General features: G+C 34.6%; 1 long non-coding RNA gene across 2 annotated transcripts; it reads left to right on the top strand.

Annotated features, from left to right (window-relative positions):
* Positions 1 to 32,408: 32,408 nt before the first annotated feature.
* Positions 32,409 to 66,419, top strand: LOC308640191. Of its 2 annotated transcripts, none has more exons than XR_014020194.1 (4): positions 32,409 to 32,487; positions 39,847 to 40,018; positions 60,519 to 60,645; positions 66,372 to 66,419. It is a non-coding gene; the product is annotated as an uncharacterized lncRNA (long non-coding RNA). The 2 variants fall into 2 exon arrangements; XR_014020195.1 differs by lacking the exon at positions 66,372 to 66,419 and adding an exon at positions 61,662 to 61,747.
* The last annotated feature ends 5,670 nt before the right edge of the window (positions 66,420 to 72,089 follow it).

Genomic DNA, 72,089 nt, shown 5'->3' with positions numbered 1-72,089 from the left:
CATGATAAAGAATCTGTTTTCATTACATGTATTACTGGTGAGACAATGAGATTTGTTTTTTTAAGGTGTGCTCTATACAATGTTATTTGGGCATCCCGTCTTTGTAGTTGTTCTATATTATGTTCAATCTGGTTTTGAAATTGCTTAATACATTCCAATTGTATGTCTCATTTATCCTCATCTTCATCAAATACCATATTAGTTTGTAATGTGTGTTTCATCTGTGTCTGTTGATTTGAGAAAGCTGTTATATATTTACCTGATTTAGTGTGTAATGTCAACTTCCATGTGCTTCATGGGTTTTTTTTTTTTTTACATTTACCAAAACATATATTGGTGTCAGGATATTCAGAGTAATAATAATAATAATTCTCACTATGGGAGCTGTTGTCACATATGTCTTGTGTGGTTGTCATTGTTTGTGTTTAGGGCATATGTGTTTACATGGATAAGTTATGCTAAAGGTATTAGGTGAACAGACAGCAAAAAGATTATTTCCCAATCGTATTACTTCTTCCTGTGGGTCAATTATAGTGACCCTAGATGTATGTAACTCATGATGGTTTATATGTCCTATGTATAGGTGAGTTAATGTGTCAATTGGTATCACTGACACTTCTGGTAAAATTGATCCATTGAGGATAATTTCTGATCTTAATGTTTTTATATGTTTATTTAGTTCATTCTCTTATCTATGTTTTGTATAAAAGCATCATAATATTCTTTTTGGGCTGTTAGTGTCTGAACTATAGTTTGCCTCTGTAGTTCAGCTTGGTGTATGATATCTGTGATTGTATATAAAGATTTAGAAATTATTTTTAGTCCATGAATTTCTTTGTATCTAATGTTTTTCAGGGCTGTAATTCTAACATCCAAGTCCTCTATGTTTTGCACTAACAATTTCTCCTAATGCTAGTCCAGCTATAGCTATCCATTCTAAAATCTCCTTTGTTTCCCTAATGTGTTGTCTTTGTATTGTTGGAATGTGCAATGCTGTTTTCTGATGGCATCTCCTATATAGCTCCTTAGCATATAGTGATGTGTCAGTAATTAATGTTATCCTCTGAGTAATGGGTCTTACAATTATTTGTAGAGGAATTTGTATATTTGTTATTACATAAGGTGATTGTGGTTAGTCTTGGACTTTCTCTATATAATTTCAGTCCTGATGGGTAATGTGCTGTAAATAGTTTATGTGTAGCATTAATACCTCCTCTATCAATTATACATGGTTGGTGTTGGTCCCTGATGTAACTTTCAAAGGTCATGGGTAATACAAATAAATACATGTTCCTGTTTCTGCCATGATCTTTTGGCAATTAATGGTCTTTTAAACAGAGGGTATGAGCCACAAAATCATATTGACTTAATTCCCGTGGCTTGTTCCATTACCATAGTAGCATGTAGAAATAGTACAGCATATTATGATCTACTCTATATTGTGATACTCTACCAAAATTCATTCCTGCTCTGTTCCACCATGATTAAAGCCTTTTATTTGCTGCTTTTTTCTTATACCTGGGGTAGAAGTAGGTGTATTGAATTTTATGTTCACCCCATTGTAGCAATCCCATCAGTATGTCTGGTTTCACGTAATCATCTATCTACACAGCTCGACTTATGTTAAGTTTATGGTCTTATCATTTGTCTGGGTATGGTATTATGTATGTTTCATTGTCTGTTTTTATATCTAAGGAAATTTCAAAGTCTAATGTGTTGTCCATGTGTATTGCACCTATTTGGTCACCCATAAAGAATACAGATAATATGGATGTCAATTTGTTGTTATCTATACTATGAGATGTATTCATAAATCTTGTTACTTTCATTATTTCTTATAGAGACATGACCAACATTTTGTTATATGTCTAGGTTTCTATTTGGGGATCATATTGTGGGCTATATGATGTTATGAATGATGCATTAGGAAGTGCTGTATAGTCAAATAATGCCACTAGACTCTTTTCTAGAAGGAAGAAATGTGGCTTAGTTGAGTTCCAATGTGTACCATTGTGTGTCCATGTGTGTGTGTCCAATTCCATTAAACATTATAAGTGTTCTCCTGTTGTATGGTTTATTAAATTGAGTTTATTCATGCTGATTCTAGTGTATAGTTTCCCATCTTATCCTTGCAAGATATGATTTATTAGCATAATGTGTGAAATTATTGAAATGTGTGAAGGTAGTATTTTCTGCTATTTTTTTCTTGAGAATTCATATTTGGTGTCAATAGCTTCAAGCACATCTCCAACGTTGTTTGTTTCTATGTTCCTATACATAGTTAAATTTTTATGAGGGTAATTAAAGCAAGAGTATCCTAAGAATTCTTGTGAGGTTCCTCTTGTATAAGGTTGTACACTTGGGGTGCCTGGACATAGAAACTGTGCAGTGTACTTGTCAATGAACATTGTTTTGGTATTTTCAATGTAGGAATCCCTATTTTGGAGATGGCCAAATTTGTTTCACCATTTTATAATGATGCGGTATGGAATCTGCAATAATTGTAGAAAATTTATATGTTCGTGTACTTAATGGTAATATGTCTGACCATGTCTCAGCTGTTGGAAATGAGTCATTATCTATCTTAAAATCTGATGTCCCATGTACTAAGTAAAATTTGCCATAGTATGGGAGGTTAGGAAAATCTATGGCACACCATAACGTGGTGTTTTCATTATAATTCCCTGGAATGAATTTTCATACGTCCTCAGGACATGTGAACATAAATGCTGAATATTGTAATGATGGAATTTTTCCTCAGAATAATATGGTTTGATTATGTAATTGGTTTGTGTAGGAGATTTTTGTGGATTGTCCCCATTGAGGTATGTGTATGTTAAAATGCATTGCTTATAAGTGATGTATATGCATGAGGATTGTAGGAATTGGGTGAAAAGAATAGTGATAGAAATTTTAATTCTGTAAAACTTTTGTATTTTAATTTTGTAGGCATTTTCCCCCAGGTTCCAGGATGCCTTGCCTAAGCTCCCCTAGGAGAAAAGCTAGTTCTGTCTCATGGACTGCTTGGTTCATGCCTTGGCCTGGTGTGGGGGCAGATGTCTGCCTCCTCGCTGCCCTTCTCCATATGTCTTCACACAAAAGGAGCCATATGATTGCCAACAGGAATTTTTGGTTGGCTATACTGTGTTATGTGTGGCAGAAATTGGTGGTGGCACAACCCTAGTGGCTCTTGTCTCATGGCAATGGAGGGTAAATCACCTCCATACTTCAGCAGGAGATGGGGAATGGCAGGTTTCACATGGATGGTTGTGCTCTGGGCTCAGCTGGGAGCCAATGTGTGTTTTAGCTTCCTTGGAGTTAACCAAACCTCTGTGTAATGCTGAAAGTGGTAGAAGGTGAGCACCAGGAGGTGAAAACCAGGCCTGAATAGACCCAGGGATCCTGGGAGCTCAGAACAGGGTCTTAAACAGCATGGTTCTTGCCATGGTATGCCAGTAGAGGGTCTGTCGTTTACCTGAGAAGGCCATCGTCATATCCACTTACTAGGCCACAGGGTGGAGTGGGGTGTGGGGCAGAAAAGTATATGTTATGGTGCCCAAAAGAATTAGGTGTGGTAGGAAGGCTTAACATAATCTTCAATTATGTAAATGCACATCAAAATTTTATTAGGATTTTATCTCACCCCAAAAAGAAACGGTGTTATGCAAATTGGTGAAAATTTGGAAAAAATGAAATGCTTCAACAATGTTGGTGGATATATAAATTATTTTAGTCAGTATGGAGAAAAAAATATATATATACACACACATATATTTGTATTAGAATATATACTCCTTGGCATCAATGTGTATTAATATACATATGCAGGAGAATATATACTCCTGGGTATTGATCTTTGGGAAATAAAGTCAGCATACAAAATAATCATGTTTATTTGGTACTATCCACAATTAGATATAGAATCAACATAGATGCCTTTCAAAAGATGAATGTAGAAAAAAATTGTGGCATATACACAGGATGGACCTATATTTTTGTCATAAAGAAGAATGAAACATCTCATTTTCAGGACAATAGATGGAATTTATATTAACATGTCACATAAAATTAGTCATGGAAATATTTGTACCATACATATATTCAGTTTTTTGATTAAAATAAATTTCAACTATGTCTTTTTTTAATTTTATATACTAAAAAAGTTAAATCTACACCTGTGCCTAACATATTATTTGTAGTTGGAGATTAGGGGAGTGCTTTCCAGTTGAGAGCTCTAACTGTCTTTTTAGAAATTAGATCAAGAGACTTTAATAAAAAAAATTGCCCATTATATAGTTTTTCAGTAATTAGCAATATGTATGCATTTAATTTATATATTGATAGTATCTTATATAAAAGGCTTAATGTAAATATGCTATTGCCAGGCTAGACTCCAACACTTTTGGATAAACTTGCCTTTTAAAAAAGCTGCTATCTGTACTCAATTATAATCACCTTTTAAAAATGAAGTAAATGCGCACAAAAACATGCCTATCTTGACTCATTCTGGCCTCATTCATTCCTGGAGTTGATGCCATCTACTGTTATTAGATAGTAGGCTCAGTGGATTCAGTCATTTAGTTGCATTTAGTCATAAAGACTCCTTAGTCTCTTCAAGTCTGTGGCAATGCCTCAGTCTCTCCTAGTCTTTTATGACCATTATCCTTTTAAAAGATGCTGGTCAGATGTTTTGCACAAGGTCTCTCCTCTTGGGTTTGGTGTTTACTTATGACTTGGCCAGCTTATGGGTTTTGTAGGGAGATGCCACAGAGGTGAAAGGTCCTTATGGGATTATTTGGTGGGAAGGGGGATACATCAACATGACTGGTTAGGAGTTATATTAATTTCAATCATGTGATGCTTCTTGGATTTCTTATTATAAACTTACTATTTCTCCCTTTCTGATTAATAAATATCTTGGGAAAGATACCTTGAAAATATCTTATTTCTCCCTCAATTTTTACTTACTTAGGGGATGTGGCTCAGTGGTAGAACACTGGCCTGTCACGCATGAGACCCTAGATTAGATTCCCAGTACTAGAGGAAAAAATTGTTTTTGCTCACTTATATTTTTGGCATCCATTCATAGATCTTACTCATAACAATTATTATTATGGTTTCCTAAATGTTATTTTACTTTTATTTCACTCATCCTTTATTTATAAACTGTAATTGTCTTTAAGGAAACAACTCTCTCTACATTGTGGAGATTGGTCTCAAACTTTCGATCCTGCTACCTCAGCTTCCTGAGTAGTTGGAATCACAGACCTGCACTACTGAACCCAGTTAATTTTCTCTTTCCTTACTTGTAACTGTGAAATTCATTCTTTTTTTCTTTTTTAAATGAAAGGCTGTTGCTTACATATTGTTAAATTATGAAAAATGTTCATCGATCATACCTCCCCATTTTTTCACTCCCCTAGAAATGGCTGACACAAGAATACAAGATAGGTTGCTATATGTTGCTGTCAGAAGCTACATAAATGAGAATCCAGCTGATATCATGGTCCTTCTTCATGCAAAAAGCACTAATCACACCCTTTATGCTTTATCAGTAGTGGGGTGCAGGAAGTTCAGCCAAGGCTATGGAATGTAAGCTCATTTTTCCAGCCAAATGAGTCAGATGAGATGGGAATGAACATTTATTTAAGCAGTTGTGCATCAACATGGTTCTATAAAAAAGGCTATTTCTCACTCCATCCCTCTGGGGAAAATTCCCATTCTGAGGCCCTCTCACTTTGATCATTGGCCTCCCTGGAAGCAACTTGCCTCTTGGCCTACCTCTTTATCTCTGCATTGATTTCTGGTCTCTTCTCATTCCAACAATGCCAACATACCTGCTGTTTACTTTTCTTCCTACAAACAGGGATCTATTTTATTTTCCACAGACCCCCTGGGTATTCATCTCAGTGTGGGGTCTCAGCAAACACCCCTCAAAGCTTGGGTCTTCAGAATATTTTCAATCAGAAAAGTCAAGATTCCATTTTTCTTTATTTTGTAGCTTGAGCTTTTGTTTTCCTCAAAGGTTGCCTGTTCTGATGACATTTGGGGTGTGGGAAAATGATCTGTTCTCCTGTCCTTTTATAATAGCTCAGACTCATTCAATATGCAATCTCAACTGGAAATGCTCACCAAAACCTCAATTTTGCCTACTGTGCTTCAGATATGTGAAAGATAAGGAAGGAAGGGGGACAATGTTAGATCACTCTGAGGGCATTATTATTCCCAACTAAAATCCCCATTATTTGAATTCCTTCTAGTAAGAAAGAAAATAAGCTCTGTGCAGGTATTATTCCTTTTAGAGTTATCAATGATTCCAGAAGCCCACAGGCAGGTTTGACTGCCATCCTGATCCTACCATAGGGAGAGATGGGGGCCACCTCCACAGTGGACTGGTCTAACCATAAATGAATTGGAAACACCCATAGTGAGAAGAATGTCAGTGACAGTGGGAGGCTAAAGAGGACCTATGTTTTCTTAGCTATATCCAAAAAGCCTGAATGGAACTGTCTGGCAGCCACAGACTTCCTTAGGATGCACTGGACAGATTCCTGGAGGTACCAGGGAGATAATTTATGATTGGGACAACAAATCATTATAAGACTGTGAAGAACTCATTTTGAGGATTCTGAGAATACTATGCATTCTAGGAAGGAATGGTTAGCACAGTCACTTAGACTTGGTGGGAAGTATGAGTGATAATATCAATGATGACATTTATGGGAGTATGCTGAATAGGGATAATAGCAGTGTTGTAAAAAGAAGATACTCATAACAACCAAGGTGGTTGGGATTTAGTTCATGTCTCCCTTATAAACCAGGCAAGGCACGTAAGTTTACATCTTAATAAATTCTCACAACCATGAGGCAAGTACTCCCATTAGTTCATTTTACTTCTGACAACTGAGATTCACAAAGGTGGAGAATTATACAGTGGTCACAAAATTACCAGAAAACAAAGGCCTTTCATAAATATTTCACTGTGTGGTCCTGTTGGAAGGATCTGACTTGTGGGTTGTAGGAATGTGATTTAGCTGAGTTAAGCATTCATGGGGTCATGGCTGGTGCTTTAGCACAGTGTCCCCAATGCTAGTTACATGACTCAGAGAAAGGAAACTGAGACCCAATGTAATCTAATGATGGAGGTGCTCAGTCAGCCAGTAAAGGAATGTGCTGCTGGGGGCATTCATAGTATCAGGGATGGGGCCACCCAACCAAGTATTCAATGACCTGGCTGGGGTTCAGAAACGAGGTGGTGAGGATTGAGGGAAGGCACGGCAGACAGACACAACAGCAGAAGCCAAAGCACTGCAACATGGTATGGGCCTGCAGTGACAGGCAGTTTAATGCAGTCAGAATACATGGTTCAAGGTAAAGGGAGAAACAAGAGAGAAATCTGGAAGAGAAGCGGGGGCCTTAAATGAATCAGCCAAGGCCTTGGACCCTAGATAGATAAAAACCTGGATCTGGAATCCAATTCAGCCATATGCTAACTATTTTGACCCTGGGCCACATCTTTAGAGGTTTTCTAAGCTTTGTTTTACATAACTGAAAAGCATAGTGACAGATAATAGTCTCCATGTTTTTTTTTTTTTTAAAGAGAGAGTGAGAGAGGAGAGAGAGAGAGAGAGAGAGAGAGAGAGAGAGAGAGAGAGAATTTTTAATATTTTTGTTTTTTTAGTTCTCGGCGGACACAACATCTTTGTTGGTATGTGGTGCTGAGGATCGAACCCGGGCCACACGCATGCCAGGCGAGCGTGCTACCGCTTGAGCCACATCCCCAGCCCTAGTCTCCATGTTAAACTGACAGCTTGGGTACCTGGTCTGTGGTCACAGAGTTGATGAATGGATTTGCCAGGGCTGGAGAAAAGAACATGAGGCTAAGCTTCAAAGGAAAATGCCCCAAACCACATGTAGGCTTGGCTACATGAACTATCGCCACTTCTCCCTTTCTTCCCTGGAGAGCCAGGTGTCAGGAGCCTATCCTTGGTTCAACTCCTGCTACTGTCAGCCCAGTGCTGCTTATCCTAACTGAAACAGAATTATCAGACTAAATTAGTTAGTGAGTGGACAGCACTTGGAGCTGTGCTAGGCACCTTGTAGCCATCCTTTTCATGTGATTTTGCCTCCTTACCCACTCCTTCAGCTGGTGGATTGGGTTGGGTTGATATGAAGAAGGGGACTCATATTCTCTGGCTCATATAGCAGAATTATTTCCTGGAGAGTGGACAATCTTGGAGGGTGAGTGGACCTGCATTTTCCAACAGACATAACTATCATGTAACCTACAGTAGCCCAGGAAAACTCCAACAACGGGGTAAACTGAACCTTAAAGGCTCATGATTTTTCAGAACCTGACCCAGAAGTAGAAAATGCTGTCTTGTGAAACAGGATCAAACTCAGACTCAAGTTCAAATTCTGACTAACTATGAACACTTATGCTAGTTTCTTCATCTCCAGGACTGGAAGAATATATGCCTTCAGCAAATGTTAGCTCCTCTTCTTTAGAAACAATTATAACGATATCCCCTGGGAAAAAGTGTCATGTGTCTTTTCCCTAACATCATGTATATTCTATGTCCTGTATGTCATTCCATTGTACATTGTTTCAGCAAAATGTCAACCAAGGAGACTACAGAATTCAATACATTCTGGGTCCTGCCCAAGAAACATCACAGGGAGGCCTTAGGAAATTCATGCAATGAAGCTGAAACATTTTATTGATATCAATTTTATGGAGACCAGGGGTATTGTAGCAGATGACCTCCTAGGTGTGTCTCTTTTTACCTTGGTGAACATTGGGGCCAGGGATTGGGTGGGGAGTGAAGATTGGGGCTAAAAGGCAGTGCCTTTGGTGCAAGCAGGGACAGGGCCTGGAGGTTGTCATGGAGGGGACTGGTCTGGGAACCAGAGGAGCCTGGATTCCAATGTGGGCTCTTGTCACTTCCTAGCTGTGTGACTTGGAGCCCATTGCTTAATCTTGCCACACCAATTTTTCCTCTGTGAAATAGGGAGGATGGTAGTACCCTCTTAGGGCAGTTGTGAGGATCCAAGGGGTGTCATTAAAGTTCTCAGGGGCTATGATTACTATTTTTACCATCGGGGCTGAGGCTGGGAGGTCCAGGGCCTGGGCAGGCGCATGCGCAAAAACACCAGGCGGGCCAAATGAATCCAATTAATCCGTTGGGGTCAGGGGGTGGGCGGAGTGGATTCAGGGGCGGGGATATGAAGAGAAGTTCGCAAGAATGGCTAGTACTGACCTTCAGGCACGGTGGGCGGTGTAAAGAGGTGGGGCCAAGCTAGTTCCAGGCTGGGTTTGCGCAGTGGTGAGGGTGGAGTAGTGAGGGGAGGATCAAAGTCTCGGAGATCTCACTGCGTGGCCATATCGGCCATGGAGGAGGCAGCGGGAAAGGTGAGCGGTGAGCTGCGGGCGGCGGTGGCGGCCATTGGGGCCTGAAGGGGGTGAAAGCAGCAGACAGCAGAGACCTAGCCCCTGGCGCGGGGAGCAGGGCGGGTGGATGGCCAGTTTTTCAGAAGAAGTCCAGCAGGGCTTGCGGCAGAAGCGGCGCCGCCTGGTCCGCGCCATCCCGACCCGTGCCTGTGGGGTGGGGCGGCTGCGCCTTGGGCCAGTTCCCCCTGGCCAGTCATACCTCGCACTCGCTGGGACCCAAGACCCGCCTCAGTCTCCCAGGATGGCTGGGTTGGCACTGCTGGTCATGGCTGGTTCACTTTGCTGTATGCCAGGCACTTAACTTGTGCGCTTACAAGCTAGGGCTGCACAGAGAGGTGCAGCGCCCTTCCCAAAGTTGCACTGCTGGGATGTGGTGGGATGGGGCTTCCAATACCTGCACAGGCCTGTGCCCCTTCCTTGCCTCCAGTCCTTCTCCCAGCAGTGCTTGCAGCTGGTTTCCTGTGGTCCTGGTGGGGCTTCAGAGAGTGTGTCAGACCCACTCTGAAATTGGATGCAGCATGGTATGTGAGTACATTGGGAAAGGCTTTTTTTCAAGCCTTTTGTCCAATTCCTGGAAGGTCTTCCACTCATAAATTTTCATTTGGTCCTGTGTGAGAGAGAAGAGGTGGGCATAGAGTGACCTTTATACACTAGGGGTGGGGTCACTAGCCCAAGGCTTGCCTCAGGCAAAAGAAAGTTTGATTCCCATTGAAGCCCGTGATTCTAGCCTGGAACAGTTGGTTGTCAACCACAGAAACAAGGCCCCTGTGTTTGTTGTTGAGCATTTGTAGAGCCCACTTCACAACTGAGCAGTGAGGTTCCTAAATAAGAGAACCTACCTACACACATAAGTGAAAGTGGGTATGATACTTTCACATACATGTAAAAGGGAAATAAAGGGATAACAATGTATGATGTGCAGTGCTGTCTCACTTATAACCAGAACTTTCAGCTGTGGTGGAAGATAGCATGCTTTCGAGTGCTTGCACCTGCTGCTAATGAAGAAGTTTGAGTTAGTTTTAAAAAAAAAAGTATTAGGCTCTAGTTCAAACAAGAAAATCAAAGAGGGAGATGAAGATGGAAACTAGGGAGAAAACACTTAGTGTTGGGATAACCTTATTTAAGCTAATAAAAAGGAAAGGCTAGATTGAAGTAGGGATGACATGTCAAGATCAATTACAGGCTGTCATACTATGGCCCTTCCTTGGATCTCTTTTCCCACTATATCACAGCACATCCTTTGTGTCTTGTGCTTTGAGGTACTGCTACTTGAAGGAACAGTAATGAGTTCCTTCACTTGCTAGTAATAACAGTAAAATATTAACAAGACTGAAACTTTTGGATTCATTAAGGTGAGATTTATCTGCTATCTCATACTGTTAGCATATATACTAGTCTATGTATACTCATTACAATTTTAAATTTATGTTGAGTTAATGTGTAGTGTGAAGAAATGAGCACTAATTTTCAGACAGTTTCCTTATTCTGCTGAAGCATCCCTTACTACTTTGTCTTACATAATTAGAGGCAAGCTGTGGGGTTTCCTATAACAGCTTTAAATATTATGTCTTAAAGAAATGCTCATTTAAAGTGGGCTTGATTAAACCATTTTAAGATAAAAATTATTGTGACCAGGATGAATCTTGATGATACAGATCCATCCCACCCAAGCATTGTGTGAAGCCTAGATCCTGGCCCCCAAACACTAAATGTCCCAGGGTGTCCCCCAAGCTCTTTGATAACTAAATTTTTAAGGATATTTCTGCCTCTTTGAGAATACTATTAAGAGCATATCCATTATCTACTTAATTTTAACAAGAAAGGGGTGACAAACAACTTTTTTTTCTGGGAAAATTGTTTTTTTTTTTTTCTGAAGTGTCTGACATATAACAAAGACATGGTCTTGGTTAGTGACACTTTTGTCAATTATTCTAGAATCTTGGGAGAGAAGGTTATTTCCTGTCATAAAATTTTGTCTGTTGATGGGAATTCACATTGGAAATGTTGACAACTAAACACTAGAATCATTTTAGCAGTTTGATATGAGAAAAGAGTTGGAAAGTGACAACAGTGTGTACTATAGCAGGTCTGAGTTGAGTGGAATATACATTCATGTCATCACTTAGGGGCTGGGTTACTTACAGGGATTGGATTGAACCCATAGGTGCTCTACCACTGAGTTATAGCCATTTTTCCCTTCTTGAAATGGGATTTTCTGAAGCTGTTGAAGCAGTCTCAAACTTGGGATCCTCCTGTTTCAGCGCCCCAAATTGTTGGGAATACACGCAAGATGCTTCATGCCCAATTGTAATCACTTTTAAAATAACCCTTTCTACTCACTGGTGTTCATATTAGCAAATTTGAAAATGTAGATAGATGTACATATACCAGTCTTCGTGGTATGACTCATTACAAATTATCTTTTCATTTGAAACACTAGCTATGACACAGAAAAATTAAAATAAAGTTCAGCTTAAACTAGCTACAGTGTAACAAAAATTTCATCAACTTGTTTAACTCTAAAAAGGATATATATTTTGATTTTTAAAAATTCTTGTAAGGTATATGTTGCTTATTACTATTGAAAGGTGTTGTGAAAACAAACATGTAAGTAAAGACTTCTTGGAAGAGGATATATTTTCAATTGTCTAGAGATATATTGAATCTCTTTGACCTGAGAAGTCAGCCAAGTTGAAAATAATTAATTTTTAATTTTTTGAGCAAGTAAAATGTTCCATAGTAAAAGAGGTCTGTACTGTTAAAAAATACTGTTAAAAATCATTACTTTTTTTCATATTCACATGTTCCTAAGTAAACTAAATAAATAATGAATTACAAAGATATTGAAAATGTTCCAGTTTCTAAGCATAGAGGATATGTTTTCAATGGACAAAACATGCATGCCTTTATGTTGTTTTTCATTTGAGAGACATAAGAGTTAGCTAGAAGGAAAACAAATACTTTACCATACAATTTTGTGGTTTATAATTAAGACATTTCATTAATTTTTAAGATGCACATCTGAGATAGATGGAATTTTAAAATTGGCATGTCGTAACCACATGGCATTTTTTCTAGTTTGTGGTACATATAATAAGAATGTTCTAAGTGTCTTAAAGGTGATGGCATCTCAGAGGCAATGAAATAGAAAATAAATAAAAATGTCAGGACATTGGTTAATATTTAGCACCAAAAACTATTCAAGGGTGACTTGCAAAAAGAAGATACACAGTTCTTTATCCTTCTTTTTTTTTGGGGGGGGAGGGCGTGAGTACCAGGGATTGAACTCAGGGGAACAGAGCCACATCCTCAGCCGCATTTTATATTTTATTTAGAGACAGGGTCTCACTGAGTTGCTTAGTGCCTCACTATTGCTGAGGCTGTCTTTGAATTTGAGATCCTCTTGTCTCAGCCTCCAGAGCTGCTGGGATTATAGTCGTGTGCCACTACATTTAACTTCTAAATCCTTCTGTCTAAACTAGAATTCTTTATTCAGAAGATTCTTATAGAGATCTTTCTCCTCATGTAAAACAAATGTAAGGCCAGTGTTCATATACATGAGTACATTTTTTTTTTTTTGAAAAGGATTTGAGGGAAACAAACTTCTTGGTTCTTTTTCATGGAGAGCACATGGTGGGCAGTTAATGCATTTGAGGTTAATTTGTTCAGAAAACATGAACAGAATTTATGAAATATGGATTATTTTTGTTTCTTCTATTTTTCAAAGCTTGTAGGTCCACTCATACTTTTTTTCAAGACATCCTTAAGTTGAATTTTGATGATTCATAGTTGTTATTGTTTTATAAGAATGTATTTGATAGCATTTATTCTCTGTGTACACAGCTTATGTGGGAAAGTAGCTCCATGATATATCTTGGCTAGGAAGCCTGTAAAAGGACTTTTTCCATTTGATACTGAGGACAGGTTTCATAGGAAACTCAACCATATGAAGGTTACATACCTTTTTCCCCCAGGAGGACTTCAGCTTTGCTTATCCAAGTGTGGTCCTAGGTCCTGGAGCTTGTTTGAAATGCAGACTGGTGCTGTTGTGAATCTGTGGGAAGCAGGAGACAACATAGGTGACTCTCAGACTTGAGGGTATTACCAGGATTGCTGGACTAGTACAAAGTTTCTGATTCAGTAGTCTGGGTCAGAGCCTGAGAATTTTAATTTTAACAAGTTATCACATGATGCTCATGCTGCTGGTACAGGGGCCATATATGGAGAACCATTATACTAGAGTGTCCTCATTGTTCATTTCTCTCTTCTTTCCTAATTTCTTACTCCTTCAAATAGCTTTTTAAAAACAGATTATCATATTCTTTAAATTGATTGAAGGGGGAAAAAGCATATGTTTTTGCGATGACCACACGAAGATTGATTTTCAGCATCTAATTTCGGAGCAAAAATCTATTTAAAGCTTGTTTTTAAGTCTTATCTATAGGTGTCTCTTTCTCTTCTTTTTATAAGTATTCTTTTTAGTGTTTAAAAAACTTTTTAATCTAGATAACATGTTCTTATGGTTCAAAAGTTAAAATGACACAGGCATGCTTGGGAAAATCTGATTTCCAATGGCTTTGGCGCCCCCTTCACCCCTCTTTCTTAGATAACCTCCTTCCTCCTTTAATTTATTTCCCATAGATGTCAATTGTTTCCTTTTATAGTTGGAGAAATGCCAGTGTACTATATTCTTTTTATATAAACTGTAGCATAATATGTAACTAATTTTGTCCCATGGCTTTTTCTTTATATGCTCTTGAGATCTTTTTCTATTAGTATTTATTTACAAAGAATATAATCTTTGTTTATAGAAAACACTTTTTTAAAAAAACAGCTGTGTTTAAACAGCATCTATTAAGTGCTTTGTTTACTTAACCAGCGCCCCTTGTGGGTATTTGGTTCTTCTCTAGGTTTATTACAGACCATACTGGGGTGAAACAGCTTGTATACATATCATTTTACATGTGCAGGTACATCAGTGGGATACATTCCTAGAAGTGGGATCACTGTGCCAGTGGGCAGGGCATTTATGATTTTGTTAAATACTTCCTTTCTTAAGAGTTGCACCATTTTAAATTCCCAAAAGTACAGTTGCTCCTCCTTATCCATGGAGGATTGGTTTGAGCACCCCTTTGTGGATACTGAAATTCAAGGATGCTTGAGTCTATTATATAAAAAGCATAATATTTTTTATAACCTATGCACATCTGCCGCATACTTTTAAATCATTTTAAGATTGCTTACAAGACCTAATACAATATTAATGCCATGTAAATAGTTGTTACACTGTATTGTTTAAGGATTAATTACAAGGAAAAAAGTTGGTATGTGTTCTGTATGACAATTTTTTAAAAAATATTTTCACCTGTGATTGTCGAATCCAGTCTGAATACCACAGATACAAGAGGGCAGATTGCAGTGTATGAGAGAGTTCCTGTTTTTCTGAGGCCTTTCCAATGTACTGTGTCTTTGAATTTGTTAACAGTTTGAAGTATGAGAATTATCAATACAGAGTCGTTTTAATGTACATTACTATTATTATTAATGAGACTGAGCTTTGAATTTGTTAACAGTTTGAAGTATGAGAATTATCAATACAGAGTCGTTTTAATGTACATTACTGATATTATTAATGAGGCTGAGCTTTTATGCTTAAAAACTAGTTGTATTTATTTTCCTGTAAACTCTGTTCATGTGTTTTTTTCACATTTTTGTTTTGAATTGCGTTTTCCCCATTATCAATTTCTAGAAAAGTATAAATTGTAGATATTAGCCCTGTGTGATATAAATTGTAGTTTTTCCCCAAATTTTCACTTATTTTTTATTTACCTTCACATATTTTGATATATAGAAGTCTTACATTTTTTTTTGAATTGTATAGATTATATTACTCATTATGGTATCTTGATTTTTTAAAAAAAATGTTCTTTATTTCTATGTGGTGCTGAGGATTGAACCCAGTGCCTCACAAGTACTAGGCAAGCGCTTTACCACTGGGCTACAGCCCCAGCATAGGTATATGGATTTTAAGTCACTCTAAGGCCTCCAAGAGTTTTAGAATTTGCCCATGGTTTCTTTTAGTACTTTTATGGTATCACTTTTACATTTAAATGTTCAAACTAGGATTTATTCTGGTGTTCGAAATGATGCATAGGTTCAACTTTATCTTTTTCTGTGTGCCTGTTATTTTCACCTGTTGATTTCAGAACCCTTCTTTGAATATTATTTGGTATTGTTAACTTTTGGATGTATTAGGTTTTCTCTGGGGTTTGTATTCTATTAGTCTTTTTCTTCATATACCAGCATCACATTATTGGTTTTGTAAAAGTTTTAACATCTTTTAAAACTAGTTTCCCCTTGTTGCTTTTCATATTCCTGGGAATTCTTGCTTGCTTATTTTTCCATGAGTACTTTTGATGTATTTTGTCTAGTGCCAGAAAAACAAAAATCTAAATGAAATAAACATCAGATTAAATGTATACATTTAAAATCTATTTAACTTCTCCAAACTTTTTTTTTCTTTTTTTCAGGTTCTTAATAATGGTGCTAAGAAAGAATGTAAGACAGGAAAATAATTAAATATTTTCACTGTGATGTTTTATGATTTTACATTTTAAAAATTCTTTAATTGTTATTATTTTTTATTCTGCTTCCTTAAGTTGTAAAAGGGATATTTTTTTTTAGGAGTGTTTGAGTTCATAGAACCTGTGGGTGGTAAGGTGGATGCCAATAATATGGGCTGTCTGAATGATGATGTTTGTTTTTCCCTATCTCATTGACTCTAATATTTTAATTTCTATTATCTTGCCATTTTAAAGTGTGGTCCTGAGAAGGAGATCCTGTATGACATCTACTTGCAACATTCAATGAATTCTTTCCTCTTAAATAGGAAGTTGAAAAGACTTGAAGTAATTTTGGTGATTTAGAGGCACTTGTTTATCTTAAAAGTTTGTTGTGATTTTTTATTATAATAATTAGAAAAATCTCTACCCATAAAAACAACATAATGACAAAAGTAAGCCCTCAATTTTTGCACAAAGAAATGGCCACCATTAACTCACTTTTGGAAACTTATTGATGGATATGAAAGTATATAGAAGACTTCAAATAAACAGCAGTTTCTCTCTATATGAAGCTATGTGGTCATTTTTAATGAGTTTTATATATCTCTATTTGTGAGTTGAAACTGATGTGCATAATCATGGGTGATCATTTTACTGGCTGCCTAGTTTTATTTTTTTAATTATTATTATTTTTTTTTATTCATCAGTAGATCTTTATTTATATATTCGGTGCTGAGAATCAAACCCTATTCTTCACAGGTGCCAGGCAAGTGCTTTACCACTGAGGTACAACCCCAGCCCTCGCTTCCTAGTTTTCTATCATTTAGAGGCATCATACTTTATCTGCCTACTCCTTTGATAACCATTTAGATTGTTACTTGTTTTTCTTTCTTGTGAATAATGGTATGTTGATGATAGTATACTTATTTATCTTCTTAGAGGCATAACTGTCAGGTCAAACATTATATATATATATATATATTAAATATGATAAATATGACTAAGCTGTTATCTATAAAATGTCCATGAGAATCTTCAATGTCCATGAGAATCTTATTTTCAAAACCCTTCCTCACACCAAGTTTTGTTAATCTTTTTAATCTTTGCTAATCCAATAGGTAAGAAAAAGTACATTTTTGAGATAACATGTTTTTAATTGGTACTGGGGATTTAACCCAGGGGCACTTCACCAGTAAATTAGATCCCCAGGACTTTTTATTTTATTTTATTTTATTTTGAGACAGGGCCTTGCTAAGTTTCTGAGGCTGTTCTTCAACTTGTGATCCTCCTGCCTCAGTCTCTTGAGTTTCTTGGATGACAGGTATGGTCCACTGTACTCAACTATTGAAGGAAACCTTGTGTAATTTAAAGATTTCTTTCATTCTGTATTTTTATTAACAGAGAATTCTCTCCCTAAGACCATACTTGTGATTCTTATGTGTCAGATATTCTTAGGCTTAAATGTGATTCAAATATTTAAATATATTGAGTTGTTTGTAGGTCGTTTGCCTTGATTTTAACACATTATTAATATTTGAAAACTTCAGAGTTGGGGATGTGGCTCAAGTGGAAGTGTGCTAGCCTGGCATGTATGAGGCACTGGATTCAATCCTCAGCACCACATAAAAATAAAATAAAGATATTGTGTCCACCTAAAAAGTAAATATTAAAAAAATTGAAAACTTGATCAGCCAGCTATAATTGTTTTGAATACAAAATGTTTTCCTCTGCAAAGAGCAGTACTTTTGTGTTTCATTCACCTGAAGGGAAGTCTAAAGTAACTTTCAAAATAAATTTCTTAACAATTTTCAAACATGGATACCAATGGTTGAATAGCATACAGAATATTATTTCCATAATTGGTTGATAATATAGTGTTTTAGAGTCATGTAAACTATGTGATTGTGTGTTCATGTGTAAACCTATGTGTATTTCTTCTGTCCAAAAAATTTTATCACTTCCTGATGTAAATATGATTTTTAATTTTATGTTTGCTTTAGATTTTATTTCAATCAAATAAGAGTTACATATAAGGATGGCCTCACATGAAGCAGATTCACAGCTTTGTCACTGACCTACTATTTATTCTTTGGCTTAATAAGACAGCATTAAACTGTCTTCTATATATAAAGTACATCTAGATTGCCTTTCCTGAGGGGGCTTTTGTTTTCACTTCAATTAACATTGTCTACAGAATACCCCAAGGTTGGGACCATATGGTCCAACTGGTGATTTATTCACCAGTTTTTATTCAGCACTGAATATCTACCTACCTGGTGGGCATCCACAAACATCCAAATCATTATTTACTTATTTGTTTACTTTTTTGGTACTGGGGACTGAATCTAGGGGCACTTTACCACTGAAAAACATCTCCAGCCCTTTTGTTTATTTATTTTTTATTTTGATAGGGTCTTGCTAAGTTGCTTAGGGTCTCACTAAGTTCCTAAGGCTGTCCATGAACTTAGGATCCTCCTGCCCCAGCCTCAATCTCCCAATGGTTGATGTGTATTCATTATTAGGTTAAAGATGTGAAAATGAATACCCATGCATTTTAATTTAGAGAGGACTAACATAGTTTCATTTAATTTAGATGTGCATAACTGTATGGCACTTGCTACTATTTCATTTGATGGTACTTTGTTTCAAAATTTGATTTGGAGTATATTCTAGTTAATTTTTAGAATCACATAAGCCATGCATTTTGAATATTTTTTTTTTCTTTATGGGCAGAGTAAGTATTTAAACTAGGTATGCTGCTGGATATTGTTTAAGATCTGTTTATGTTTACCAGTATAGACATCAAAATATTTTTTACAATATGTTTTTTGAAAATAAAAATAAAGTAAATGCCCCCAAAATAAAGTAAATATAATTGTATGGTTCACATTTTTAAAAATAAAAACAGAGATTTAGATTGCCAGACTATGTAGAATAAATAAGTTTTTGTCTGGCACCTGTCTGTGAAAGTTTCCTGACTCCTAAACCAGTTTTTTACAGCCAAAGTAAGCAGAGAGATGGAAAAATTGATGATATAATAGATTTAAGCAGTGTTTTAGTCTGTATTTTTTTTTTAAAGAGAGAGTGAGAGAGGAGAGAGAGAGAATTTTTAATATTTATTTTTTAGTTCTCGGCGGACTCAACATCTTTGTTTGTATGTGGTGCTGAGGATCGAACCCGGGCCGCATGCATGCATGCCAGGCGAGCGCGCTACCGCTTGAGCCACATCCCCAGCCCTTAGTCTGTATTTTATACAGTTTATTTCTATTGGAATACAGGGTTCTAAAGAATAAATTTAACTAGTTTTAATTAGTATTTTTGCAGAAGTCATTTGCATGTGAAAATTTTAAAATCAAATAACCCTATAGAAATTTTTATTTGCACTTTAATTTGCCTAGGAATTGTTTCTTTTTTAATATTCATTTTTTAGTTGTAGTTGGACACAATACTTTTATTTTATTGATTTATACGTGATGCTGAGTATTGAACCCACGGCCCTGCATGTGCCAGGCAAGTACTCTCCAGGTAGAGCCACAACTCTAGCCACTAGCAATTGTTTCTTAATACATAGTCCAAAATTAAATCAAGGCAGACTTGGAATTTTTGAGTCTTCATTATTGGGCCAAATTAATGAGGTTTTCCTGTACTTTTCCTTCTGGGATCTTATTGTGGCTAAGGATGTAATCTTATTTGTTTTCTAAAATATTGAAGTTCGATGATTTTTAATCTGTTTTCTGTGCAGTACAGGAATTTGTTTATATCAGTGCCTTTTATTTTACTGATGAGTTCATTTCTTTAATTGTGTGCCCTAAAGCCTACTAAAAATATTCCTGGAAAGTGAGGGATTAAATAGAAGTTGTAACTAAAATGAAGGCTTTATCCTTTATTTCTCCTGTTAGCTTTAGCTGCATTTGTTAAAATTTTTTATACTATATTCAAATAGATATTTAGACTTTATTACAGGGTTGGGATTATGGCTCAGTGGTAGAGTGCCTGCATGGCATGTTGAGGCACTGGGTTGATCCTCAGCACAACAGTCAATCAATCAACCAATCAATCAATCTATTATGTTTATCTACAACTACCAAAAAACGACTTTATTACATATTACATGGATTGGATTTTGTGCATTTGAAACAGTTTCTTCCTATATTAGGCATAAAGCTTAGTTTAGACTGGCATAGTAAGTGATCATTTGATTGGAAATTTGGGTAGACAGAGAAGTTTAGTCTTCCTGTGCAGAATTTGAAACTTTGTACTCTTTGCGATGATACAGCTTTGCAATCAGGGTGGTAGTACTGAGCTGCAGTAGGAGGAGAGATGCCACGTTCAGGTGTACAGTGTAAATGAGAGCCGCTCAGCTTTTCCTTCTGTAGACTCTGCAACTGACCAGATCTCCCCAAGGGGCACTGTTAACTCAAAGTCTTATGAGTGGAATTTTAGAAAGGGGAGGGAATAACAGTAGCTTTGGGGCACAAGGTCCGTAATGAGCTCAGAGCTTAGTGAAACTCCCAAAGTTCTGAACATCCCATCCTCTTGAGAAATTTCCTCTCCTAACCCTGAAAGTTTTTTCCAGTGTGTGACATAATGCAAATTTGTGTGGAGCCAGGCAGAGCAAGTCTATTACTACAGAGTCTAGATGCTGTCTTTTAATGGACATCCAGCATGGGAATATGGCTGAAAACCACTATCCCCGTCCCCACATCTTATCTATAGCAGTGCAATTGGAATTTCACACAAGCTTTTCCTTCTTTGGTTTGTTTAGAGAGGACACTTAGGTGCAGGTTTTGTTTGTGTATGTTAAACCCCCTGTGTTTTGTTTTAGATATATTTCAGTCTGTTCAAATATAACAAATGTTTTTAGTCTGAACATTCTGGCAGCCGTCACTCAAACATTAATTGCTGTCAATCAGAAAGGATATCTTCCCACATTTTTTCATGGTGATTAAACCATCCCACTTCTTTTTTCTTTTACCTTAATAACAGATTACTGACACTTGGAAATTATAATCATATTGGCTCAATCTTTATGGAAAGGTTACCAATTATTGCACAGCAAAATAGGCATTTCTGTCTAATAGAGTGTTTCTTTCCATGTCTTTCTCTCTCTCAGTTCAGTGCTTTTAAATACATTTTAGGTGAATGAATACATTGTGTCATGCTGTGATTTAATATTTTTAAAGACTTTATTGATAACTTTTTAAAAAACTTATGTGGGAGGGAAATGAAGGAGGAAGATTATTCATTCAATGTGAAATCTTCATAGATCTTTAGATGTTTACAAGGTCGAAGGATGGCCAATGTTAATTACCCTTACTCTGGTACAAGTTCTGAAATGAGTATTTGCTGTGAAGAGTTGTGAACAGCAAGGATTTTTGTGCTGGGCTGTGGATTGAGCATTGCACTGTGTTCTTTGTGTGCATGACTTCATTTTGTTCTCAAAACAACAAGGACTCAGTAAAATTGTGAAATTTTTCCTTAGGCATGTAGCTAGCAGGTTTAAGAAAAAAGAAAAACAAACACTTGAATTCAGATCTCTCTGTCCCTAAGTTCTAGTGCTTTCTTATGCATACAGAGAAGAGTATTGGTTAGAATCTTAGAAAGTTCTATGCAACTTCATAGGCTGCAACAGGATGATGGATAGTATAAGGCCAGCTTCAGGAACTTGGTGAGACCCTGTATTAAAATAAAAAAGTGTGGGGATGTTACCCAGTGGTAGTACAACCATGTGTGGTTCAATCCTAGGTTCCACACACACACACACCCAAAAGAAAAAAAAAAAGGAAGAAGAATGTTGTTAGACTGTTTCCATTGTTGTATTCTAGATAATGGAAATGTTGAAAAGACTGACAATAACTCTATTCTCACACCACCCCTGCCCTCATTCATACTATCCTTTTTATTTTTATTTTTTTTAAAGAGAGAGTGAGAGAGGAGAGAGAGTGAGAGCGAGAGAGAGAATTTTTTTAATATTTATTTTTTAGTTCTCAGCAGACACAATATCTTTGTTGGTATGTGGTGCTGAGGATCGAACCCGGGCCGCACGCATGCCAGGTGAGCGTGCTACCGCTTGAGCCACATCCCCAGCCCTCTCCTTTTTATTTTTAGTGTTCCTCAGCATCAACTAATAAAGTCTAGGAGCATGCCACGGTGTCTGGCTCAATGTGTTCAATACAACATAGGCTAGTTTAATTTAGTAGCACTCTGAAATGAAAGGTTCATGCTGCCAAGTACAAACAGACCTTCTGTGGGATGTTAATTTGATTATAGGAGAGAATGCTTGTCTTTCCTTTCTATGTGCTAATAAAGAAGCTGGCTGATTTTCTTATGAGTATAAAAGATTTTGACTTGTTTATATCCGTGTAATTGATAAGAAGTGGGTAGTCCTAATAAACATTTTTCTTTTTGTAGTCTTTGGTTAGTTTCATTCTGTAACCTGCCAGCTAATTGTGAATTGCATGCTCTTTTGTTCTTTGCTGTTTCTACTTTGGATCTGGTTTTATGATTGGTTGCAATAGGGATTCATTGGTAGGAACATAGATTATTTCCCCATTTGAACAGATTGTATGTTTTTATGACAGATTATTCTGTCACCGGCAGAGTGATTCAACCAGAGCCTCTTGCAGACATGTTACTATATGACTTTGTGCAGCCATTTTTAAAAATAACCACTTTATTGATATATAATTCACATTACCATCAAGGTCACTCCTTACAAGTGCAATTCACTGAGTTTTAGTATACTCACATAGTTGTGTGCCTATCCTGCTGTCTAATTCTGAAATGCTTTTGTTACCTCTAAAGAAGATCCATACCCTTTAGTCATCACTCTGCACTCACTCTTGCTCCACGTAGCAATGAATCTCCTTTCTCTCTTTGTGGATTTACTTGTTCTGGACATGTTATATAAATGTAATCATTCAGCCCTTTGTGTCTGGCTTCTTAGCCTGTTTTTGAGGTAGCACATAACAGAACTTTATTCCTTTTTTATTGCTAAATAGTGTTCTATTATATGGATACACTGCAGTTTGTTTATCCATTTATCAGTTGATGTATATTTGGGTGACTTGCACTTTGTGGTTCTTATGATCATGCTACTGTGAATATTTTTGTTTTTGAGTTGACTTATGTTTTCTTTTGGGTAGATACTTAGGAGTGAAATTTATTGGCCATAAGTAAATCTGCCAGAGTGTTTTATAAAGTGACTCTATAATTTTACATTCCCATCAGCAATGTTTGAAGATTCCATTTCTCCATATCCTTGCCAACACTTTGCCATGGTATTTTTCCATAGTAGTCATCCTAATGGGTATGAAGTGGCATCTCATTGTGGATTTGATTTGGATTTCCCTCATAACTAATGATATTGAATTTTTTCATGTGCATGTTATCCATTGTTTATCTTTGTTAGACAAATGCCTATTCGGATCCTTTGCCAATTTTAAAATTGAGCTGTTCTTTTCTTGTTCAGTTGCAATAGTTCTTATGTATTCTGGATATACACAAATGTACTCTCATCAGATATGTGAAGTATAAAATTTTTCTTATCCTATAGTGTTTTCACTTCTTATGAAGCATGTATATTTTTTTGTTGGAGTCTAATTTACCAATTTTTTGTCTCCTTATGCAGTTTCTCTGAAATTTTCTATAAGTTAAAAAAAAACAACAGGGCTGGGGATGTGGCTCAAGCGGTAGCACGCTCGCCTGGCATGCGTGCGGCCCGGGTTCGATCCTCAGCACCACATACCAACAAAGATGTTGTGTCTGCTGAGAACTAAAAAAAAATAAATATTAAAAATTCTCTCTCTCTCTCTCCTCTCTCTCTCTTTAGAAAAAAAACACAACAGACCATATTTCTCAATGTCCCATTAAAATTTTTTAAGAGAGAGAGAGAGGGAGGGAGGGAGGGAGGGAGGGGAGAGAGAATTTTCATATATATTGTTTTAGTTTTCGGTGAACACAACATCTTTGTTTGAATGTGGTGCTGAGGATCGAACCTGGGCTGCACTCATGCCAGACAAGTACGCTACTGTTTGAGCCACATCCCCAGCAATAAAGGCTAGCCCAGCAATAAAGGCTAGCTGAGAGCCAAAACTTGGAAGATAAATTGTAGCACACACCCAGCTCTGCCACTATGTTGTTTCTTCTCCATGCAAAGGCAGATGGTCAGATTAAGATGAATTAGAGAAAAATAACTATACTGAGATTAAATGGGAGGTACTTGTGATGAGATGAATCCATATTCTCTGGCAGGTGTGGTCCCATTTGAGGCCTTCTTAATAAAAGGTTCAAGATATACTCTGTGCTATTAGTAATGGAAATTAGCTCAGTGACCTTGGACAAGTTATTTAAAATCAATGACACTTTACCTGTCTATAATATTCTCCAGCATAGCATTGTTGTGAAGATGAGTGGGGATGCTGCATATAAACTGGTAAGCACAGTGCCTAGCACATTGGAAGTTACAAGTAGATCTTACTCCACAAAACAGTGGTTTTCTTCAAAGTAAAATGCAACAGGAGGGCAGTAATTGACAGTGGAGGTGTCAAGAGGAACCAAAAATTGGCTCTTAGCTTCAATAGAACTCAAGCCGTAGCAGGTGTTATTTCACAATTTTAATTACAAGCAGTATCAGAGGTGAGATGTAATGTTTTATAACTTTAATTATAAGTGGTTAAATGTCTTTGCTTTTTTTCACCAATTTACCTAAAGCAAACCATTTTCATTTGTAAAACTCCAAAAATCAATAAATAGAAGATGCAATGAATATTATGAATACTATGAATACTGAATACTATGGTTATCTTCATCTTTTGTTTAGTGGATATTGCTTCTCAGTGAAGAGGAGAATACTTGGATATTGTGCTTGCAGAACTCATAGTCTGGATTCCATGGTTACTGAACACTCAGGATTAGTGGTGTTTAACGTAGATATGAATTTGGGTATGATGTGATGAAACACATGTAGAGAAATCATGTCAGTCAAAATTCATTAAAAGCTTATTGTTTAGCAAAATTGTACTTTTGAGAACACAAAACATGATGGTTTTGAAGAACCTGAACAAATTTAGAAGAAGAGTAAGTTTTTAAGAGAATCTGAAGCACATACCATCCACAGTTACTATTGACAAGTGATTTTTATAGATTTTTGGGTACCTTGAATGAGTTCCTGGGTTCTTTTTTTAAATTATTCATTAGTTGTACTCAGTTATACATGACAGAAGAAAATGCTTCAATTCATTGTACACAAATGGAGCAGATGTTGTGTTCTTTTAGAGAAACAACCTTAAAGCGTAGTATCATTGTAAGGGAAAAAGATAGTGGAAGGTTTTCAAATGGATGCCCTTTCTATGCTGTAAAAGGTCTTGTATATTATGGCAGAGCTATGGGTGGTTTTATTTGTGATGAGTAATTAAGCTTGTATCTTCTATAAGATATAGTAATTTCCATTCTTTTTTTAAATTTTATTTTACTTATTTTTTTTAAAGAGAGGGAGAGAGAGAATTTTAAGACTTATTTTTTTTAGTTATCGGTGGATACAACATCTTTGTTTTGTATGTGGTGCTGAGGATCAAACCCGCATGCCAGGTGATCGCTCTACCTCTTGAGCCACATCTCCAGCCCATAATTTCTATTCTTGGTCCAGTTAGCCGAGTTCAGTAATGAAGAATATGCTGTTACAGAATATTATCTTTGATACCAGCTGTTAGAGAATTTACTTAAAAACTTCCTATTTGTTTTTGGTATTTAAAAAAAATCATTTAGGGTCTGTCTTTTCACATCCTTTTATATTTCTAAGCCAGAACCACCACTTAGAACTGGCAGACTCCATACTTGCTGTGTGTGGAAGTAATTTTTAATCTTTGTTCTGAGTTCACTTAAGATATGAGAGATACTTGTCATTTTGGAATTCTAAGCTGTTAGTATACAGTTCTTCAGTCATGTTATTATTGAAATTTATTATTTTAACCTTTAATTAGATGAATCACTGTTCTTGGCTGTCTGTGGCCTGTTTCCATTGCTATTCATTCATCATGTGATTTAAGTGTTGCTAAACCTTACAGATTATTCCAAAAGAGACATGGACATGGAATAACTTTGTAATTTGGTACTGTCCATTCTGCATAAAATCCAGCCCTTTCAACCGTGACATACTGAGAGCACATGTACAGTAAACATTTATTTGAATTAATGAATTGCTTTAGGGCAACTTGCAAACATAGTGTTTTAAGTATTCATTGGTAGTATAGCTAAACATTCACACTTCATTTGAAGCCAGTAAACAGACAACTGTGCAACCCAGGGAGATCAGTTTGCAATTTGTTACCTTTTATATACAATAATAATTTAGTTTTCTTTTTAAGAGAGAGAGTGAGTTTTTTAATATTTATTTTTTAGTTTTTGGTGGATACAACATCTTTATTTTATTTTTTTGTTGTGCTGAGGATCAAAGCCACCATCCCGCACATACCAACCTACTGATCTGCTGTCACTATAGGTTAGTTTGTTTATTCTAGGGTTTTATGTATTTGGAATTATATCACATGTATTCTTTTTTTTTTTTTGGCTTTTTCACTCAGTTTAATTATTTTGAGATTTGTCTCTGTTTCTGATTATATCAGTAGTTTATTCTTTTAAGTGCTCAAAGTATTCCATTATATGTATGTACCTGTTCACCATTGACAGCCATTTGAGTATTTCCAGCATTTGGCTCTTAGAACTAAATCCATCTGAACAACTTTATTCCAGATCTTTGTGTGAAATTAGGCTCTCTTTTCTATTTGGTAAATACCCAGAAGTGATTTGAATAGATCATGTGGTACAGTATTTCTAATTTTTAAAACTGCCAAACTGTTTTCCAAGTTGTTGTTTCCTTTTTCTTTTTTTTTTTTTTTTTGAGAGAGGGAGAGAGAGAAAGAGAGAGAGAGAATTTTAATATTTATTTTTTAGTTATCGGCGGACACAACATCTTTGTTGGTATGTGGTGCTGAGAATCGAACCCGGGCCGCATGCATGCCAGGCGAGTGCGCTACCGCTTGAGCCATATCCCCAGCTTTTGTTTCCTTTTACATTCCTACCAGAAGTGAATGAGGAATCAGTTGCCCCAAGTCTCTATTTTAAATACTTACTGCGGTAGTCTTTTTAAATTTTATTTCTCTAATAGATACATAGTATTACCTCATTGTAAATGTTTTTTTTTTAATTTTTAGTTGTAGATGTACACAATATCTTAATTTATTTATTTTTATGCAGTCTTGAGGATTGAACTCAGTGCCTCATATGTGCAAGGCAAGTGCTGTGCCAGTGAGTCACAACCCCAGCCCCTCATTGTGATATTAATTTGCAGTTTCCTATTGCCTGATGATGATATTGAGCATATTTTCACGTGCTTATTTGCCATTCCTTGGTAAAGTATCAAATCTTGAATGCTATTATTTTTGGAATATTTCATTTTTTTATTTATTAAGTTTTAAGTGTTCTTTATATATTCTGGATACAAATTCTTTATCAGATTTATGATATTTTGTCCCAGTCTGACATGTTTTACATTCCCCTAGCAGTGTCTTTCAAAGAACACATGTTCTTAATTTTGATGAAATTCAATTTACGAATTGTTCTTTAATGCACTTTTGGTATCATACCTAATAACTCTTTGCCTAACCCCAAGTCACAGAAGTTAGCTCCTGTTTCCTTGAGGAGATTTATTGTTTTAGGTTTTATACTTAGGTATATGACCCATTTTGAGTTAATTTCTGTATATGGTGCAAGGCAGGGGTCAAAATTCATAAGTTTTTGTATTTGGGTATTTAGTTCTAGCACCATTTGTTAAAACTGAACATTATTTCTTTGCTGAATTGCCTTTGTCCCATTGCCAAAATCAGTTTTCTGTGTACATGGGTTTATTTTGGCCTCTATTTTGTAGCATGATCTGCTTGTTTATCTTTATACCAGTACCACATTGTCTGAATTAGTTTACCTTTGTAATAGTGTTTTTCTTCCATATTTTTTCTTTTGCAAAGTTCTTTGGACTGTTCTGGGTCCTTTGCATATGCATTGGAAGTTTATAATCAGCTTACCTGTTTATACAAAACAGCCTACTGGGATTTTGAGACATTGGATCTATGAATCAACTTGGAGAGAATTGACTTCTTAACATCATTAAGTCTTGCAACAAATGAACATGTTATTTTTTCCCATTTGTTTAGATTTTCTTTATTTTCTCTCAGCAATCTTTTAAAGTAGAAGTCTTGCATATCCCTTTCAAATTTGTCTTAAATATTTGACATTTTTGGTGTTATTATAGTATGTTTAAAAAATTCAATATAAAAATTTTCATTACTAGCATAGAACAACAATTCAGTTTTGTATCTAGCTCTTGTATCATGCAGCTTTGCCAAACTCACCTTCCAGGAGTAGCTTTTTAGGGGGTATATTTCATTGGATTTTCTATATAGATAATCTAATCATTTAAAAATATGGTTTGAATTCTTCCTTTCTCACTTGAATGTCATTTTTTTTCTTGCCTTATTAAACTAAGCAGAATCTCTGGTATATTTTTGGATAGAAATGATGGGATTGGTAATCCTTGTCTTGTTCCTTATATTAAAAGAAAAACGTTCAATCTTTTTTTTTTTTTTATTATGTGTGCTGTTAACTGTAGGTTTTTTTTTTATTCCTTTTATCAGAATGAGACTGTTCTATTCCTAAGGTTTTTGTTGTTGTTGTTTTTGAACTAAGAATGGGTATTGGATTGTTATTATTTGTTTGGTAATATAATGATGTGCATTGTGTTTTGAGTGGCAAACCAGCTTTGCAATATTAGCTTAAATATCATTTAGTCATGAGGTATTATGTTTTTGTACTTGAGATCAAGCCAGGCCTTACACATGGTAAGCACACACTGTACTACTGAGTTATACCACAGCCCAAGAACCAGCATTTAATTAGTTTATTTTTCTCTATTTTTTCTGTTGTTTATTTATTGATCTTTCTGCTCTTTCTTCATTACTTCTTTTTCTCATTTACTCTCTGAATGTGATTTAATTATTTCTTTTGCCATATTTAAAAATTTTTATACATAAAATATGGTTCTTTGAAGATTGTGATTTAAATTGTTTCGTCTCTGAGACATAACCATATTGAGGCACAGAGAAGTGTGCTGTAGCTCAGTGGTAGAGTGCTTCCCTCACATATGAGGCACTAGGTTCAATCCTTAGCACCACATAAAAATAAATAAATAAAGATTATAAAAAAGAGGGATTAGGAGAAACTAAAGTCTGAGGCACCTTACTTTGTTGAAATCTGTGGAAAAATTCCTGAGAGAAAATCCTAAGTGTTATTTTTTTTGTCACTTTCTTTTGCTTTTTTTTTTTTGCAGTGGCAGGGATTGAACTCAGGGATGTTCTGCCACTGAAATACATCTCCACCCCTTTTTATTTTGGGGCAGGGTTTCAGTTCCTGATGTTGGCCTTGAACTTATTATTCTACTGCCTCTGTCTCCCGAGCAGCTGGGATTATAGGCTTGCACCTGTGTGCCCATTTTTCTGGTGTTAGTTTTTCTTTTTTTTTAGATGGACATAATACCTTTAATTAATTTATTTATTTATATGTGGTTCTGAGGATCTACACGAGAAGAACATGACCCTCTGAGAATTGGAAGGTAAATAAAATTTGTGATTTCAAAGGGATTTTCTGGAATTAGTGAAAGTAGTAAATAAACCACATCTAATAAAAAGTTGGCATAGCACATTTGAAAGGAACCCTGTTCTATGATTTTTAGCTCCAGAATGTGATGTCAATTAGATACTGCCTTTGCCTGATTGAGAGATTTGCATCTTCATGTAAACTTATTTCTGACAAGGGTGACACTGATGTAGCTCAGTGGTAGACTAGCTAATCTAAATAATCTATTTATTTATATTACTACATTTCAACATGTAGTAATATAAATAAATAGGCCCAACATGTTGACCCCATGCTTTATTTTACAAGAAAGTTCTGGCTTAACTGCACAGGATATGTTACATTTCTTAACAAACTGTTATCTACAGAAAAAATGCAGTTTCAAAACAATGTTTAGAAATCAACTTAAATTACCCTGAAGTGAAGACTTTTGTGACCCTGCTATAGACCAGATTCTGGAACTCAGAGAAATAAAAATAATTCTTACTAACCATGAAATCTGCGAGAGTTTATGCTTAAGAATTCAATTAGAAATGGTGAACATGAGCCTAATTAACCTTAAGTTGTCATGGCAGAGGATACTTGAGAGTTTGATGTTATCCTGCTGTCAGTCCAAAGTCAAGAAGTGTACCTGGGCAGGACACTTTGGGATCTTTTTTTAGATCTTCAAAAAAATGGATTTCAAGAGAGTCATGCTATTTTCTTTTCAGAGAGAACACACTTTCTTCTGTCAGAGTGTCACCCTATTCCTTCTTCACATCACTTCTAATAAACTCATTGCCTCCCTAAGATGTATTTTAGTATCTCTGACAATACAAACAATAGTGTTATTTCTTAAGAAATTCACAGGGAAAAGATTGCAAATCAAGGTTCCTGAGAAAAGCTTAACAATTTACACTTAGCCCCTCATTCTAAAGCCACAACTTGTTCAACATATATTCCCTTCACTAACACAGCCTTCTTTGCCCTACACAGGAATTATGATGAAAATAGGAAACACATAGTTAATACTAATAGCAAATGAGTTGAAGTCCCCACCTAGCCTGAGTCAGTGATACCTGGCGCAGCAGATCTCTCCTGTCATTTGTAGACAAACAATTTAGCAGGGTGGGAATGTGCCTAGAAGTGCTCTCTGGGTCTTTCCAAGGAGAAATGTGATACATAATCTCAGTGAGGTTCTTAGTGCCTTGCCATTGCTGAGGCTGGCTTTGAACTCACTGTCCTTCTGCCTCAGCCTCTCCAGTTGCTAGGATTACAGGCATGCACCCCTGCATGTGGTAGTGTAAAGGTAAATTTTCTAAGCTGATTCTAAGCTGCAAAGCTTGAGTTAAAGTGTAAAAGACTGGGCATTGTAAAGCTTCTAAATTGCAAAGCTTGGGCTAAAAAGTAAAAGACCAGGTATTGTTAAAATTCCTCTGCTATCCCTGGAACCTGTAATCCCTGTAGCTGTTAGGACAATACCTGAACTGCCCAGGAAATATTTCTCCTGGTTCCCTGGTTGTTTAATAGCTAAGGGCTCCAAGTAGCTTGGCACATAAGCATCCAGGTCCCAAAACCAATCAGTTTAAATGTGTACCCTGCTTAGGAGTGACCAATCACCCCTGCCCAGACTGTTCCCGCCAATGAATCTACTAATCATGTCTCAGAGTTGTTGTTCAATTTTCCTGTGCCTCATGATGATTTGTTCTGATGTATGCAAAGCCCCCCCCCCGCCCTCTCCAAAAAGTGTACTTAAGCTCTGCTTGACCTCTGCTCTGGGCTCGGGGCTGCTCTATCTTCCTGAGTGAGCCTGGAACCTCAGCATGCTGAATTAATAAATCTCCTTTTGCCAATTGCATGGAGCCAGTCTCTTGTGTGGTCTCTTTCTCTGACGCTCCGCTGGACCCTTACAATAGAACCCAAGGGTTTGATCAACAAAAACAGAGCAGCCATAAACCTGTCTTTGTGTCCTATTTGATTCTGATCTGTATGCAACTTACTGTCACTCAAACAGTAGGCCTACTGAATTACACAGGCACTCAGTGTAGATAGGTGAATTGAGTCAGGTTGAATCTAGGAAGCCAATTTTGAGTGAATCTGGATAGTTAGAGACTGTCCCCTGAGGGATATTATCAGGAACCTGCCCCTGCTCCAACCTGTTGCTAAGGTAACCTGTCCCAGGTTTTCCCCTCCCTACAGAGAGCTATAAGATTGTAAATGTGTCCTTGTCTACTCCATCTTGCCCTTCCCCTTCAGCCCACCTATTTCCCAACTTTAGGCCATCCCACCAAGCCTTTCGGAGCCTAGGCAGTCCTCAGGAAGAAGAAAGATAAGGAAGGAAAGGCAGGAGAACAAAGAAGCCTAGGACATATAAAAAGGGCAGAACACCTTACTTCTTAGGATAACAAGATACCGGCTATGGCCCCCTTCTCCCTTGTGGGAGAAGTCTGTGTTACCCTTTTCTAAATAAACCCTGCTTCATATGCTTCCCTCAGCATGCTTCTCTAATGTTCAAACTTCAACATGTGGAAAAGTAAGACTTGTCACCAGTAACCAGTGGTATCTCTACCAGGCTCAATTTGGAGGAAGTTCCTGAAGCCCTTTCCAATCTGTCTCTTGGGTGTGAACTGTCCAATCAAGAAACAGTCAGTGATGAGGGGGCAGACTTCCACAGTTTTCTGTTCCTTTTGTTTTTGGAGCCTGCCATTCACTGAATCCATTTCTTTGCTTCCAGGTTTCTGTGCTACACTGAAGCTGAAAAAAAATATGTATATGGGGAACAACACTAAGCATACTGAAAGCCAGAAAATGGTAAGTGTGTGTTCTTATTTTGAGACTGGGTAGGGAGGCTGTTTGAAGCCAGTGGGATTGGCAATGGTGGCTGGAAACTCCTCATAATTGTCTCCAGACTCTGGTGGATAGAGGGTCTCTCCTTGGCAGCTTAGCCTTTAGTTTTCTCTGACTAGTATAGTGGAGTTTAGATTAGCATTTTAGACCTCAAGTCTTTTCTTCCATAATTGTATTGTGTTTTCAGGGCCTTCCTGAATTCCTATGTGGGCATCTGTGTGCCATTAGCTCAGCATGTCCCCAGAATGTGTGGTGAAGACTGGGATAATCATCAGAAGAGGACCCCAACTTCATTAGTTGTGTTCCTGTGTGAGAGAAGCTGTGGCTTTTTTAGGGACCCCTGTTCTTGTTCCTCCTAAGTTTTTATTTTTGTTGTTTATATGTTTGTTTACTTTAGACCATGAATTATTCCCCTGGGTGTTTATCTACTGACCCACATTCTCAACCTTTTTCTATATATTTATGTAGAGACAAAGTCTCACTGAGTTTCTTAGAACCTCACTAAGTTGCTCAAACTGGTTTTGAACTCAACATCCTCATTCCTCCTGAGCTTTCTAAATGTAGACTAAGAAGTATCTCAAATCCAGAATGGTTATCTGATAGTTTAGCTATTTATAGGTCTGAGATTAAAAACCAAATTTCCAGCTCCCTTCACATTCTCAAAGGCAGGGTTCTTGCACAACTTGATTGAGAAAAAATAAAATAAAATAGATAGTAAAATTAAAAGGCGGCTGTATCATGGACATCTTATTTAACCACACCTGAATGTTAATGGATAGACATGTTAATGAGCACCATTAAGGCCTATTCAAATTAAAACAAAAACACTTGAAACTCACTTATGGGAATACCTTCAATCAAATTCTTTTTCCTTGGGGTGAACCCAGTTGGAAGTCACTGGAAGGAGGATGGGATACATTAAGGACAAAATTGAGCCTAGTTGGTAATAAAAATGCCTTTTTCAATACTCATTGTAAATAGATATTAACCAAAGCTTTGCCAAAAACCATATTTAAACTTCGAAACTGACACACAAAAAAAATGGGTTCTTCTGGTAACATGCCCTTTCTCACATTTAGGGAGTTGTATTTTTTCTTGCTAAAATAAATCCTATTCTTTTTACTACTACCTTCCCTGAGTGTCCATAGATTTTATTCTTCAAAACTTGTGAGACAAGATCCCAGAGAAAATTGGTTAAATGGGAAATTTAGTTTCATCTCAAAACTTCTGTTTCAACATAATTATGTTTTCCCATATTTTGTTTTAAAGGCATGCTTTATTTGTATTTTTATTCTCCAAGAACTGGATGACAGTTTTAAAAGATTTTGCTTTATCCTTGTGAGACTTTCACATAAGAAAAAAAGCAGGAAAAAATTAGATGACATTAAAAATAATGACTTTTTTCTTAATAAAATAATATAGTCAATGTGTCCCAGTCGCCAGGGGCAAAATTGTGACATATGCAGTCAAGGAGAGAAATAAAAAATGTCCAAAGGCTTCTGCCCCTTTTAATGCTTTATTCACTCAAATTGCTCAATGCAATTATACTCTATAGGTTCTTACTCAAGAAAATAACAATCCTGAATGCTAGGCACTGTAATAGAGATAATCCATTCATAGCAAAAGAAAAAATAAAGGTTGATTAATTTACTGCTAAGAAGTGTAGATTAATTTTAGATACTGCAAATGTAACTTAATCATGACAGGCTAGTTACAGACATTCCCTCTGTGTACTAAGTTTAAATCTTAGAGCAAAATTCTTAAGCCTTAGGCTTTTAGTCCAACAGATGCACACTCACTCAGACCATGGTGACCAGGTCCAGAACCAAGGCAGGTTTCTCCTGGCTTGGAGTGGACAACAGGTTGAGGAGAGAACCTATGGAGGAGTTGTGGCTTTCACCAAAGTTCAGATGAAGTGGTAGAGTTTGAGAGATGAGAAAATCATGCAGAGGATCAGAAGAAAAATGACAAGTGATGGCATGTCAGGTCCTCATCAGGCTCTTCAGCTTGAGTGCATGCTGGTTTCTGCTGGCTAAATCCCTGCTCATTAGCTCTATTATTTATACTAAATTTGGGGGCTTTTAACCTCTTTCAATTCTTCTTTGCTGTCATGGGATTTCTCCATGACATCACTTACCCTGGGGTCAGAAACTTCAGTTCTTGTGGTCTCCACTCTGATTTTCTTGTTTGTCTCTCTTATCAGGCCAAGTATATCCTGCCAGATATTTCACTCTGTTTATAAAGTTAAGGGGAAGTAACTTTTTTTTAGGCCATACTGGAGGACTCTGTGGGTGTGCCTGGTGCCACTGCATGTTTCAAACTGGAGTTTTTAAAATGGAGTTGTTTAAGCTCAGGGCTAAGGCCATCCTCACTGTCCCAATTAAAGACTTTTTAAAAATGTAATGGGACCTTAATTGAGTTTTTTCCCTCCATATATTTAAGACCACTTTATTAAAATGACCTGTAGAAGCATTCCAAACATTTCCAGGAAACATCTGTGTTCTAGTGTGGAGGAAAATAAAGATGGGATTGAACTTGATTTAAACTCTAAGGAAGTTTAATCACAAAGGCTAGAGTACATAGTGAATCTGAACATCAAAAGCCATGTGAGAAACCTGGTACATTTAAAAAAAAATCAGTTATCAATGGACTTTTATTTTACTTATTGATATGTGGATCTGAGGATCCAACCCAGTGCCTTACCCATGCTAGGCAAGCATTCTGTTACTGAGCCGAAACTCTAGCCCTAATCTGATACATTTTTATTAACCTGTTTCACATAGACATTAACCAGTAGCCTTAATACTTTTTCAATATCTGTTTGGATTGAATTAATAACCCAGAAATCAGTGAAGCAAAGAATCTAATTTTATCTCCAACTGTGGTTTCAGATATCATAGTGTCCGAGTTAAGATTCCCCTTTGAAGAACTTAACTGTGTTGTGTTCTCATTCCAACCTCCCATATTTGCCCAGTCCTTAGTTTTAGAACAGTCTGACTTAAGGTTTCCACAGATATCAATGTTACTTAGCCTATTTAGAAAATATCATTATCTGAGTCTTGTCTTCTAGAGATCAGTTTGAACTATAAGTGTGTAGCATCTAAGGGGAGTAGTTCAATGCTGTGAAGCTGGAAGAAATCTTTTGATATTCTTTTCATCCAAAAGGATTTTTTTTTGGGGGGGTGAATACCAGGAATTAAACTCAGAGGCACTCCATGACTTAGGCTCATCCCCAGCCCTATTTTACATTTTCTTTGGAAAGAGTTGCTTAGTGCTTTACCATTGCTGAGGCTGCTTTGAACTCTCCATCCTCTGCCTCAAACTCCCAAGCCCCTGGGATTAGAGGCATTTCCCACCATGCCTGACTGGCATTTCATTTTTTATTAGATACTGTGAATACAGCTACAATAAAAATGGAATTGCAGTTATTTCTTTGAGAAAAGTTTTCCAATTCATTTAGATGTATGCCCAGAAATATTATTACTGGATTGTATGGCACTTTTTAGCCAGATTTATTATTATTATTTTTAGTTATTGAGTCACTATAGATTAACCCATGGGCACTTTTTCTCTGTGCCATACACCAACCTGTACCCCTTTTTTTGAGACAGCATCTCACTCATTTGGTTACAACCTTGCCAAATTGCTGAGACTGGTCTTGAACTTGAGATTCTCCCTTCTTATACTCCTGAGCCACTGGAGCATAGGCATGTGCAGCCTTGCTTTGCTACCCAAAATTATTATTAGTGGATCATATGTCATTTTTATCTTGAGCTTTGGAAGAACCTTAACACTTTTTTCAAAAAATATATTTATTAATTTTTAAATTTTCACTAATATTTTTACATGTATATGTACACTGGCATAATTGTAATCTTTCAGAAATCTTTTCACCTATTTTTCTGGTTTCAACAGCATGGATGAACATATCTGTAGCCTTATGCTATCATATACCTGCATATTATCAGGATCAGAAACACAGTATTTTATATAGGCTTTGCTACTCTTTGAGGAGTATCATATATATTAAATAAACACTTTACACAAAAAATAATAGCAATTTATATAGTTTCTCTAATTCAAGAGAAATTGTTTTTTTGTCCTCATCAATACTATGTAATTTTTTTTTGGCATCAGATGTTAGCTTGCATTTTTATAATTTGTTAAGATGTTAAAAGGTTTTAATTTTTGAACATTTCTCCTACCATAAGTGTCATTTTTTATTAAATATTCTTAACTTTTATGTGAGCTCATGAGTTCTCCCACTTCTCTTTATACCTTTTCTTAAAATTATGTTATGATTTAGTTGTGGCTGGACATAATACCCTTATTTATTTATTGTTATGTGGTGTTGAGGATGGAACCAAGGGCCTCACATGTGCCGGGTGAGTGATCTGCTACTGATCCAGAACTCCAGCCCATCTTTGTACCACTTAATGAAAAAAAGTTTATTTCTTAATGTTGCCCAATTTATATTTTTTAACATATTTATGTAACTTTTTGAAAATAAATAACTGCTCTGTTTTGTGGTTCTTGTGATTTAAACCAAAGTTGCCATTACACTCATCAACATCCCCAGGCATTTTTAAAAAATCTTATATAGAGACAGGTTGTTGGCAAGTGGCCCAGCTAACCTTGAAATTTTAACATTTCTGCCTTAGTCTTCCAAATAGATGGCATTAGAGGCAAGTACTATGACATTTTCCATATAAATCCCTTTTATTCATGCTGCGGATTGAATGCAGGGGTAACTGACAAATGAATCACATTCCCAGGATTATTTTATATATTATGTAGTGACAGGGTCTCACTGAGCTTTTTAGTGACTTTTTTTATTGTGGCTGGCATTGAACTCACAATCCTCCTGCCTCAGTCTTCAGAGTTTTGGGATTGTAGGCATGTGCCACCACACCTAGCATAAATTCCTTGTTATAGTAACTTTTGGCAGATATATATGTGCTATTGAATCTAGGGGTGGTATACCCTTAAGCCACAGCCATATACCCAGGCCATTCAATATTTTATTTTGAGACAGAAACTTCCTCATGGTGTTCATGGCCTTCCTGTGTTGATGAGGCTTTCTTTGAACTTTTGGTTCTTCAGCCTCTACCTCCCAAGTCATTGAGATTATTTGTGTAATACCATCCACAGCTCTATTTTATTTTTATATTGAAGTATATAATACTCCTGAAAATGAGTTTCTTCTGGTATTAAGGAAGCATATAATATAGTTTTCCCCCCAAATAATTTCTTGTCCTGATGATTTTTTTGGAAAGAATGTCATATTTCTATTTCTGCAAAGCACTGCAAACTTTCTCTAAATTTCAAGTTTCTTGTTGTTTGTTTTGTTTTGTTTCATTTTCTTTTACTTAATAAAGGTTCTGTGTTACTTACACACATCTATTTTTTCATATTTTAAGGTGTCTAATTATTTCTATAAGTTCATATTGTACAACAATGTGCAGTGAAATCCATCTGTTGTTCAGTGATATACTTCAAATAAATATAATATGTAGCCTGAACATTTGGCAACACAAAATTCTAGATGTCAGTATTCGCTATGACATATAAAAAAAATAAGTTAAATTAAAAAAAAAGTTAAAAAAGTTTAGATTTCATTTCTTCCAATGTATACCTATTATTAAATGAGGCATATTTGGTACAGGTACATATATATTACTATTATATACAATTAATATTTTATTGCTACATCTCAAATTAATCATATCTCTTTCAATTTAATTTGTCTTCTGGAAGCACGCATACATGACACTCTTTGCAGATGTACATTTTTTGTGGTGTGAAAATTTTGCTTTTGCTTAGTATGTTCTGCCCTTTACTCTCCTTTTTATGAAATTGTCATTTCAAAATTATTCATTTTTCTGAATTTTAGACCTTTTATTTTAACTAGTGAAGTCTGTAGATTTTCTTTTTATCCTCAGCCTTAGGTGCATCCCACTATATAATTTTTTAATGTTTTTTTTAATATTTATTTTAGTTTTTGGCAGACACAACATCTTTGTTGGTATGTGGTGCTGAGGCTCGAACCTGGGCCGCACGCATGCCAGGCGAGTGTGCTACCGCTTGAGCCACATCCCCAGCCCAACCACTATATAAATTTTAATGTTGTGTAATTGACCTCTAATATTCTGTAAAATTTACCCCCAATTCTGAGCACTCTGGATTATTGATGTCTGAATGAAAAAAATCTCAAAATTATTCATGCAAAAAGCAGGAAATGGATGGATCAGAATGTAAGACTGGTGGATGCTAAGTATGTAGGTGACATTATTTTTTTAAAGTATTGGTGGAGGGGCTGGGCTCAGCTCCAGATTTCTGACCTAGTACATAAGGGGCCCTGTGTTTGATCATCAGCACCACATAAAAATAAATAAATAAAATAAAGATATTGTGTTCAACTACAACTGAAAATAAACACATTAAAAATTGTGGAATATATGGGTGTAGGGAGAAAAAGATCAATGAAAAAAAAAAACTTGAGCAGCAGAAGGGTTCAGATGCAACAAGTCTACAATGGCATCATGAGGTTAGAGGGGTAGTGTTCCTGGAAGCAGAAATAAAATTTGGGAAGAAAGAAAAAGGTAACTGTTGCACTATTCCCAAGTGAGAGAGCCAGTTGTGTGGGTTCTCTTTTTAACTCTTCCCTTCTAGAAGTGGAATTGACAGTTCATAAGGTATGCCTCAGTAAGTAGTAGAACACCATATTGAAAGTACCTTTACACTTTTTCAAGGCTACAAGCTCTCTTTTACAATTGCAGTCACATTACATCTTTGTACTTTTTAGTTATTCATTCATTCATTCAGTTATTTATTTGTTTATTTACTCACTTTTTCTTGTCATTGTTTTTACATTACTAGTGATTATATAATGGCATAAATATCCCAAATGTTAACTTCTCTAATATTGGTTTATGTGTTAATGTATATACTTATTATTTGAACAATTTCCCCCTTGCCAAGCCTGATTTATATTAGATCTTAATCTTGTTTTATAAATACTTGATAAAAACATTATTTTAAACAGCTTAAGGATCTATCTCCTGAGCATAATTCCAATCACAAACTAAAGTGGACATCTGGGTCAATGAAAAGATGTGTCAATCTTTTCTTTGTTCCTATTTACACCTTAAAACAGGACTCCTCTCTCACTTGTATATGTTTGAGAACATACTAATTTCTGAATGCAGCATTTAATAAATATAGATGAGTTTTCATCAACAAACCCACTATTGTTTTTAAATTGTTTAAATCCTTGACCCTGAAAGTTTCACTGATTACCACCCCCCCTCTTTCATATTACAGATTGAACCCAGGAATGCTTTTCTGCTAAGAAACATCCTCAGCCCTTTATAAAATATTTTATATAGAAAAAGGGTTTTGTGGAGTTTCTTAGAGCCTCACTAAGTTGCTGAGGATGGCTGGCTTTGAACTTGTGATCTTTCACCCATAACCTCAGAAGACTCCAGAATTACAGGCATGCACCACTGCACACAGCTTTTGATACTCTCTTTAAAATAATCAGTCATATCTCTAATAATTGAAATTGCATTTATATCACTCTTTTCTAATGCAGTAATATATTACCATATAAAATATTTTTGAAACATATTTATTAGATGACTACTATTTTTTTCCCAGAGTTTATTCTGTTACCTTTTTAGGATTGATAAATGGTCTTCTTTCTCTTCTTTCTTCTTCTTAGATATGTGTGGTCTCTTGTTATCAAATGAGTCTATGATAATTGTGTTGAAAATTATGATTCTAAACCTATCATGAATCCCAACATTTCCAAGAGTATTGAGAGCAGAAAAAGAACAATATTCATAATTAATGAATCACTTTCAGTGGAAGCATAGTACCGGTGTCCAAGGTGGAATGCAATCAAGATGCTTCAGTGGTAAGGTAGAGTCAGAACACCACCCTAGGGATTTGGGGACCTCTAAAGCACCATGTCCATATCAGAATCTTTTACTCACCTTTTAAATACAGTTATTGCTGCTTGAATAAAAAATAAAACACTATGTATAAGAAAGGTGAATGAGAATTAAATCCTCTGGAGGCACCAAGGTTGATCTTTAATTCTAGTGGATAATTAGTAAAATAAGAAAGACCTTGCAATAGCCCCATCTTTCCCAACTACCTGGAATAGAACATTTAGATGTACTGAACTGAAGTGACAAAAATGCATTTCATGGAGGTGGTACCAAAGAAATTTTAATGGCAGAATCCTGGAAATGTTAGATAAAAATATACACATACATATACAGTTATACAGAGAAAAAGATAAATGATAAGCTCATAAATGCAAGGGTAAATTCAGTGTACATGAGTTGTATGTACAAGGTAATGATAACACCTGAACGATGAAGAAAGTAGTAATTGAGGTGATACAGAACTCTATAATTGTGGGGAATAATAATAAAAATTTAATAAAAATAGATACTGTTATATCACTTTGGGTATGCCTATTTCCTCTGCTGTTCATCTGAATTTGATTCTCTCAAATAAGCTTAGGTGGGTAAAGTGCTTTCTGAATTTTTGTTTTCTTTTGTTTTCAGGATTTTGTCAGCTAAGTCTTGTAATGACCAGTCCTGAACTCACTTTTGTTGTTTTTTTACAACTTATTCTCATCTGCAGAGGCACAAACCCACTTCACTCACTTTGTTCAATGAACTGACTTTTTTCTATCTTTGCAAACAATGTTTGGAATAGTCAGTCTATAGGAGGGTCTTCCATATCGTATAATATGGTTCTCAGACCCTGTGGGAATTGAGGGTAATTCCCTGCTGTTTTCCTATCATCTTCCCTGTGAGAAGGCTTATCTATCTTTTGTATTCCACCAACTCAGAAGAGAAGTATTTGTGGTCACAAGCTAAAGAACACTAGAAGCTATAAGATTTGAGAAAATGCAAGTAATAATTTTCTCTTAGACTTTTATAGGAAGTATGGCTATTTCATCAATTTGATAAAAATTTATATACTCACAGTCATTCACACTGTGAAAATCTTGTATTTAAATAATCCATAATTGTAAAAAATAATTTCTGGTTATTTCATTCCAATAAGTGACTTAATCTTTTTAGCCATATTAAAAATCAGAAATTACTGAAAATTAAATCTATGTATTCAAATTTCCACGATGATAATGTGATCAGAATTAAGTAGGAATTAAGAGAACATTGAACAAAGTTGTTATAAAATGACTGAAACTTCCCTGCCTTTTCTGAGTATAAGAAACAGGTTGATAAAGCAACGTTAAATTTCTGAATAGTATATAAGTTTATTTGTGATTCATTTTTCAATACTAGTTTCCAGTGCTGAGGATATAGCTCAGTTGGTAGAGTGCTTGCCTTGCATGCATAAGGCCCTGGGTTCAATCCCCTAGCACACACGAGAGAGAGAGAGAGAGAGAGAGAGAGAGAGAGAGAGAGAGAGAGAGAGACAAAGAGACAAATACCTGTTTCTTTGTGATGTAACTTATTGGTGTTCTTTGCTAAACCATTCTCTTCATGTTAGATACTCACATGTTCTCTTTGCTTTTAGTTACTTCTGATAACTTCTGCCTTGACTATTATTTTCTTATGAACCTAATAAGGACTCATTTTATTATTTGGAACTAAAAAAAACTGATTTTCACAAAATGAGGTTTTCTACTGTTATATATATACTCTGATCATTCTAGTTTTATATTTTGGAGATTGGCTGTTTTATTTCCAGCTTTTTAACCTACTCAATTTAAATTTGGTCAATTTTTTTTTGCTAGTTTCCTATCATTTGTTTCATCAAGTGAATGTAGTTTGATCAATTTTATGGTCCCATTCTCTTCTTTTCTACCTCATTGATATTGGTTTCTTCAAAGTTTCTCATCAAAGTCTCTGATTGGTGGTGGGGATAACTAGAAACTAAACTCAGGGCTACTGGAGTACTGAGCCTCATACACAGACCTATTTTGTGTTTGATTCAGTGGCAGGGCCTCACAGATTTGCTTAGTGCATTGTTGCTGAGGATAGCTTTGAAGTTGAAATTCTCCATCCTCAGTCTCCAGAGCTACTGGGATTCTAGGCTTAAGCCACCTTACCCAGCTAGATCTTGCACGTCTTAATTTGATGTCATTTTAAACTTGCAAATACAACTATGTTGCACTTACAGAAATATATTTCCATTCATTATGCAACTATTATTGTGGTAGCAATTTTTTTTGGGGGGGGTAATGTTTCTCTATAATTTTTCTGTTGTACTTACTAAATTAAATATATATCATGTTAATGTCATGTTATTGACAGTGTTTTACAACATTTAAAATTTTTGTAGCTATGTAGTAACTAAAAATGAATAAGCTCATATTTCTTCAATCTTATATGACCCCAATGTAGCTAGTTTCAGACACACTTTTTACTGTTTGTACTCAAATTTGTCATTTTATGATGAGTAGGCCAATGACAAAATTTATTTTCATTCAAAAAATAAATATTTAATTTTATTTATTCAGGTTATCATCACATCTGATAAGCCTATAAAGAAAATAGTAGTGTGACTACTTCATAGGTGATTGTGAGTTGTTTTAGTAATTAATATGTTACCACAATGTGTCCATTAAAAACAGCTCATAATTCACTCAGTGTACATTCATTAAAATATAATATTTTGAGAGACCTTTAGCATGACAGCATGAAGATATTCATGAAAGGTTAGCCCAGCAGAACTAGTGAACAGGAAAAAAAATTCAACTATTTATAATTGCTGGTCCAGAAAAGTAGCTCAAGAAAATAGACACGTAAAGGTACAAACAAAAGTATAAAAGGCAATAGAAATACATATTTTCTACTTTCTTAATGGATATTGAAAGCAACATATAAAACTGCATATTTAGAATATATGTCCCTAGTTCCTCAAAAACTCTAACCTGAAAAATAAAAACAAAATCAAAAAAAAAACAAAACTCTCACTATGTGGTAAGAATTCTTAGTATTCTTCTTTATATTGTTTGACACATATTTTGAGGTTTCTAAAGAAAAATATGTAAAAAATAGAGAGTATCTTCAGACTGAAGTGTTTAACTTTTTTTTTTTTATCACCCACACACATACATTTGGCTGGGTAGAAAAATCCTTGTTTAATTCTACTAATTTGCACTTTTTTTTTTCAGAGTGCAACCAAAAGTTTCAGGATGTGTATCTTCTAGTCTAGCATGTACTTAGTGCCACATTAGTTATTCACCAATGGAAATCAGTCCTCAAAAGGCACTGATTAATTAATTTTTAATTTTACTGTGGAATTGACTTAAGTAAATGTATGGCTTTCTTTTTTTTTAATTTTTTTATTGATTATTTAAAGCATTACATAGCTCATGATATATGGATCAGGGAGCTAGATATCAAATCAGAGACACTGCGTCTGATAGAAGAAAAAGTTGGCTACGATCTACATATTGTGGGGTCGGGCTCCAAATTCCTTAATAGGACACCCATAGCCCAAGAGTTAACAACAAGAATAAACAAATGGGACTTACTTAAACTAAAAAGTTTTTTCTCAGCAAGAGAAACAATAAAAGAGGTAAATAGAGAGCCTACATCCGGGGAACAAATTTTTACCCCCCACACCTCTGATAGAGCCCTAATATCCAGAATGTACAAAGAACTCAAAAAATTAAACAATAAGATAACAAATAACCCAATTAACAAATGGGCTAAGGACCTCAACAGACACTTCTCAGAGGAGGACATACAATCAATTAACAAGTACATGAAAAAATGCTCACCATCTCTAGCAATCAGAGAAATGCAAATCAAAACCACCCTAAGATACCATCTCACTCCAGTAAGATTGGCAGCCATTATGAAGTCAAACAACAACAAGTGTTGGCGGGGATGTGGGGAAAAGGGTACACTTGTACACTGCTGGTGGGGCTGCAAAATGGTGAGGCCAATTTGGAAAGCAGTATGGAGATTCCTGGGAAAGCTGGGAATGGATCCACCATTTGACCCAGCTATCGCACTTCTCGGACTATTCCCTGAGGACCTTAAAAAAGCGCTCTGTAGGGATACGGCTGCATCAATGATTATAGCGGCACAATTCACAATAGCTAGACTGTGGAACCAATCTAGATGCCCCTCAATAGATGAATGGATAAAAAAAAATGTGGCATCTATACACAATGGAGTATTATGCAGCACTAAGAAATGACAAAATCATAGAATTTGCAGGGAAATGGATGGCATTAGAGCAGATTATGCTAAGCGAAGCTAGCCAAGCCCTAAAAAACAAATGCCAAATGTCTGATATAAAGAGAACAACTAAGAACAGAACAGGAAGGAAGAGCATGAGGAAAAGACTACAGTAAACAAAGACGAATGGGGGGAGAGAAACGGAGAGAGAAGGGAAAGCATATGGAAATGGTAGGAGACCTTCAATGATACATAAAATTATGGCTCTTTATTTTATTCTTTTTATTTTTGTTCTTATTTGTACTGGGGATCAAATCTAGCAGTGCTCTATAATTGAGCAAAATCATCTCTTCCTTAGTTACCCAATTAGTTTTGTACTTTCATTAGTATCAGGAATTAAACCTAGAGGAACTTAACCACTGAGTTACTTGAAAAACTTTTTTTTTTTTTGGTTAAATTTCTGAGGTTGCCTTTAACCTTGAGAATTACCTGCTTTTTTCTTCTGAGCTACTGGTATTGCAGATGTTCACCATCATAACAAGGAATCTTGTACTTATTTGGTTGGTCTCACCATCACAACTTACTAAAATTATAGATGTACACCATCATTCCTGGTGCTTGCTGAGCAAGTTTGAGGTACTGGGCTCAATTATAAGCATCACATATACTTAAATAAATAAAAATTAAAAGTCCATTCACAACAAGATACATACTTCACATTTGTTTTTTTTTTATTTTATTACTAAATTAATATTTGTTAATAAAACTGGTTATTAAACCCACACTATTATAATTAGGCTTTATGAAACTGGATAATGAACTAAAAGTAATGTATATGTCCTGGTCTCAGGAGATTACAGTTCATCAGTTATTTACAATATATATCATGTTCCTTTGATTTGCAACTTTTAGTTATCTCCTTCAAATAGAAATTAAAGTAGAGGCTAATAAACTTGTAGGCCATATTTGTTTCACCTAAGTGCTAATTGTGTAATTCAAAGAACTATTAGATAATTCATTTTTAGTAAATTTCAGATATTAGTCATTTTAAGGGTTTTGGGGATTGACCCCATTGACACTTTACCAATGAGTCACAGCCTGAGAATTTTCATTTTTAAGACATGGTCTCTCTATGTTGCTTAGGACCTCACTAATTTGTTGAAGTTGGACTCCAAGTTGCAATCCTCCTGACTCAAGCTTTATCATTTCTGTGATTACAGTAGTGTTCCACTGCCCCCTACAGTTATTAGATTTTAAGAGAGGACAATTGGAAATAGAATGACCTTGCTTAGTTGGCTTTGTATTTGTAATCGTCTGGCCTCGGCCTCCAAAATTGCCATTTTTACCAATGTATGATAAATTGTGTAATTTGCATCTTTGTGAATTACTCATATAATTTATGTGTAAATAACATGTCAGGAAACTTTATGCTCAGGATCTCATTTGTCAGCTTTCATTTTGTCTTTTAGTAAATGCCTTGTGACTCCTTTTTCATAAATCTGAGTGTCCCTATGCATAGTTTCTTCTGTCTGAAAACATGGCTATTAGTTATAGATGAGTTTTTTTTTTTGTTTTGTTTTGTTTTAATGCAGACTTGTTCCTTGCTATGTTAGAGTAAGACCCATGACATATGCAAGAGCATAGGTAAGAGAGATTGCCGACACTGAACTAGAGCAAAAGCAGGAATGAGGAGCCTGAGGAGCCCAGAGAACTGAGGATTGTGTGAGACTGAGCACACTAATCAGCAGGGATATCAAGTTTATAATCTACATAAAATAAATAGGCAATACAAGAAAGCATATATGTGAAGTATTAGAAGATTCTAGTTAATCATGTGAAATTTTTATTCACTCATAAAACAGCAACAACAATCAATATAGTATTAGCAGAATGTTAATTAGAACATAATAAATGTTCACTTTTGCAATAAGAAATATATATAATACAGTTGAAAATTGGCATTATATATCTTTTCATAAAGAGATAAATAGGCAGATATAGCAAGACATGCCTGTAATCCCAGGACTGAGGGCTGAGGCAGGAGGATTATAAATTAGAGGCTAGCCTAATACACTTAGAAAAACTCTCTGCCAAAAAATTCAAAAGGACTAGGGATGTAGTTCAGTGGTAAATGACTCCAGGGTGCCATCTGTGTCCAAAAATACAAAACAGAGAGAAAGAGAATGAGGGGCTAAGACAGAGACAGAAAGAAAGAAAGAAAGAAAGAAAGAAAGAAAGAAAGAAAGAAAGAAAGGGGGGGAGAGAGAGAGAGAGAGAGAGAGAGAGAGAGAGAGAGAGAGAGAGAGAGAAAGACAACCAAGATTAAAAATATACATTTTTACATGGGTTGTGGCAAAACAGTCAAACACCTGCCATGCTTGTGCTAGATCTTGGATTTGATCTCCATTGGTGCATACACACACACACTCACAAAAAATGAATATTAATTCATATAAGAATATTAAAAACTTGATAACTTTACAATAGTGGTTGATGTATAGACATAGTTTTCTTATATACTTATTACAAATTATAAAGTAACAATGAAAATTTAAAAAAGTCACAGTATATTCACGTAAATATAAGTGGATCTCATAATGAAAACTCAGTGCTTTTTTTTAACAGTAATAAGTTACATTTTTATTTCCCTATTTTACAGGCTTTAATTTTGGCTGCTTTATGAATTCCATAAATTATTTATCTTTTCATTCCTAGAAAGCACATGTGAACTTAAAATTAACTTTATAAATATTTTCAGGGTGTAATTCTTTATCATTTAGTATATTCACATGTTTACCATCCCCAGCATTTAGTTTCAGAAACTATTTTAGATGAAAAGAAATTAGTGCCCAATAGCAGTTTTTCCTTTTTTTTTTTTTTTTTTTCACATAGCTCTAGGCAATGACTTATGTGTTTTGGATTCATGAATTTACTTGTGCAAAAAATTAAATATAATATTAATTGTAAATCACATTACAGTTTCTCTGCTTACTTTCAATTAGCTAAAGGTTTCCATATACACATTCATTGTAACATTTAGTGCTCTCATGAATCATACTTGCTCAATATGGCTGGGATAGTAACTCAGAGGTAGAGTGCTTTCCTAGCCTGTGTGAGGCCCAGAGTTCAATTTCTAGCAACACAAATATAATATTCCTGAGTAACAGTCTACTGTGAGGATTTACATGTTTCCATTTATCTATTTACCTTGCATTGATTTTACATATTGGTTCTTATGTATAGTTCAGTAATAAATATTCCTATATGAATGACAGTCTCAATACATTTCCAGTTACTTTTGGTATATTTCAGAAATAAATGCTTCTTCATCTAGTAATTCTTTATTTTACCAAGAAACCATCAATGTAATTTTACTTTTGTATCAGAGAGGCATGGAATTTTCAATATTCTGCATATTTACATTTTTTTCCATATTGTTTTATTTTAGGGTATTTTTGCAAATATTTATAATTTTTGTTTACATAATATAAAACAGTTGCTTTGGATAACAAAAGGAACAAAAGAATAATGTCAAAAATAAACACATAGTTGTTCATTCAAAGGTATAACAAAGACATATTAGAAATGTGGTAGCAGTTCTGTACTATATACTATGTACTATGAAGTCATCTAGATTTTAGGAATTATCATTGACTTAACAACTTAAAAATTTGGGGGTCTCTGGGATGTATAACATTTTTTTCAAAGGTTTAGTCCCTTATTGTTGGGTAATTATGAAGGGTGCATTTTGTCACTGGAGTATGAGAGCCTAAAAAGGTAATTGTTTGGGCTCTGGGCTCAATCAGCCTCTCAATAAGGAGGAATGACTGCCCTCTAGCCAAGTCTAAAAACTTGGAAAAGATAGTTCTTTGAAAACAAAAAGTAAAACTTGATAATTATGTCTTCACTTTCATGGTGAGGTTATTTTTTGTACAGCAGTTCTTTCAAGTCCAATTTCTTATTTCTTATTTTTACTTTGGAAGCATAATGAAGATTCCACAGCTGAATCTGATTCATAAATATGTAATTGTTTTCTTCTTATTTTTTAATAGTTTTAATTCTTATATTCTAGTGTAAAACATATTTTATGTTAAATATTGTACATAATCTCATGTAAAATCCAATAACATTACTTAAAACATAAACATGCATTTTTATCAGTCTACATTAAAGAAGAGACTACTTATTCTCCATTTAATTTTTCTGACACAATTGTCAAAATTAAATTGACCAGAGTTATGGAGTTTACTTATAGACTTCTAGTTTTCTTCCATTGTTGTGTTGTTCAATCTTATTTGTGTATATACTACCTGAATATTCAAATAATTATAATGATTAAGGTAATAGGATATGTCAATGTCAGTAAGATATAATATGTAATGACAGAACTTTTTTACTTAATTTTATGAGACATTAACAGGAACAACTAGTGAAAAAAATTGAAGCAGAACATTTTTAGAAAAAAAAAAGAAAACAACACTTTTTTTTTTTAACCTTGGATTGAACCAGAGGCACTTCACCACTAATCCACATCGCTATACCTTTTCATATTTATTTAGAGACAGAACCCCTAAAAGTTGCTTAGAGCCTCACTAACTTGCTGATGCTATCTTTGAATTTATTATTTTTCTACCTCTACCTCTTGAGCCACTTGGATTTTAGATATGTGCCACCATGTTTTGTTAGTTTTTGTATTTTATAAAGATGAAATATTGTTAACTTGCATTATTGAAAATCATTCTCACTAACAGAAGTGTTAATAATCAGAAAACTTTAGGATAAATGTGGCCTCTTTAGTTAATAGCTGGAACTGAATTTTTATCTGTATATCAGGGATTACTCTTGTGACAGAGGGGGGTTTACGTACCTCAGGTTTCTCTTAGAATTGATTTTTATTTAAATTATTATTTGTTTTCTGTTCACTTATATTTTTTTTACTCTAACTCATATATGGATTTCTCTTATTATATTTAAAATAATTTTTGCAATTAAATTTAAAATAGTGCTCTATCAGTGCATATATATCATAATCATGGAATGCATTTCCCAATTATGTCTATTTGAAATCCTTTTGTATTGACACAAGTTCCATGTAGCTTTATGTTCTCATATAGAAAGGCACAGATAATAATCTCATCAGGGAATTCTGGTGTATTCTGTGGTATCTTGTTTAAAAGTGCTGTGTTCTTCTACACTCTTTCATGGGTTTTTAAATTTTCATTTTTAGCACTTTTGGGACACAGATGATGTATTCTTTCTCTAAAATTTCCATAGAATATTTTAATGCCATGCGTGTTGGATGCATTGTAGCATTTTCATATTTCTCACATGGTAAAAAATTAAGAATATATTGTTGATTACTGATTTTTTTATATTGAGACATCAGCCATTACTCAAAATTATTCCAAGTTCTTTTTAGAAGGCTCGGAAGAACACTCTTGAGTATATTATCCCCACTGGTGATGTACACAATATGGATAGAGATCCTGCTCTTTTTGGTAGGTCTCTGTCCAAAACCTCAGAGAGTAAGCAAATTTGCATGTAGTATGTGGTTTAGTGGAAATCTTTGGGATTTGGAGTCATGCATAGTTGATTCTGAATTCTACCTGGTCTGCTTAATAGCTGTGGATATACAAACACATTTTTTTCCTTCAAACCATTATATAAGATTCATGTATAAAATAGGGCTGAATGATATAGAGTGCTTGATATCAGCAATTCTTCCTTATTTTCTGCCTTTATAAACTACGTATTGTGTTTTTCATCTTCACCTGTTAAAATGCAGAATCTATTTTTAAGTCTATCTAATATTTATTTCTTTTTTTTCTTTCTTTTTTTTTTATTAGAGTGGGGGTGAAGTACTGGGAATTGATGTTAGTGGCACTTGGCTACTGAGCCACATCCCCAGCCCTATTTTGTATTTTATTATGGACAGGGTCTCTCTGAGTTTTTTAGTTTCTCAACATTGCTGAGGCTCAGTTTAAATGTTTTTAAGAATTTACCTGCCACAGTCTCCTGAGACACTTGTATTATGTTCAGGCACCACTGTTATTTTCATTTTTTATTTATTGTGGCTCATAGGAACCAGTAAAGATGAAAGTGAATAGTATAGTACCTACACTCAGAAGATCTTGATTTCTTTTGATTTTACTTTTCAAATCCTGTTGTGTCCAAAATAACAAGCCTACATTAGTGGAGGAATTATCAAAGCAGAGAGTCAAGGTGCTGCTTGTGAGGATGATAGCTTCCCTCTGAAGTTCACCAGCCATCAGCTAACTTTTTCTACCAGAAAAACCCAGATAAGCCCAGCTTGAATTAGTAAAGCAGCCCAATCAAAATCTAATAAGCTTTAGAGTGAATCAGTCACCATTTATAATTGGAAACCAAGATTCTGTCACATACTTGGAGAAAATTCTGTGGAAAACAGCAGTTGCCTAATTGGTACTGTTTTCCTTTTTCCCTAAGTTAAGTCTGGACCATTATTGAGGTGCTATTAGCTTATGCAGACATGTATACATCATATTGATGCAAAAACTGTCACAATACCTCATACAAACTGAGGAAACAATATCACAGCCTAGGTAGGCATTAGGTCAAAGGCTAAGTTACAAAATAAGATGATTGTCTTTAATATATTTAAGTTTTAGAGTCAAGGCTGTGAAAAGGAATATCAAAATGAGACATCCAACTCTTGGAACTCTCTGTTATGCTATCAGACATCTGAAATGGGAATGAGTCTGTGTCCAGCATCAAATAGAAAAAAAAATCATTATCTTTTATGCCTTGTCTTTTGGTCTTCCTTCTCATTCTGAGGGAAGTGCCACTACTGCTGTTTGGTTTTGTGGAAAAGCATTTATTAGAAAGTGTATTTTCATATCTCTTGTATGGAATGCAGGGGTCCAGGCCCTTTGACTCCCCAAGGACAGGGAAGCCATATTCTTAAAATGAAACATGATCATTATGAATTAAGTTGTGCTAGAGCATTAAAATTGAGGAAGTTGTGAGGATGGAGTTCTAAATACATATATATTCTTCATTAGTAATTTTATATTTGTCTCATAATAAGAATACTCTAGATATATTCAGTTTTGTGATTAAAATAAATTTCAACTATGTCTTTTTTTTTTAATTTTATATACTAAAATAGTTAAATCTACACCTGTGCTTAACATATTATTTGTAGTTGGAGATTAGGGGAGTGCTTCCCAGTTGAGAGCTCTAACTGTCTTTTTAGAAATTAGATCAAGAGACTTTAATAAAAAATTATTGCCCATTATATAGTTTTCAGTAATTAACAATATTAACAATATGTATGCATTTAATTCATACATTGATATTATCCTGTATAAAAGGCTTAATGTAAATATCCTATTGCCAGGCTAGACTCCATAACTTTTGGATAAACTTGCCTTTTAAAAAAGCTGCTGTCTGTACTCAACTATAATCACCTTTAAAAAATGAAGTAAATGCACACAAGAACATGCCTATCTTGACTCATTCTGGCCTCATTCATTCCTGGAGTTGTTGCCATCTACTGTTATTAGATAGTAGGCTCAGTGGATTCAGACCAGGAGAGCAGCAGTTTCCAATCAGGTGCTCATGGATGATAATTGTTTAATCCAACATATGATAAGTACAAAAGCTATGACTTACACTATCTGATCGAGTTTAAGTTTCTGGAACTTGTCATTCTTTCAGATTCATTTCTAGGCTTTCTTCACAGTGCACAGGAGACTGAGGTTCTGCTTCCACCTAGATAATAAAAAAATCTATTGGGAAAATGTGAGTCACCCTGAAAGCCAGGCAATAGTTACTGTGCAGGGTTGAGACCATATCTGTACACTGGAAAGGGAGAAGCACTCTGAAATATTCTGTGGAGATTATCTGGAGAGTAGTTGGATGCCCTGCACGTGAAATAAATCTCCTGAGACACCCTTAACTTAAGTCTTTTTTTTTCTTTGACTATTGGCAATACTGCTACATGATAATGGGCATGCAGTCATTTCTTTTAATTACTCATTTTAACTCCTTGAATTTATATCCAGAATTAATTTAACCATGTTATATGTTATTTCTGTTTTAAATAGTTCAAGGAGTTACATTATTTTCACAAATGACCTTTTTAAACTTACATTTTCACCAACAGAGTACAAGGGTTTTCTTTTTTTCCATATCCATAGTTTCTTGACTCTTTGTTTGGTATTAGATTATTGTCAAAACTATTCTCTTTTTGGGGGGTTCGGCACTTGGGATTTAACTCAGAGGCACATCCCCAGCCCTATTTTGTATTTTATTTAGAGATAGCATCTAACTGAGTTGCTTAGTGCCTCACTTTTTCTGAGTCTGGGCATTGAACTCAAGGCCCTCCTGCCTCAACTTTCCAAGCTGCTGGGATTACAGGCATGTGCAACAGTGACTACCCTAACACCTGTGTTCAGTATATAATTGTCCACTATTTGACTTGTTTATCAAATAAGTCAGTGAAGATTGTGGAGTCCAGTTTGTCAAGTATCCACAGAGAGAGTGTGTGGAAAACTTTTCTGGGAATTAACAAATATATGTGCTATATAGTCCCTTATCTGAACTTCTGCTTGGGATTTTAGAAGCCCATTTAGATGCTTGCAAATCAATAGTAAACAAATATTTCATGATCTAGGGGAAATTTGCATATGACCAGTAAGCTTCATTCCCAGAACTTGAGTATATGGAATGGCTTTTTATTTGGGGTCCTCTGCCTAAGCCTCCTAGTTTTCTTTCTCTAGAGTGTTTTCTTATATGTGAGGTAACTAGTTTCTTCCATTGAATGGAAGATGTTGAGATATTACATCAGTCAATAAAGAAAAATTTTCCTGCTGGGAAATATTGGCTGTCATGGAATTTTTAGAGGGGCAAGCTGAAAACTGGAGCTTTTTGTGTGCTGAATACCCATAAATGCCAAAACCAAGTTATTTGTGATTTAACTTCTATGTCCCAATCCCAGGGTCTTAAGCCCATGGATGCCCTTGCCAGAACATAGATCTGAAATCCCAGCCTACCCTAGATTTTTAAGATCATCAAAGGGTAGACATTTTCCAAGTTGTACAGTTTATATAAATCTTTCTACTCATTTTTTTTTTACTTTGCCTAAGAGGAACTTGAAATATAATATTTCCATTTAATGTATTCATTAATGGAAAGTGAGTCAGGAGCTATGACTTATTTATATTCCCAACATTGCCCTCACTTAATGTATGCCTTTTATCATTGGGCTATTATTGTAATCCTGTGTTTTGAAGATTGTACACAAACTATGCCAGTGAATTCTACCCCCAAGTCAATCTTTCTTCAGGTTGGCCATGTCAACCATTCACATGTGATGTTGTTCTTGAGGTGTTTAGATTTATGTTGACCTTTCAATTCCTATTAAGTATACATAAAGTTTTACATACATATACATTCATCTATGGATTTTGTTTTTTATTATTGTAAAATAAGTTCTTCTGTAAATTCAGAATTTGGGGGTTGCTGGTTTCATATATAACATATAACATTCCAGATGAATTTTAGAATTTTTTCTCTGGTCACTTCTCTCGTTAAAAGTAAAATATGCTAATATTTTAATGAAGTGATATTGTAGAGTTAGGGGAAATTTTACATGTTGGTAATGATGAGTTTTATCATGTACACAATGATGTGTATGATAAAGTCTTTTATGTCCTTTTGTATATTTTTATTTTCTCATACTCTACATATTTTTATACATGTATGAATGCAAAATAACACATGTATGTGACATCTACATAAAATTATGTGATGAGTCACATATTTGTCAAACTAGATATATGATGATGAAAATGGCTTTTGAAAATCATTCATGTAGACATGAAAATTTTATTAGTACTTTAACTCAGAGCATAATCTGCAACAAATATACACCAGACAACCATAGCTGGATCACTAGGATGAAGGCCAAATGGCAAAACAAACAAAAAAATTGATCTTTTTGTTCACAACTAAATTTCAGTTTCAAGGTGTAGACAGATATGAAGACATGATGACACTTTTCCTTGGATTTGCATCATCCTTTGTTTTCTGTCTAATATATGAAAAGGCTACTGACCTTAACAGTTTTCAGTTTGGAAGAATGGCCTGCCTTAGGCAACTCTCACCTTATAGCACACTCCTGGGTCTAAAAATACCATTTCTTTCTCATTTGGTTTAAAGGAGAAATATTGTTAAGGAAGACATATTTTCTCACCTCTGATAAGAAAGGAGGGTTTTAGTCATTCAATTATCTGCAGTCCAGAAAATCACAGCATATCAGATATACACTTGTGATGTGACAGCCATTTGCCACATGTGCTAATGAGTTCTAGGAATGTGGTTGATCTTCATTGAGAAGTATTAGAAGTAGAAACAAGTGTGAGATTTGAAAAATTAATAAAAAATACATGTAGTTAACTAACAATTTTCATTGTTTCTATATTGGAATGATAAAATTATGGATATTTGGGTTAAAAATATTTTAAAAAATTACTTAGAAATTATAAGCATGATTTTATTATATAATGTAATGTTTAATTATTTTATAACTTAAATTATTATAAATTACCAATTATTTGTAATAACCTATAAGTTATAAGATTTTATATGAATTTATTTATACATTCTTATAATTATTTATTTTATTTGTTTTCCTTACAAACTCTAAAAGTTCAGTTACACATATACTTATCATTTTATTTCTTCCAACTATGATGCTGTAGAAGAATGTCTACTTTTTCTAAAATCGAGTTGCTTCAAAATTTCTGAACATGAGCTGGGTGTGTTGTTGCATACCTGTAATGCTGGTGAATCAGGATACTAAAGAAAGTTAATCATAAGCTTAGGGACAGCCTCAAAGACTTAGTGAGATTCTGGCAAAAAAAAAAAATTGAAAAGAACTGGAGATGTTCCTCAGTAATGCATCCCTGGGGTCTATCTCTGGAACAAAAACAAACAAACAAACAAACAAAAAGCCTTATTTAGCCAGAGTATGAAGGTTATGAAATCCAAAAATGTAAAGTAATTCTCACTCTATTATTTGTATTTGTGAATCTGTCATTGGTATTACTGTCATTGATAATTGATATAAAATTATATTCAACATTAAATACTTATGTCCCCTTTTATGGCCAGGTATTCTTGCACATAGAAATCTCTGTCTGAGAAGGAATATAATTAATGTTTTGTTATTTTGGGGTCCTACAGCCTGAATTGAAATTACTCACCTTACACTCTCAGGCACAGGAGTCTAAGCATGGTATTTTTCTATTCAGGTACAAAATTATAAAATAAAAATGATTGAGGTGATAATTATTGAATCAGAGGAAAAACCAAAGAAAAGAGGTAAGGCTTCAAAATCTGGGAAATAATTCATCTCTGTCTCAGGCAAATCTCTTGATCCATCTCCAGGTTTTTGGATGCCTGGGTGGCTCTGTATTGGGCCCTTTCCTTCTTCCTTTCAGGGTCTAGAGTATTTAAAAATAAGAAGACTTCAGGGCTGGGCATTATAAAATAAAAACAAATGGGGTTAATAAAAGTTTCATAACTAATTGTGAGAACCTGCACTTTCCTGAGGTCACCTTTGTAATCTTTTCACCCTAGTCTAAATTTGATAGAGCTCAATATACTGCCACATCTGTCCCTAAGAATGGGATTGACAGTCAGGAATCTACTTTTTGTCCTCTGAATGGTGACCTCTGTCTGGCCTGAAACCAGCTCTGTACTTTCTTACCTACACCCCTTCAGAGTGGTTATTAAATACAAGGACATGAGAATTTTGACTCATAAATAATTCATATTTGAGAGGAGTTGTGGTCCAAGGAGTTTTCAGTTTCTCTTTCCTTATCAGGGGGCACCCACTTTTTTAAGTGCATATTTCAATGTAGGCAAGCATGATTTTCCTAAATGCCATATTTTCTCTGCTATATATTATGAAGTATTGTTCCCTGGAATATTTCAAATTACACGGAGTTTTAATTCATTTTTTTCTCTTAGTTTTGTGTGGAATTTTAAAAAGTGAGTGTGTGTGTGTGCATTTGTGTGGTTGTACTTTTACATGAGAGGAACATGTTGTTATAACATGAAACTCTTTAAAAATTATTTGTACCTAATGTCAGGTGTAAAGATACAAGTTCATAATCTCAGCATTTTAATAGGCTGATGTGAGAGAATTAATATATTGTGAATAAAAAATATAAAGTGGAGGTGAATGATGCTCAGTGTGTAGGCACTGCTGAGTTTAATCCTTGATATTAAAATAAAAAAAAATCTTTGAACTTTTGTTTATTTGTCTTTCATAAGCATAGACAGCAAGTTTAGGTCCCCATTAAGAAAGTTTAGAGTGTGATGTCTCTTCAGTATCTGCCATGTCTTTGAGTGGCTATGGGGTAAAAATTACATGAAGCTGACCCAAGGTGTCCACAGGTTCCATATTTGTTGAATTACCTAGAGAATGCTAACCTGTGTGTAATCCTCTCTTCCTACAGAGCAGCTTGTGGTCAGGGGATGGAACACCTTGTTGGACTAGCTGGATACTCTAGATACTCTAGAGATTACAGGAATATCCTTTATAGGTTTCATCTAAATAATTCATATATTGGAATATTAATATTATTTTCCCCAAAAGTTCGGTTCAGCTCCCCAGAAACACATTACTGCTCAGATCTATTGATTCTGTAACTGAAAAGAAAGGGAAATATGATTTTGGTCCTCCTTTTTCTTACTGATGTAGGGAAGATTGAGTATAAGGGGCCAGAATTTGAAATGAGAATAATCTGTAGCAAGGATTTAGAAAACAAACAAAGAAACAAACAAACAAACTAAAAACCTAGTGTGTTTGTGCAGACGTCTTCAAGGAAAAACTCAGTATATGCTAACTGGAAGACATAATGTAATGCCTCAAGTTTGGGGTGGTAACTAAATATTTAAATAAATAGGATGGTTGGTTTAGCATGTCTCACTTAGTCTAATATTTTTATTTCCTATAAAATGCAATTCATCACTAATATTTGAAAGATTAAGAAAAGTTGCCAGGGGCTGGGGATGTGGCTCAAGCGGTAGCACGCTCGCCTGGCATGCGTGCGGCCCGGGTTTGATCCTCAGCACCACATACAAACAAAGATGTTGTGTCTGCCGAGAACTAAAATAAATAAATAAATAAATAAAATTCTCTCTCTCTCTCTCTCCCGCCCTCCCTCCCTCCCTCCCCCTTTCTCTCTCTTTAAAAAAAAAAAAAGAAATGTTGCCAAAGAGAAAAGATAGAGGCAAATTTCAAATAAAATTGTATTCAAACTAAGGTAATATTTTGAGCCTGAAAAAGAACATCATTGAAGGTTAAGTGAGATCTTAGTTGTATCCGTGGCTATAATTTTTATTGCTGTGGAGCTATTTCTAGAATGTCAGACTGGAAAAAATTCAGAGATAGGTAATAAGCATCTTTTGTTTTTCTAAATCTATTTTACAATACTTCAAATTTATCAAATATAAGATATGGATGCATCCAAAATCTTAGGCTGTCAAGGATTTCTTTTTAGAAGAAATAGCAAATAAATAAGGTGAAATGAAAATGGACCAAAGGAAGTTAGAGCATTCATATCTTTCTGGGCATATTGTGACATGCCAGTAATCACAACAACCTGGAGGTTGAGGAAGAAAGATCAAAGCTGAAGCTTAGTGTAGCAACTTAGTGAGAGACTGTCTCAAAAAAAAAATAAAATAAAAATAAAAGGTCTAGAATATATCTTAGTTGTAGAATACCCCTGTACCAAAAAAAAAAAAAATCAAAATTCCAAATGAAGTATCCTTTTCCCTGAAGCCAATGAATACTTAGGAGTTTTAATAAAATTGTGTGTATGTTGGTTTGGGCTGCGATGAGATGGCTTAGTATTCTTAGAGTTTCATATAAAGGAAATTATCTAAAGAATACTAACCTGTTTTTTAACAAATATTTTGTTCTTATCCCTGAATGTAAAAGTGTTCAATTAAATATTATTTTATGTAAAATAATGGGAATATTCAGAATGAGTGTCTGAATCAGCATATTTAAAATAGTGAGGATCTTCTAAATCTTATTGGGAAAGGGGCTCTTCTATGGCAGAACATAAAAATTGGAGGTAATATCTTCAACCACTTATTTCCTCAAATGGCCTATATAGTGTCCCATTTTCCTCTGACATTTTTTTTTTAGATTCTATGCAAGGTTTCAATTGTCAACTTCCAGATTTATATAATTTATAACAAGCTGGTATACATAAGTGTTCTTTTTTTATCAGAATAAGTAACTTGAGTGAGTAAATGTAGAGACCCCTAATTTATAGGAAATTAATTATAAATATGAATATTGTTCTATTCTAGGGCTTGAAACTGGAGCCTAAGTTAGTAAAATTTGATAGTAGTGAACACCAAACTTGTGGGATCTGTACTAGATGGTATCAGAACTGAATTATTGGACTACTAGTTGTTGAAATATTGGTTGTTGTGCAAGTTTGCACATTTGGTATCAAAAGTGGTTGCAGAGTCAGGAAAGGTGGCACAAACCTGTAATTATAGTGATGTGGAAAAATGAGGTAGGATAAAAGTAAATATGATTGAAGACTCAGTAATTCAGAGACCCTAAGCAACATTGCAAGCCCATTTATCACAATAAAAAAAATCAAAACTTCTTGAAATGCATTTCAGGGGTAGAGTGCCCATGGATTAAATCTCTAAATTAAAAAAAAATTATAATGCTGAATCAGAAGAAAGACATCACAGATCAGAATGTTATACTAATTTCATGTATGTGTTTGTTCACTACTGATAACTGAGACCCTGGTAAAAGGAGTATTTCCAAGCTGTCAGAGAGGCATTTAGGGTGCAAGAGCCTTTCAGAATTTTTTCTTAACTGCTTAGTATTCTCTCAATTTCTACTTTGAAATGAGCCAAGTGAGGATACAGTTTCACAGTGAAAGTGGTTTTACAAATCTGGGAATGTTACACCTGATATGTCAGTTTCCTTATGAACTGAAAGATTAATAGTCTATTGACTTAATTTGCTTTTTTTATTTTTATTTTTTGTTATAACTTTGTGCCATGTGATTCAAGTTGACCCAAGTACCTAAGTGTTTTGTAATAGTTTGATAATTAAAAATTGTATTCTTTTGTTTTAGAAGTGAGTTGTGATGTTGTAAAAGTAATTTTTAAAATACAGTATAGATTTATGGTATATTTAAATAATGAGAAGATAGACAACTTTGGAGATAAATATTCAAATAATTATGTGGACTGTTGAAAGTTTTGGTGTGTCTTTAGTGATCTCTTATGTCTTCTACACACTAAGGTAACCACCATCATTTGAGTATTGTTATTACTTATAATTTTGTTATGCATATCTCAAGTATCATTGCTTTGTTTGGTTGTGCTTCTTTTGAATATTCAATAACTAATTGCAACTATTATTTATCCTTTGGAATTATGTTGGATTTTTTCCCAATTTTTTGGTTCAGTGTTTTGTTTCACATGTGCTGCTCCCTGGGTTTCATTATAAAAAAAATATCCACCAATTTTACTGCTTAAAATAAATTATTGGGGCTGGGGATATAGCTTACTTGGTAGAGTGCTTGCCTTTCATGCAAAAACCCTTGGGTTCAGTCCCAGGCACCACAAAAAATGTATCTTATTGAATGGTTGACATCACTACCATATGTGAAAGCCATCTCTTTTAACTCTCATTAAAATTTATATGAAATTAAATACTATGTCATTAATCACATGGTTTATGTGTTATGTATTTCTTCATTTTTATTTCAGGAACCATTGACATTAAGGGATGTGGTCATTGAATTTTCGGAAGAGGAATGGAAATTCCTGGACCCTTCTCAGCAGACTTTATATGGAGATGTGATGTTAGAGATCTGTAAAAACCTACTCTTTATTGGTGAGCCTAAATTTCATTCAGAATTTTTAATTAAAAACCAATATTTATTTTTTAACTTTATAGAGTATGTTATGGTAGCTTCTATTCTGCATTAAAAAGTTTGTTTCTTGTTTTTAGTACAAAGATTGGGCATTTGTTTATGTAGAAAAGAAAATGTTAATGATTTTTTTTTCTTTTTAGGTGTAACTTATCTTTTCTAAGTAGTGATTACAATGTAGAGAATGAAAATGGTTTCAAAGTATTTTAGTGTTTTTGTCTAGAAAAAAAAATGTTTGAGAAAATAATTTTGTAGACTTTTATAGGATATTTTCTCTTTCTTTTTTTCCTAATGAAGGTAACATTAAAAAGACTTCTTTAGTTACCAAGAAAATAACAAAATGTGACATATTCCATCAAAAAAAAATATTGATGTCTCTATGTAATCTTGGGTCACCACTTGGTCTCCAATGAAATAACCTTGGGATTTGAAGAGAAAAGTGACAGTAGACATATCAAACTGGGTAGAAATTAATGAAGCAAAAAATACAGATAAGAGGTCCAAAATTAAAGAGGAATTCACATTTAAAAATGTTAATTGATAAGCTAAAATCTGACAGAAAATATTTTTTCAAGCCTAGGTTTGTTTCAGTTGCAATCATTAAAGAGCATTTCATACTCTCTGTTTACCATGCATATCAATTATTTAAGCTCCTTCTTGTTCTTCAGTGATCTCCCTACATTTCAATTAACAAAATATTGTAGGAAAATCAAAAGAAGAGGGGCTGGGGATGTGGCTCAAGTGGTAGCTTGGTTTCCTGGCAGGCATGCATCCTGGGTTCGATCCTCAGCACCACATACAAACAAAGATGTTGTGTCCACTGAAAAAAAAATAAATATTATAATTCTCTCTCTCTCTCTCTCTCTCTCTCTCTCTCTCTCTCTCTCTCTCCCCCCCTCCCCCCCACTCTCTCTCCCTCTCTCTCTCCCCCCCTCCCCCCCACTCTCTCTCCCACTCTCTCTCTCTTTTTAAAAAAAAGAAAATCAAAAGAAGACACAGATAAGTGACAGGAAATGTGGCATAGTGACAGAGAGGCCAAACTGCCAAGCTTTATTTATATCAACAGGTTAATTTAGGTCATTGGCATCACTAGTACATACTGTTCACTTTATTACTAGGCAGATTACAAACTTAGCAACATTATGCAGCTTATTTATCCGTTATATACTAAGTTGCAATGTGCAGTGTTAGGAGTTTTGTGTAGATCTCAAGAAAGTCCATTGTATAAACTTACTGTTTTATGAACAGGTTTAGACTCAGTGAACCATTGTGCTTGTCTAAAAAGAGAGTTTCTTTATTCCAAGGAGTTGTGTGCCAGAGATTATGTTTCAGGCTGATAATACTCTAGTGCAGAGCCTTTTCAAGCAGAATACTGCCATAGCAGCTTTACATTGTACATGTATTTAATTACTTGACTAGTTCCTAGGGAAAATTGCAGGGCATTCTAAGGCAGGGAAACAAAGTCTTGTCACCCCTACAAATTATTCCACAATGACTGTGAGGATATGCATAACCTGACATTTATTTGCATTTGGAGGCTCCCTAGAAAATCTGCTCATTTCCAAATATCTCTAGGCAAACCATTGTAAGATATTAATATTACAGGAGAGTTTCTTTAATATAATTTAAATATTTATTCATTCAAATTTTTCTCATCAGAACTTTATATGAATGCTTATATTGAGTATTCTGTAAAGTTTTTCTGCCATGTAATGAATAGCAGTATTTCACAATACCTGCTCCTAGTGGTTCTGTAAGTATAGCTGATCAATGTGGTTTAAAGAATTTTCAGGGCTGGGGCTGTAGTTTAGTGGCAGAGGGCTTGCCTCACACATGTGAGGCATTGTGTTTTATCTTTAGGACTACATAAAAATAAATGGATGAAATAAATGCATTCTATCCATCTATAGCTACAAAAATTAAAAGAAAGATTTCTATTGTAATACAATTATTCATAATATTGTAGGTAACATTTCTCTAATTCTTGTGTCTTTTTTGACTCTCACTCTAGAGAGCTTCAGTGTTGTTCATTATGTTTTCTCACATTAGTGATACTGCTTTTGTTTTTATATCTATATGTAATAATTGAATAGAAATTATCATGACTTGTCACTTTAGGACAACATTAGGTAAAATTAAACTGCATGTGACCCATATGCCAATTTTCAATCAAGTTTTCTATGCTTTTACTTACAAGTACAAATATTACCCCTGTTTTATAGATGATTGTATATTGCCTTGATTATTTACTCTGCTTCTGTGCTTAATCATGTAATGTATCTAACGTTTGCTATATATATATATATATATATATACATACATACATACACACACACATACATACATACACATACATACATACATACACACATACACACATACACACACAGCAGATTGAACACAGAGGTTCTTGTAATATTGAGCTACATCATCACCCCCTTTTGACTTTTAGTTTGAAATAGACTCTTGCTAAGTGGCAAAAGTTGGAATTGTATTTCCATGTTTCAGCCTTCCAAGTAGCTAGATTTAATGGCATATTCATCATCTCTACATATATAAATCTGTTCTTTTGTCTAGGAGTAAGACATTAGCTTTTTAAATGTACCATAAAGATGTTTACAATTCTTTTATCTTTTATATATTTGTCAAATATGTAATTGTGGTCAAAACTGTATATCTTTGCTGAACGTATTATCTTATATATTTTAAATTTACTGGTCAGTTCTGTTCATTCAAATTTTTTTGTAACATTTTTTTTCTAGAAAATTTGTATCACATTTTTTCTTCAAACAAGTTCTCCTTTTCCTTACTTTTTCATCCCTAATGCCATTCCTTTTGGTCTTTATATTTGGCTACAGTAGATATCTCTCAGAAGTAGAATTACCTGTTTTTTTTTTGTTTTTTTGTTTTTTTTGTTTTTTTGTGTGGCGGGGTGAATTACTATTTTCACTTAACATACTCTCCTGAATGTTGATCATTGTAGATATTATATAGTTTATTATCTTTTGAAAAGATTTCTAACATTTTCATTCCAAATTGCCTTCATGTAGTCATTTGAAATGATATTTGATTTGCTTGCCACGTTGGTCTATTTTGAATGTTGTTTAATGAGAATAGGTCTGTAAATATATTTTGATTTGACCATCAAGTTGAGGGCTAATTGATATACTTTCAATTTTATTACCCATGGCTTTCTCATTTAACCTCATTCCATTGAATATTGTAGCTTTTATTATTTTATATCAGGAATTACTATTTAAATGTTTTTAGTATGTGTAGTTATTGATGTACCAAGAATATTCTAAAGAATTGTTCAAGTAACTTATTTTGTTTACACAAAAATAATATTGATTGTTTGGTATTACATAGTCTTCTTAGATTTTTTGGGGTGCTACTGGCACTTTTTTTTTAGAACAGGTGCTTAACCACTGAGCCACATCAACAGCTCTTTTGGGGGAAGGGTACTGGGGATTGACCTCAGGGGCACTTGTTCACTGAGCTACATCTAAAGCCCCATTTTTTTTATTTTATATAGAATCATGGTCTCCTTGATTTGCTTAGCACCTTGCTGTTTATGAGGCTGGCTTTGAACTCACAATCCTGCTGTTTCAGTCTCCCAAGCTGCTTGAATTACAGGTGTATATTACTGTGCCTAGCTGGCAGCTGTTTTTATATTTTATTTTGTGACAGTGCCTAGGTAAGTTGCTTAGGGCCTTGCTTAATTGCTGAATTTGGCTTTAAACTCATATTCATAAATTTTGAATATCACTTTCACTTTTGCTTTCCAACTTATTATTTTATGTTACAAAGCAACTTCAATATTTTAATATATTTAACATTTGTTTTGTATTTTTAACCTGATCTCTTTGGAACAATATTCCATACGCTATAAAGAAGATTGTGTCTGTAAACCTAATTAGTTTTTAATGCTTTTTGAAGTTTTTTCATTCCCTGAGTACTAATGCAATGATTTTTTTTTTTAAATTTACATCAACTGGGGATTGATGTATCCTACTATTACTGTGTACAGCTTTTTATGCTGTTGAATTTTTTTCTGTGATTACTTTCTATATATAAAAAATATGATTGGAGTTACAAATATTTCAACTATGATTATATTCCAGTGATTAGTCATATTTATCTTTATATGATATTGTACTTTGTCTCTCATTTATATAATTATTATCACCTTTGCAATTTTGAATGTAATATTTGTTATATCTTTTTGTTTTTAGACTTTTGTGACCTTATACCTTAAGAAAACATTATGTAGATTTGCATCTGACATAGTTAATATATTTTAGGTTTAATCTTGTTAATCACATTGTTTTCTGTTTAGTTTTTTTACAAATTAGTTTATTTCTACTTAAATTCCTGATGAGAAAGAACTTATTTCTGTAGATTGCAAATTTTGTTGATTTTTTATAAATTTTTCTACTATAAAAAAACTGCCTTAATTTTTATTTCATAGATTTTATGGTGATTATTTTATTTTATTACCTTCAATGTTTATTTTATCATTACTTTGGAATTATATAAAAGTACATAGGATCTCACTGAGGTGCTTAGTGCCTCACCATTGCTGAGTCTGTCTTTGAACTTATGGTGCTCCTGCATCAGTCTCCCCAGATACTGGGATTACAGTCATGTACCACATCTTCCAGCAGTACCTGTGTATTTTAACTAATTCTAGCCTTTGATATATTTTCTTCCTCAAATTTCTTATTTATGAGACTGTGTGTGTGTGTGGTGCTGGGGATTAAGCCCATCCTTTTGCATGTGAGACAAGAATTCAAATATGTGAGCTGTGTCCCCAGCCTGAGACATTGTTTTTAAAAGAATATTTTTAGTATATAATTTCTATTTTTTCTGTTGCTATTTTTTCCTAATTTTTTTCAATTTTCTACATTGATATTTAGTTTATTAAATACATTTCAAGTGGTTTTCTGGCATTACTTAGATAATTAACAACATCAATTTTTAAACTCTCAATTACTAGTATTACATTGTTTGCTTGAGTTGATTATACTTTTTATTGTGTGAGCTATTATTTTCATTGGGATATTTTTATTCAAAATCTGTTCAATTAGATCATTATAGTCATTTTGGAAAATATTTGGAAGTTACAAAGTAAATAAAAAAGGTGATGTGCAATGGTATATAAATTTAATTCCATATAACTGGAAAGCTGAGACAGTGGAATGGCAGTTTAAAATAAATTTCAGCATCTTTTTCATAAACTGTCTTTAAGAAAAAGTATATAGATATAGAAATATAGAAATGCCTGTGGATCTAGTTTGGTGATAGAATACCCCTCTGTTCTCTTATGAAATAATCCCCCCAAAGATAAAAATATAAATAAACAAATAAGAGAGATTCATTTCCTGAAACATTTGAGTCATTGGTGGATTCTGAATATGTTGAAGTGAAGGGCTATGATTTGACATTGTTGTAGTAATATTAGTCAGTTTGCATTTTGTCCTCATCTGTGGTGCTATAATTTCTTAAGATAATTTTCAAAATTCTCAAAGCTTTTGTCATCGTGTTGTAGAAAATTCTATGTATTTCTTGAGTAATAATCACCTTGAATCATACTGTTCTGTGGCTATTCCCCCCCACTTTGATAAAGTTTTATACAATTGCAGAGTTATTCACCATAGTAAGTGAAATAACTTCCTATTTTTTTTAGGTATGTCTTCTAATCAAAACCAAGAATTTTCAGGAGAGCAAGAAATACAATATTTTTTGCAAAGGTATGGAAAGCAGGACAGTTAATACGTGGTTTTAAACAAGAAATTGAAAGAGGGAAGTTCAGAATTTGTCTTAATGAATGGAAAAAAACATGAAAATTATTTATTCAAAAAATTACAAGTTCATCAGGTTATATTATTACAAAAATCTCAGAAGACTGACTGCTCATCTAGTGCCATTCAGTTTTTCTTTCATTAAAACTTTAAATTACACTATTGTAATTGTAAAAGTTTTACTACTCAGTATTTTTTGTAAAACCACTTGCAATACATAATATTTTATTTTGCAAAAACATGTATCAAATTCCATTTACACAATGTTTACAGGGCATTATGAAGCTGTACCTTAAAAATACCTTTAGGATAATAAAGACTCAATCAGTTTGCTCAGCTTTAGAAATAGGATTAGAATAGAAATAGGCATTTTAATGAAAAAAAAACTCAAAAAGTTATAAAATGCTTATAGTCAGTTATGTTTTTAAAACTTTTAATAATCTCTACATAAGTGCAGGTTAGAGAAAAGTGTACAGATCATTAATTTAAAGTTGCAGCATTCTAATCTGTCTTTTTTATAAAGTAATAAAAAGAGATTTTCTACACAGTATAGACAAATTGTCTAATTTAAACACATGCATATTATTTCTACTTAAAAGAAATACATGCAGATTAAGGAAATGCTGAAACAAGCCTTAGTAAGACATTTCTGTTGAAAATAACAATTCAGTAATTAAATGTATTTACAGTAAAAGTTTGGTAGGTATTGCTTTTAAATGCAATAATAATTAAGCAAAAAAAAAAGAGAAGCAGTTGAATCTTTCTAAAACACATCAAATAATCATACAGCTCATCTGTCATGTATGACAATCCAAACACAGGAAAGTCCCAGGAACTTTTAGCACAGTCTCCCAAAAAGCCCACAGCCCAAATGGCTTGCAGGAATCACACCCACAGCCCAAATGCCTTGCAGGAATCACACCCCAAAAGTAGACATGAGGGTCTTGTGAGAATTGTGAAAGGCTTCTGATGCTTTTCTGGGATCTTGCTAAGAGGTATAAAGCAAGCCTGAGATAGAAGTAGTAGGGATGGTGTGGGGCAAATGAAGAACAATGAAGGGCTTAAGCTAATAATTGTATAACCCTTTGAGAAAAGTAAAGCAGCCACAGTGGTGATTTAAGACAACCTTTGAATGAGGAATGGCTTACCATTAAACTTCTCTGTAAGAAAAAAAAAAAAAAAGATCTATAATGTCTTTGTCATTTCATGATTCTGTCTACCATTGCAGAAGCCCACTTTTGTAGAACCTTCTCCCTGAAACTTGATAGTTTGAGTCAAAGGTGCTTGTAAATATTTATTTATAATTTTATTTCAAACTGAAGCAGTCTTTGTGTAGTTACCAATGTATTTATGGCTCATAAGTTAGCATAATTACTCCATTTCATGGGACATCAAGCATCCCACCTGAGTAATTTTTTTTGGAAGGTGATGAGCCCTCTGGAAAAAAAATGAATATCTGAAATAATTAGTAAAAAAATATAAGACCAGGCAAGAACTTATGTTAAAAGCGGTAAAACATCTTATAGATTCTCTAGACCACATAAGTTCTGCTAGATAATTTTTCCAGTTCTTTATTTAAGGGAGTGTGCATCAAAGTAGGAATAACATTTCAACAGGAAGAGTCTTTCTTGAGACAGGTTGATTGGCATTCTGACATGTCTTACCCATCTCTGTGATGCTAAGTGGCTATCGGGCTCCAATGGATGATACCATCTTCAGTGCCATGCTTAATTGAGACAAAACTAGGTAGTATATAACATGTACTGGATAGTCTCAAACCAGCTGGATTTCAACTGTGAGTTCCCAGATACCAGACTTTTTTTCCCTAAAGGCTTCCATGCCTTTTTTTTAAATTTCATGCACAGTTTATAGATATCTTTCAGCAGCTCCATCTGACATGCACTGCTTCATCTTTCATATCAACAGGGATTTTGACCAAACTCCAAGTGAATATTCCAAAAGATCTATGCATTTTTGTGATTTTGGGTGGAATGAGAAAAAACTTTCCAAGTGTGAGAAACAGAGACTTCCTGGATCCTATACATGTCCCTAATGAACTAAATCCTGTTGCCATTTGATTTTTCTGAGGCCCTAGGACTACTTATCTGTGCATCTCAAGGAATATGTTTTCAACAAATCAAAAGTATTCTCTAACTTATTTCAGTGAGCTAGTTACATAGAAAGAATTTTAAAAACACCCTCAGTGATAGATATTTTTGCTGGAAAGTTGAGCAGCCCAGCTCAGATGAAGTTTGCTCTTTGGCTTAATGAAGAATGCTATGGCACATCAGGGCAATAATATGTCCCAGTCCCTGCAGGATTCCCCACAAATTAAAACTAGACAATAATATTTTGGAGGAAAGGTGGAACTGTAGGGATGTGGGGCATTGGCTAAGCTGGAGAGAGACAAGAACACATATGGAAGTCACATTTGAGGACCTGTGTGTGCTTTTAAGTATATTTGAACAGCATTTGTAATTATACTGTTCCTCTAAAAAATGAAAAATTTGCAATGGAGTCTATTTCATGCTTTAGTTAGTCACTGGAATAATTTAAAATCCACCATTGTGTAAATATACACAAATATTTCTTTAGACAAGATAGAAGAAAAAGAAGGAGAAGAAGAAATTTCTGAGTTTTAGTAGTCTGACTGTTACTTTACAAAAATGATGAACAGTTTCTCCTTGTGGGAATGCATGAAATTATAATGAATGTGGGAGTATTTGTACTTACCTAATATTGCTTAATTTAAAAGTAGAAAGAATTTTAAAAACACCCTCAGTGATACTCAGAGAGACCTATATTTATGATAAATCTTTTAGGACCTGTAGATAGACTCTACCCTAGGTAATTCGCAGCATAATAGATTTGGTGTAAAACAATGTAAATTCTGTGAAAGTCATTAAAATTTTCTTCTTTTTTTTAAATCCTAGAAATCACCCATGTGATCGTTCAAAAGAGCTTTTCAATGAGAAAAGTGAAAAAGTTTTTAATCAATACCCAAAAATTATTTATCCAAGCTGTTATAATGAAGAGACAAATTACAGCTATAAGGCATGTGAAATCATTTTTAATAAAACTATAAGAATTTCTGAACTCCAGAGACTTAATATTGGTGGGAAGCTCTACAAGTTAAAAAAAATTGTAAAAGCATTTAAAAATTCCTCAATTCTTTATCAGAGCAGTGATAAATCCTCCATAAGTAAAGAATGTGAAAAATATTTTACTCAAATTCTATGTGTTACTAAAAACAATAGGCTTTACAATGGAGAGAAACCTTACAAATTGAAGAAATGTGAAAATATATTTAAGTGTTGCTCAAACCTCTTTAAACACTATAGTAATCATACTGGAGAGAAAATCTGGAAATGTAAAGAAAGTGTCAAAGCTTTTAATAAAAAATCACACCTTCCTGAACACCAGAAAATTTATACTGGAGAAAAGCCATACAAATGTAAAGAATGTAGCAAAGCTTTTAATCAAAAATCATGCCTTACTCAACACCAGAGAATTCATACTGGAGAGAAGCCATACAAATGTGAAGAATGTGGCAAAGCTTTTAATCAAAAATCAAAACTTACTCAACACCAGAGAATTCATACTGGAGAAAAGCCATACAAGTGTGAAGATTGTGGCAAAGCTTTTAATAAAAAATCACACCTTACTCGACACCAGAGAATTCATACTGGAGAAAAGCCATACAAGTGTGAAGAATGTGGCAAAGCTTTTAATGAAAAATCAAAACTTACTCAACACCAGAGAATTCATACTGGAGAAAAGCCATACAAGTGTGAAGAATGTGGCAAAGCTTTTAATAAAAAATCAACCCTTACTCAACACCAGAGAATTCATACTGGAGAAAAGCCATACAAATGTGAAGAATGTGAAAAAGCTTTTAATCAAAAATCACCCCTGACTGAACACCAGAGAGTTCATACTGGAGAAAAGCCATACAAATGTAAAAAGTGTGGCAACGCTTTTAATCAAAAATCAAAACTTACTCGACACCAGAGAGTTCATACTGGAGAAATGCCATACAAATGTGAAGAATGTGGCAAAGATTTTAATAAAAAATCATACCTTATTCGACACCAGAATATTCATACTGGAGAAAAGTCATACAAGTGTGAAGAATGTGGCAAAGCTTTTAATGAAAAATCAAACCTTAATCAACACCAGAGAATTCATACTGGAGAAAAGCCATACAAATGTGAAGAATGTGGCAAAGCTTTTAATCAAAAATCATCCCTTACTCAACACCAGAGAATTCATACTGGAGAAAAGCCATATAAATGTGAAGAATGTGGCAAAGCTTTTAATCAAAAATCAAAACTTACTCAACACCAGAGAATTCATACTGGAGAAAAGACATACAAATGTGAAAAATGTGGCAAAGCTTTTAATAAAAAATCATGCCTTACTCAACACCAGAGAATTCATACTGGAGAAAAGCCGTACAATTGTGAAAAATGTGGCAAAGCTTTTAATCAAAAATCATGCCTTACTCAACACCAGAGAATTCATACTGGAGAAAACCCATACAAATGTAAAGAATGTGAAAAAGCTTTTAATCGAAAATCACACCTGACTGAACACCAGAGAGTTCATACTGGAGAAAAGCCAAAGAAATGTAAAAAAATGTGGCAAAGCTTTTAATCAATTGTCAGAACTTACTCGACACCAGATAGTTCATACTGGAGAAAGGCCATACAAATGTGAAAAAAAGTGACAAAGCTTTTAATCAAAAATCACACCTTCCTCGACACCGGAGGCTTCATAGTGGAAAAATGCCGTACAAATGTAAAGAATGTGGCAAATCTTTTAATCAAAAATCATTCCTTACTCAACACCAGAGAATTGATACTAGGGAGAAACCATACAAATATCTATAATGTAGCAAAGCTTCTAATTGAAGGTCACTTCTTAGTCAACACCAGAGACTTCTTATGGGAGAAAAGCCATACAAATTTGAGATTGTGGCAAAGATTAATCAAATATAACTTAATTTGACACCAGAGAATTAATATTAGGAAAGAGCCATACAAGTTTAAAGAATGTGGCAAAGCTCTTTATCAAAGATCACACATTTCTCAACACCAGAGAATTCATACTGGGTAGAAAACATACAAATGCAAAGAATGTGGCAAAGCTATTCTATTAGGAAAAGTATTGTTGTTCACCAAATATCTATACTGGATAAGAACCATGTAAATGTTAAGAATGTGGCAAATTTTAAGTATGCTTCAAGTGTTAACAAGAAACAGGTCATTCATACTTGCAACAATTCTCACAAATCTATGGACTGTAAAAGTCATTTCCTGTAACATCAAACCTCATTGGTCACCAGAAACTTCATACTAGGAAGAACAATTACAATTGCCCAGAGATAGCTCCGCAGCACTGACTCCATAAAATTCCAACCCTTGCCCAACTGGCCATTATTCATTAGCCCATGGAAGTGGGCAGGAAGCATGATTGGATGCTCCGGCTTCTTTCCTTCTGTGGACCTCTTTAGGTTCAATTGTCATTTCCTCAGTTTCTCTGTATTGATTGAATTCAAATCATCTTTTTTTTTTTTTCCAAAAGCAATATTTGGACTTAAA

The sequence above is a fragment of the Spermophilus citellus genome (genome assembly GCF_964194105.1).
Source record: "Spermophilus citellus genome assembly, contig: SCAFFOLD_36, whole genome shotgun sequence".
NCBI classification, from domain to species: domain Eukaryota; kingdom Metazoa; phylum Chordata; class Mammalia; order Rodentia; family Sciuridae; genus Spermophilus; species Spermophilus citellus.
Note: the sequence above shows the minus strand (reverse complement) of the source record. Positions and strands in the feature narration are given on the sequence as shown.